At 39.0% G+C, this 72,089-nt stretch overlaps 1 protein-coding gene across 1 annotated transcript; it reads right to left on the bottom strand.

Moving 5' to 3' along the window:
• Positions 1-15,638: 15,638 nt before the first annotated feature.
• On the bottom strand, positions 15,639-51,015 carry SAMSN1 (SAM domain, SH3 domain and nuclear localization signals 1). Its single transcript, XM_082771547.1, has 8 exons — positions 50,821-51,015; positions 33,403-33,474; positions 32,669-32,824; positions 30,527-30,647; positions 28,962-29,113; positions 26,447-26,653; positions 25,299-25,449; positions 15,639-16,886 (listed from the first exon to the last, which is right to left on the bottom strand). The coding sequence occupies exons 1-8, from the start codon at positions 50,875-50,877 to the stop codon at positions 16,681-16,683; spliced, it is 1,122 nt and encodes a 373-aa protein (XP_082627673.1). The 5' UTR covers positions 50,878-51,015; the 3' UTR covers positions 15,639-16,680.
• Positions 51,016-72,089: the final 21,074 nt, after the last annotated feature.

Here is a 72,089-nt window from a genome sequence, read left to right on the forward strand (position 1 = left end):
TCAGTATTTTTTTTTCCTTTCTTTTTATTCTTAAAACTGAAAAACAAAAAAGTTTCACAAGCTAATATTAGTATCAAATTTTCTAAATTGTCAAGTCATGCTCTGGCTAGCTTTTCCCCCTCAATAGTGCTTCATGCCATGGTGAACATTTATGCTTACAGCACATCTCTCCTTGGGTAATTTATAGTATTTAAAAGCTCAGATGATCTTATGGACTTCTTGGTTCTTCAGTGCTTAAGTGGACTCTTGGCTCCATAACAGTGATTCCTGATCTAGCGGGCATTTGTGTGCTGCTGCTGTGCTTGATTGCTCCCATACTCATCCAAGGACATAACTAGCAGTATGAAAGATTTCTCCAAAGACTGATGAGCGCAATTAACTGAATTACCTCAACAGGGTGTAGATAGGATAGATTTAAAGTGGAACCTGTTACTGTGCCAGTGGCTGGATGATGATCCTGCTGTGCCAGTTGCAGGAGAAGAAAATCCTTCTCTGCCAGTTCTCAGTGAAGGAATTCTTGCTGTGACAGCAGATCTAGCTCGCACGCTTGATTTAATGCCCTCAATTACCATATCTTTGTAATTATCGCCCATGTCTGATAAGTCTTGTGGAAACTATCAGGTCTTGAGTAGAGGATCTAGGAGTATTGTAAGAATATAATGTCTTGAATTGATCCTTCTGTTTAATGTTTCATCACTCTGCTACCAATTGATCATTCTTTGAATAAAATGATAGCATAGCTGTGTGCCAACACTTGTGATTCATTTTCACTTAGCTAATCAAAATGTTGTTTCACAAGACCCTGATGATGTTCAGGATGCCTTTTAGGAGGTATTAGCTTACTCCAAACTGGCTGATTCAGAGCGTCTGTTTCTTATAACTCTACCAGGCTAAACACCGTGATTTACAAGGCAGACTTTCCTCTTGCAAACAGTTCTGATGGAGGTACAAAACTGTTTAATTACAATGTTTTTCAGCCAGTGAGAAATCATAGTAAAAAATATATATATATTTATATGTACGTATTTATATATTTATATATCTATATATATACTTCCTGTTGAAGGAACTGCAGCATCTCAGCATATCCTAGATCAATAACTGTACATTTTCTCTTTTTACAATAAATTTAAGGATGAAGAATGGATTTCTAGGCTGGTCCATACAGATCAACCATTCATCTTTAGCTAACCCTTCCAAGCATCTGTTTCTCTCTGCCATGCTGAAAACATAATGCTAAGAATCAAACACTGACTTTCATTGAGGAAGGCTTCTTTTAGCACTGTCAACAAAGTAAAAGTAAGTTTTTGACTCCTTTAGCAGTAATGAACAATGTTCATATTTGTAACTGAACTTTGAAAGCACATACCCTTCAGCCAGGGATGTGACTCTTTCTTGTGAAGATTAGTTGCTTAGACTAATTAGACTGATTTAGTCCTAGTAAGTCCAAATAGTGTAATGGAGTTTGATGCTTGCTATATGAACAAAATGGTAACTAAAGATCACCATTAGGAAGGTCTGAGGTCTGAAGCAGGAAGGAGCAATGGACTTTCGGAGGGCTGACTTTGAACTGCTCAGGACACTGGTTGGTGGAGTCCCTTGGGAGGCGGTTCTGAAGGGCAGAGGGGTCCAGGAAGGCTGGGCGATCTTCAAGAGGGAAGTCTTCATGGCGCAGGAACGGTCTGTTCCCACGTGCCCAAAGACGAGCTGGCGGGGAAGAAGACCGGCCTGGCTCAACAGAGAATTGTGGCTTGATCTTAGGAGGAAAAAGAGGGTTTATAAGCTTTGGAAAAGTGGGCAGGCCACTAAGGAGGACTTTAAAGAAGTAGCGAGGCTGTGCAGGGACAAAATTAGGAAGGCCAAAGCTCATCTGGAGCTCAATCTGGCTACTGCCGTTAAAGATAACAAAAAATGTTTCTATAAATACATCAACACAAAAAGGAGGACTAAGGAGAATCTCCATCCTTTACTGGATGCGGGGGGAAACTTAGTTACAAGAGATGAGGAAAAGGCGGAGGTGCTCAATGCCTTCTTTGCCTCAGTCTTTAGCGGCAATACCGGATGTTCTCTGGATACCCAGTACCCTGAGCTGGTGGAAGGGGATGGCGAACAGGATGTGGCCCTCATTATCCATGAAGAACTGGTTGGTGACCTGCTACGGCACTTAGATGTGCACAAGTCGATGGGGCCGGATGGGATCCACCCAAGGGTACTGAGGGAACTGGCAGAGGAGCTGGCCAAGCCACTGTCCATCATTTATCAACAGTCCTGGCTATCGGGGGAGGTCCCAATCGACTGGCGGCTAGCAAACGTGACGCCCATCTACAAGAAGGGCCGGAGGGCAGACCCGGGAAACTACAGGCCTGTCAGTTTGACCTCAGTGCCAGGAAAGCTCATGGAGCAGATCCTCCTGAGAGTCATCATGCAGCACTTGAAGGGGAAGCAGGCGATCAGGCCCAGTCAGCATGGCTTTATGAAAGGCAGGTCATGCCTGACGAACCTGATCTCCTTCTATGACAGAGTGACGCGCTGGGTGGATGAGGGAAAGGCTGTGGATGTGGTCTACCTTGACTTCAGCAAGGCTTTTGACACCGTCTCCCACAGCATTCTCCTCAAGAAACTGGCTGCTCTTGGCTTGGACTGGCGCACGCTTCGTTGGGTTAGAAACTGGCTGGATAGCCGGGCCCAAAGAGTCGTGGTGAATGGAGCCAAGTCCAGTTGGAGGCCAGTCACTAGTGGCGTCCCCCAGGGCTCGGTGCTGGGGCCGGTCCTCTTTAATATCTTCATCGATGATCTGGACGAGGGCATCGAGTGCACCCTCAGTAAGTTCGCAGATGACACCAAGTTAGGTGCGTGTGTCGATCTGCTTGAGGGTAGGAAAGCTCTGCAGGAGGATCTGGATAGGCTGCACCGATGGGCTGAGGTCAACTGCATGAAGTTTAACAAGGCCAAGTGCCGGGTCCTGCACCTGGGGCGCAATAACCCCAAGCAGAGCTACAGACTGGGAGAGGAATGGTTGGAAAGCTGCCAGGCAGAGAAGGACCTGGGAGTGATGGTGGATAGTCGGCTGAATATGAGCCAGCAGTGTGCTCAGGTGGCCAAGAAGGCCAACAGCATCCGGGCTTGTATTAGGAACAGTGTGACCAGCAGGGCTAGGGAGGTGATCGTCCCCCTGTACTCAGCTCTGGTGAGGCCGCACCTCGAGTACTGTGTTCAGTTTTGGGCCCCTCGCTACAAGAAGGACATGGAGGTGCTTGAGCGGGTGCAGAGAAGGGCGACGAAGCTGGTGAGGGGCCTGGAGAACAAGTCCTACGAGGAGCGGCTGAGGGAGCTGGGCTTGTTCAGCCTGGAGAAGAGGAGGCTCAGGGGCGACCTTATCGCTCTCTACAGGTACCTTAAAGGAGGCTGTAGCGAGGTGGGGGTTGGTCTGTTCTCCCACGTGCCTGGTGACAGGACGAGGGGGAATGGGCTTAAGTTGAGCCAGGGGAGTTTTAGGTTAGATGTTAGGAAGAACTTCTTCACTGAAAGGGTTGTGAGGCACTGGAACAGGCTGCCCAGGGAAGTGGTGGAGTCACCATCCCTGGAAGTCTTCAAAAGACGTTTAGATGTAGAGCTTAGGGATATGGTTTAGTGGAGGGCTGTTAGCGTTAGGTTGGAGGTTGGACTCGATGACCTTGAGGTCTCTTCCAACCTAGGAAATTCTGTGATTCTGTGATTCTGAGCAGAGTCCAGATACTGTAATGTAGTTAAGAGACATTGTAGTTCTGAGTTTGCAATAATAAGCAAGCGTTTCATAGGCCTTAGGGACATACTTGAATTTTACCCAGAAAAACAAAACAAAACAAAACAAAACATTTTCCTACAGTTTTATGTCTGGTATAATTATGTTCTCAAGTTTTAGCATACTTTTTGATATTACATGAACCTCAGTAGCAGCAGCATCAGGAAAATTGCACTGTAGCACTGAATGCTGTCTGCCTACAGCAAAGACGAAGTTTATAAAGGACATAGAAGGCACAGAGCCCCTGCTAACCTTTTGTGAATGTTTTTTTTTTTTTTTTTTTTTTTTTTTTGTGCACTCCAAGAAAGTAATCTTTTTCCCCCTAGGTCTTTGTAAAATCTTGGATGTTTTCTTTTCAAAGAGAGAAGACACCACTGTAATTTTATAAGTACCATCAGCCTGAAAAAGACTCTAAAGGCATCTGTTAGGGCCGGAATTGTGATTCATGATGTCAGACACCTCCTTTCACATTAACAGCCTCTCAAACCCAGGCATGTTGGATATCAGCCACTCTCAAACCCAGGCATGTTGGACTCAGTGGCTGGTGTGGACAGGCTGATTGTTGTGACTGAGTGGTTGTGGCTAGAATGGCCACCAGATTGGGTCATGTAGAATGATCGGTAATAGATACTGGGTTTCTATGTTTTTGTTTTTGATTTTAATGATCAATGTAATTATTTACATCTGATAAAACAAGCATTCCTCTAAGTCCAATGTATTTTGGGCTGTATTTCCATGAGTGCAATTACAAATTGCAAATTGCACTCACTGGAAGTTGCATGTGTCTGCCTCTTTCAGAGACTGGTATGTTGGACTTCTCACCATTTGCCTTTGCTTTCTACAACATTAATGGTCCTTTGAGTTAGTGATGCTTGAATAATTCCAGATGAGAGCTTCCAGTACCCACGTGGTAACGTTTCTTCCTGATTAAGCAGAACAAGTGAGCACCTGATTGACTTTTACCATAAATGCTGACATTCTGCAGCCAAAGGGGAGAGGGAAAAAAAGAAAAAGAAAAACCACTTTGATAGTGTTTAAAGCATACAGGCCATTTTCAGCAAGGATTTCCATTTCAAGGGATTTGTTAGTGTAGTCTTGGATTAGCGTATGCATTGAAAGCTTTACTTAGGAAGATTTTCATCCTCTGAGGCACAGACATACCACAGCTCTTTGTTGTTCTGAATCCATATGATTATATGCTGAATAATGAATATTTTTAAAAGCTTTATGTAGCCATTCTGTGACACCTTACCAATTTAATCCATTCTGACATTCTCGCTCTAATTTATGTTGCCATTTCCTAAAATAAAACTTTTAGCAAAGACTTGTAACTATTTAGAAATTCTTCCATCCCAGGCAACTGAAGTGCTGAGATGCTGATTAAAAAAAAATAAAAAAGCAAATGGTATCATATGCTGATTTTGTTTTAGAACAAGCTGACTAGCTGCAATTGAGGTTAATTGACCTTTATAATGGATACACAGGACAGTACTAAAGCTATATACATAAACTGCAAGTTTATTTGAAAGCAAATTGTGTTAATTGACATTCATTGTGCATCTTTCTGTTGTTTATTGCTAGTTACTCATGTGAATAGTTTGTTGATATTATAGATAGGACAAACATTTGTTTCAGATAAATAGGATTTTCAGTTGAATGGGTTTTAATTAAATGATCTCCTGTACTCAATTTTGAAATTGTGAATTACTGTACAGTGTGTAGTTAATCCTGTTTTCTAGGATCTTAAATTGTTGAATCACATCTCACACAAATTTGTTTATTTTTGGCAAACAATGTCTAACATCTCTGACAGTTGCGCAAGACTTAGGTCCTTCTCCAGAGTAAAACATGAAATTATGGTGCTGTAGGAACTGAGTTTATGCAAGAATTGGTGCTTGTCCACATCACAGGACAAACCAGAGCTGTACTAAACACGTACTCACTGTTAGATTAAAAGCATAAGTCAAAGTATAAGCATCTGCTCTCATACATGGGTCCTATTCTGTAGACGCTCAGCTGTTGTCCTTCCTCTCACAGACCTCACTAACCACCTGTGGGGCCTCACCAATATAATTGTAGCCTTAATGTTTTTCATAACACAGAGCATTTTATGATTCCTTAACTAAGTCCCACATATGCCCACAAATTCTACACAACCTGGTTGATTTTCCTGTTTGGGAAGCAAGCTCTCTGGGCTGATTACCAGGGCTTTAATCTAGGTTTGACTGGGAAAGGGAGGGGAGCTAAAGGTGGCAGAGAAGGGCTGGGGGAAGTCGTCACTACTGTCACTGTTGAAGACAGGGAAAAACTGCTGAGCTCTCCCATAGGATTGTCTGAGGGCTCCTCAGAGAAGGAAGCATTCCTGATCCCCCAGCCAGTATCTTCTTCTTGCATCCCCCCACGGGTAACTGCACCTGCTGCTTCCCTAAAGTGCCTGTACACCAATGCATGGAGCATGGGAAATAAACAGGATGAGCTCGAGATGTGTGTTCGGTCACGAGGCCACAATCTCATTGCGATCACTGAGACGTGGTGGGACAGCTCGCATGACTGGAACGTTGTCACTGAGGGCTATGTCCTCTTTAGGAAAGACAGGCTGGGGAAGCGAGGGGAGTGGGGTTGCCCTTTATGTGAGGGAGCAATTAGAGTGTACCCATCTCCAGCTGGGGGAGGGTGAAGGACAAGTGGAGAGCTTGTGGGTAAGAATTAAGGGGTGGGCTGGTATGGGAGACACAGTGGTGGGGGTCTGCTACAAGTCTCCACATCAGGAGGAGGAAGTCAGTGAGGCCTTCTACAAGCAGCTGCTAGTAGCCTCATGATCACGAGCACTGGTCCTCATGAGGGACTTCAATTACCCAGACATCTGCTGGGTAAGCAACTTGGCCAGGCACGAGCAGTCCAAACGGTTCCTACAATGCGTTGTGAACAATTTTCTGACACAGGTGGTGGAGGAGCTGATGAGGCAGGGGGTGCTCCTGGACCTTGTTCTTACCAACAGTGATGGCCTTGTTAGGGATGTGAAGGTTGGGGGCAGCTTGGGATGCAGTGACCATGAGATGGTGGAGTTCCAGATGGAACTAGGCAAAGGAAGTAAGGCTAAAAGCAGGATTGCTACCCTGGACTTTCGAAGAGCCAACTTTGACCTCTTCCGGGACCTGCTTGGGAGTATCTCATGGGCTAGGTTGCTAGAAGGCAAGGGTGCTTGTGAGAGCTGGACTACATTTAAGCAGCACTTCTTCCATGCTCAGGATTGGTGCATCCCGAAGAATAGGAAATTGGGGAAGATGGGCAGGAAACCTGCGTGGATGAGCAAGGAGCTCATCAATAAGATCAAAAGGAAGAGGAAGGTCTATGAAATGTGGAAAAAGGGCCTGTCCTCTTGGGAGGAGTATAGATGTGTTGTCAGGGCCTGCAGGGACACGACAAGGAAGGCTAAAGCCCACCTAGAGATGAGGCTTGTGAAAGAGATAAAGGATAATAAGAAGGTTTTTTCAAGTATGTAAATAGCAAGAGGAAGACTAGGGATAACGTGGGTCCCTTGCTGAATGAGGGGGGTGTCCTGGTCATGGGAGACGCTGAGAAGGCAGAGATACTGAATGCTTTCTTTGCTTCAGTCTTTGCTTCAAGGACACTCCCCCGGGACTCCTTGCCCCTGGCAATAGGACAAAGGGTCTGGGAAATGGAGGGCTCCCACCTGGTGGATGTGAGAGTGGTTCGGGAGCGTCTGAGTGGGCTCAACACACAAATCCATGGGTCCTGATGGGATGCATCTGCATGTGCTAAGGGAGCTGGCAGATGTGATCGCAGAACCGCTCTCTATCATCTTTGAAAGGTCCTAGAGAATGGGTGAGGTGCCTGAAGACTGGAGGATAGCCAATGTCACTCCGATCTTCAAGAAGGGCAGGAAGGAGGATCCAGGAAACTACAGGCCAGTCAGTCTCACCTCTGTCCCTGGAAAGGTATTGGAGCAGGTTGTTCTGGATGCCATGGCAAAGGAATTGGAAGAGAAGAAGGTTATGAGGAGTAGTCAGCATGGATTCACCAAGGGGAAGTAGTGCTCAGCCAACCTCGTTGCCTTCTATGATGGCATCACCAGCTGGGTAGATGGGGGGAGAGCGGCGGATGTCATCTACCTTGACTTTAGCAAGGCTTTCGATACTGTCTCCCATGACATCCTACAACAAAGCTGAGAAAGTGTTGGATAGATGAGTGGATGGCAAGCTGGGTTGAGAACTGGCTGACTGGCTGAGCTCAGAGGGTGGTGACTGGCGGAGCAGAGTCTGGCTGGAGATCTGTGACTAGCGGTGTTCCCCAGGGGTTGGTGCTGGGTCCGGTCTTGTTCAACATCTTCATTGATGACCTTGATGAGGGAATAGTGTCTGCCCTCAGCAAGTACGCCGATGACACAAAGCTGGGAGGAGCGGCTGACATGCCAGAAGCTGTGCTGCCATTCAGTGAGACCTGAACCAGCTGGAGAGATGGGCAGGAGGAAACCAAATGAGATTTAATAAGAGCAAGTGTAGAGTCCTGCACCTGGGAAGGAACAACACAAAGTACCAGTACAGGCTGGGGGACGACCTGCTGAAGAGGAGCTCTGATGAAAAGGACCTGGGGGTCCTGGTGGATGACAGGTTGGCCATGAGCCAGCAGTGTGCCCTTGTGGCCAAGAGGGCTAATGGGATCCTAGCGTGCATTAAAATGAGCGTGGCCAGCAGGTCAAGGGAGGTGATCTTTCCCCTCTACTCTACCCTGGTCAGGCCTCACCTGGAGTACTGTGTCAAGTTCTGGGCTTCCTGGTAGAAGAAAGACAGGGATCTCCTGGAAAGAGTCCAGTGGAGGGCCTCAAAGATGATACGGGGTCTGGAGCATCTTCCCTATGAAGAAAGGCTGAGAGACCTGGGTCTGTTCAGCCTGGAGAAGACAAAACTGAGAGGGTATCTCCTCAATGTATATAAATATCTGAGGGGTGGGGGACAGAAGGATGTAGCCAGCCTTCTGTCAGTGGTTTGTGGGGATAAGACAAGGGGCAATGGCTGCAAGTTAGAGCACAGGAAGTTCCGCACCAACATGCGAAAGAACTTCTTCATGGTGAGGGTGACAGAGCACTGGAACAGGCTGCCTAGGGAGGCTGTGGAGTCTCCTTCTTTGGAGATATTCAAGGCCCATCTGGATGCCTACCTGGGCAGCCTGCTTTGAGGAACCTGCTTTGGCAGGGGGGTTGGACCCGATGATCTTTCGAGGTCCCTTCCAACCCCTACAGTTCTGTGATTATGTGATTCTGTGATTCTGTGAAACCATAGCTGACAAACCACACAACCACTGCCATTAGTGATAGCTTTCCCTTCGTTTTGAAAACAAAATGGAAAAATGCCCTCTCCAAAGCCGTAGATAGAAACCTTTTCTAGGGTAAAAAGCACATTTTGCTTAACAAAGTTGAAGTGAGCAAAGATTGTTAATATATTTTATATAAAAATAAAACCAAACTAAGAAGAAAGGTAGATGTCCTGTGGGAATGTTCATAGTATTCACTGGCACTGAGCAATCAGTTACACTAAAAATTTTCTAGATCCTTCTGACCCTACCTCACTGTCTTTAAATAGCCACATAGCTAAGCATAATCAAGAAAGTAAAATAAGTATTTGCTGTATTTTTTTTTCACCACAAAAGTATTTAAAGGGAGATAACTGCTCTTCTGGTAAGTTACATTTTATTTTAATATGGCAGTCTAAAAACTGATGCTAGTCATTCACCCCGAATTAGAGATGAGAGCAAACTTAGGAGGAGATAAAATATTTAGGTAATATACAAAGAGATTTCTCTAAAAGCATGCATGTTCCCCAGTTTTGTTGTATTCATTTTTCTCTAAAGCATATTTTCCCCACATGGCTTTCTCTTACAGTTCCTTTTACATTTGTACTCTGTAAAGTGTAAGGTTATTGCTGACAGTATTTTAAGAAGTGCTTTCCCTGGAGGATTTTATTTTTTTTTTTTGATAGCCAGCAAGGCACTGTTCTCAAATATGATGGTGAACATTTCAGAGAGATTTGTGATATAATGTGTGTCACAGACACAACTTACAAGTACCTTGTTTCTTTTCATAGTGAAGCAGTAAAAGGCTGGGGCATCCAAGCAAAGCAGGTCAGTAGCTTCAAGCTGAAGGTGCCTAGAAAACTGAGACAGTAGAAGCAGCACAAGCTGGCTGTCATGACGACTGAATATATTTTGCTGTATTACTTGGGTATCCAGTCCAAACGTGATCCTAAGTCATTAACTAACTCTTAATGCTTGTATGTTAGTTTGCATTTAGGATAACTGTGGTTTATACAGTTTGGTTCCTTCTGCAGGAAAGCTAAGGGCTGGGAATGATTCATGTTGAAGTCCTTCTACTTTTTTCCTCAGTGGACATGACTGGTAACCAAACAGTGCCAACCAGCTTGTGCACAGTCTGGCAAAACTGCCCCATGGCCTTGCATGTTTTTGACCTTGCACAATGCTTCTACACCCTTGCCGTTCCACCCAAAAGACATGCATGGCATGTGACAAGAGAGCCATTTGTGAGAGCCATATGTGGAGATCTCCAGAAACCATCAACTGAGGAATGGGGACAGGTATTCTGGAAAATTTGGGTTCTCCAGCTTCTCCAAAGGGAAACTAATGGGATAGTAGTAAGGATGCAACTAATCCTAACTCACTGCAAACACAGAGGACCCATGGAGAATCAAACTTTGAAATCTGATATCTCTTAATGTGGATAATTTGAGAAAAACCGGGGTGTCCCACAGCCCTGGGTGAGAGCACCAGTAAGTGGGAGCATTAATGTAGTTGGTTGGCATGGGCCTGAGGAAGTGAGGACACATGGCTCTGCCCAGTGAACAGATGAACCGTGGGACACCAGCCAAGTTTAAATTGAACAGCCAAGGTATGTGGACTGGTAAGACACAGCACTTGCTCTCCAGCCCTTTAGCCCCTCATTTATGCATGACTTCTGTCACAGGCAGATTTTCTGTGCTCTTGCTCTCACCAGATGGAGCTCATGCCTACCATGAAATCAAACCAACATCAGACCAAACTCTGCCCAACCAGAGAAAATGAAATGACCTTCTAGCCTATCATGGACCTCCTCCCACCTACTTCCTTCTTCTAGAGAATATGTGTTTCCCAAGACATTCAGGTTCATTATAATGACTGTTGTTTATTATGTGTAAATGATGTATGATGTAACCATGATATGATATTTACCAGTTGTATTTCCTTCAGTATATTATTATCTCCCATTCCCTTTAGCTATGTGCTTGGAGAGGCATTTCTTGGCCTTTCCCAGACAGGAAGAAATAAAAGATTTTACACTGCTTTTTTTTTTTTTTTTTTTTTTTTGTGTGTGTGTGTGTGTTCCAATGAATAGACAACCCCTTTCTCTAGGACCAGGTAAAATGCAGAATGCAGAGGTTGACAGAATCACTGGCTGGTTGTCAATCTGCAGCAAGGATGCTAGCTAGAGAATGATCTGCTCATTACCAACAAGGCACCAAAGATCAGGGTGAACATGTCATGCAAGTGAACGTGTCATGCAGCAGAAACACTTAGAACAAAATAAGACACTTATAACCGTCATAAGTAACATTCCCGGAACTGACCAAAGACAAAGCAGTTATACAACAACTGTGTAGCCAGCAGGCATCAGAGAGTGATGCAAATAACCTCTTCAGTGGCTAATGTAACTCAAAACCTCAACTTTGAGCTGTGAAAAAGAGGCAGAGGTTTTGTCATGCTGTCACTAGACATGATGGAACCACTTCCCTCTAATAGTAGAGAAGGTGCAGCCATTCATCATGATGTATGAATCAGTTGGGAAACTGCCATTGAGACTGTATTAGGTTTGCTTACAAGGCACCAAAAAGGTCCGTTTCTTCCATTATATGTTTATATCACAGATTTGGGGGGAGGAAGGGGCAGGGAGGAAAGGTGTGTGTGTGTATGTCTGTTGACTGAAAGAGCTATACTGACCTTGACCTGATGGAACAACTAATTTCCAGGGAAAGGGTTAGGTTGTACTCATCCCATGAACCTCGTGACATCCAGAAACTAGCCTGCCTGGTCCACAGTACCCTTTTTTAAATTTTTTTTTCTTTTTCTTTTTCTTTTTCTTTGTCTTTCTTTCTTTCAATATTGACTTGGGCTCTTAGCAAGAACAAACAAACAAAAAGTCTGGCATATGTTGCCTAGAAAGGCTGTGTGATTTCTAGCCCTTTAATAATTTGAGACAGCTGGACATGATCCTGAGTAAACAGATCCAGTTAGACATGCTTTGAGCAGGGGGTTGGACTAGAAATTTCTAGAGGTAACTTCCTCCTCTCATTGTGCTATGATTCTGTGACCTGAGAAAAAGTATAAGCAACCTTTGTATAGAGAATCATTTGTGTCAATCTTTGATACCAGAGGTACATTGGTCTCCACAAATGAGGTGACATCAACCTCCCATGCAAATTATTTTTTGTTGTTGTGAACCTTGTATAGCTCCATAGTAGCAGGAACAAGCAATGTGCTCTTGGATAGCAAGAAACTGTATGAAGGACCACTTGTACGGGTAGCCCTGAAGGACCACAGGGCAAATGAAGTGTGGAGTTGAGTGCAAGTAAGTACACAATCCAGTTTGTTTGTAGTTTATTTTGTTTTGTATGTTGCTAGTAGTACTTGAAAAAGTGTAAAGGAAAATAGTCTCCTTCAGAATTTCCGCTAGCATACCCACATCCATGTATTCATTTACAACTTTGCAAAATTAATGTAAAACCCTCCTTGTTTCTGATGTCACACAGCTGCATTTATGGCTGCTGAGCTTCAGAAGTTTGGTGGCAAAACCTGTAGAATCATAGAATGGCTTGGGTTGGAAGGGACCTTAAAGATCATCTAACTCCAACACCTCTGCCATAGGCAGGGATGACACCCACTACATCAGGTTGGCATCTTTCTTGTGCTGGGGGCCCCAGACCTGGATGCAGGACTCCAGGTGGGGCCTCACAAAGGCAGAGTAGAGGGAGAGAGTCACCTCCCTCAACCTGCTGGTCACACCTCTTGATGCAGCCCAAGATGCATTTGGCTTTCTGGGTTGCAAGCTCACACTTCTGGCTCGTGTTGAACATTTCATACACCAAAACCCCAAGTCTCTCTGCAGAGCTGCTCTCAACAGTTCTTCTCCCAGCCTGTCCTGTCTGTGATTGTCCCAACCCAGGTGCAGCACCTTGCACTTGGACTTGTGAAATCTCATGCAGTCCACATGGACCCACTTCTCTGGGCTGTCTATGTCACTCTGGATGGCATCTCTTCCTTCTGTTGTATCAACTGCAACACTCAGCTTGGTGTCATCTGCAAACTTGCTGAGGGTACACTCAATCCCATTGTCTATGTCACTGATGAAGATATTGAAAAGCACCAGTCCCAAGACAGACCCCTGAGGGACTCTGCTCATCACTGGCCTCCACCGGGACATAGAACCATTGACCACTACTCTCTGGGTCTGGCCATCGAGCCAATTCCTTATCCACTAGATGACCCACCCTTCAAAACCATATCTTTCTAATTTAGAGATTAGGATGTCATGTGGGACCTTGTCAAAAGCTTTAGATAGAATAGGATGTTGATTCCCAGGATCTGCAGGCTAGTCTGCCTGGGTTGCAGGACCATGGTCCAGCATGCTACTACCAATTCTAGCAACAGAGCAGGCCTCCTTTAACGTTCTGCCAGCTGGGAACAGCAGTCAAATGGAGCTGAACATGAAGCAATGATGCAAAAAGCAATGTTAACCTTGTCCAGAGGTGGTTCTTCCCTGGGGACAAGGGGGCTTGTCACCACCCCAACTTTTCTGCAGCTCCCTTTGGCCTTTCTGAGTCACTGGCTGACTGAGGGTGAGTGGCAGCTGAGAGTGAGTGGCAGCACACGTGCCAGCAGCAAGCCTGGCACAGCAACCCTATGGGGAAGTCCTCTGCACTTGCACCATGGCCCTCTGCAGCAGGGGAAATCCCCACCAACTGAAGGCTAGCAGGGCCATTTCTGGCTTCAGTGAGATTCACCTTGTTGGCTTGTTTTCTTCTGTTACTGGATGTTTTTGCATCTTTTTGTATGCTTTATAATCATGGGGAAGAGTGGGCTCTCAGTTATTTCCAAATAAGAGTCTTACAGACCTTATAGTCCTCCTTAATCACAGAGGAAAGTTAAAAAATGAACAGGGATTTGACAGCTGTGAGCAAGTGACAGAGAGGAACAAAACCCCTGCTTGCTTCTCGTCCCTGTCTCTAGTACATTTTAAAGATTCCTCAAAAGCATTTCAGTTCTCCATCAGACTAAAAGATCCTAGAATATGTAGAGCTTTAAAAAGAAACATATATTATATATATATTATTATTAAGGTTAGCCAGCATGAAAGACAGCAAGAGGACTGTTTATGCTTAGATAGGTTCATCCAAGATCGCTTTGATTAACATGACCACTGAGAGATGAAAGAAGGTTGGGTATGCTTCTTATAGGAAATACGCATTTTTTTCCTTTGTGGTATGATATTTCCTCATTCTTTTTCTCGGAATAGCTTGAGAGAACGGAAGTTTCTCAGCTTGCGATCTAATCTTCTCTGCCTTCACAGGAAGTTACAAATATGTTGAACAAGCTCTCAGTTGACACATTTTTTCTCAACGAGAAGCCCTTTGGACAGTCTTGCTGATTACAGGCAGAAGTGGTTCAACCACAGCTCATGTTCATAGTTACCGACTAGTTAACCTTAGATGTTAGTTAACCTCTTGCCATCAGCCTAAATTTATGTAGGGTTTGATTCTTGTAAAATAATAAGAGTAGCTGGGTATTTTGCTCTGTTTATGAGTTGCTTGTCTTGCTGTAACTAATTAAGAAGACCTATTTTCATTTGCAAACTAATGCAAACAAACATTCCTCAGAGTATATCATGGCACATCTCTGGTCTCTCAGGTTGTTAGTCCTTGACCCAGCTAGTTTAGCTGTTTCTTGACAGTCATAATCCCTGTCATAATCCATAATGCTCTTGTCAGAGGTAGTCAAGCAGACTTCAGTCTTCTCTAGGATGAGGAGATGGTAGAAGCCAATCCAACAACAATTTTCAGAAAAAGTTATCAAAATCATATTAAGTACCACCTGTGATGACACACTAATGGTTAGAAAGGCATTAAGAAAAAAATGAATATACATGTAGCTATTTGATACAAGCTGACATGTACTTTGTACCTTCATAGGCTTGTGCATCCCCAAGCACACCTGGAAATATGAGGTCATTGCTACTAAATGATGACTATCATTGCCAGCCAAAGCATAAAAGGTAAGTTAAAACCAGAAACAAGTCAAGCATCTCCCATGCTTCTTTACTTTACTAAACCAAGTCTTTTGTAATGTAATATATGCAGTTTTCTAAAATTGCTGTTTTCATAATCTTCAAAGCAGATCTGTGCATTAGGAACTATAACTACAAGAAGCATTTCCATTAGGGAAGAAGAAAAAAAGGGGGGGGGGGGTGCGCAGGGAGAGAGAAGAGTTTTCCATTTGTTTACAACTTCTTCAGAAATACTATTTTGAGGGTGGAACTTTCCATGTTTCATCTCTTCTGGAAATGATTTAAGTTGTCATCAGTCTGTGGAAACTAACATGAATGCAAAATGCCTTAAATTATGAAAAATGTGTGACTAATTGGTGAGCATGAAGTTTCTGTATTGATTTGATACCCTGATGAGTATGCATGATAAAAATACTAAGTTGATTTGCCATTTACTGTGTTAGTGTTAGAATGAAGACATCTTTGCAATGTAATGACAGCATTAAAAATCAAGTAGTTTATAAAGGGCTCAAACATATGATTTTATTTATTTATTTATTTTTGAAGGAAGTACTCTAAAAGAAGACAGGCAGATATAATGTGTATTCCAGTGCAAAATATACTGGGAAATGACAGTTAAAACTCATATAAAAGACAATAATGCACAATAAGCATATTAGCTTCTGAGTTCTGTACGCAAACAAATACTCAATTAACAAACTTTACACCACACACAAAAGGCAAGAGCTTCACAAAGGACGTTCATAAAAGCATAGTATTGATGCAGATTATTTTTTTGTTTGTTTGTTTCAATATTTCATTCTCTTTATACTGCTTGTAAAGAATGAGAACAGTTGTGAAATAACAATATACAAATTGCCAGTGTGTAAGAATTCAGATGGCTATGCTCTCTAAAAGATGATGAACACAAAAATCTTGATTCAGACTCATACTACAGTTCTTCTGTACCTCCAGGATAAAGTGTAATAAATAGTCTATTTTAGAGACCATTTTGGAGAAGAATGGCCTGAAATAGCTTTAATATTAATGAGAATGAGGTTGGTACTTTTTGAAGTAGAATGTGAATGTATCATTTTTTTTTTTTATTATGTTATGTCAATGCAAACATTTTCTGTACAAATCTCAGCAAAACAATCTGAAAAAAAGAGCCAGTGTGATTAATCCATATCTTTTAAAAATAAATATATACAATATTTACATTTGGGACAGTTCCAGAAAATAACATCCAGGTTATATATCACTAAATGAAACAATTATCTATTATTATAAAAAATGCATTTGCTGTACAAATATATATATAAATATATATGTATAAACTTTTTCAGTGAAATGTCTGTGGATTCATTAAAAAGAAAAGCATGAGATATTATCAGCTGCTAAGATTTAGCTCTCAGGTGTCCACACGTAGCAGTCTAGAGCATTATACATCAGACAGAAGTAGATTTTCAGTGTTGAGAGTATTTTGTGTTCTGCTTCTGTGCCACCATACCAGCAAATCAACTTCACTTATCTGTTTGCTTTTTCTGAGCATCTGCAGAAATACAGCTTAACAGAATCAGTTTGACTCAGTGATTGTTATTGACTGCACCATGTCAGACAGCATTTCTGTGTCTACTTCTTCTTTACCATTATCTGAATTTTCTGACGAGATGTAACAGCCGGAATCTCTTGGGCAGTCATTTAACTGTGATTTGTCAAAACTGGGCTGAGGGCTTAAGCTCCGTGTCTCCTGACCACCCTCACTTGTCTGCTGTTGTTCAACTACAAAGAACAAAATAAGAAAAAAATGTCAAAGTAAGTACCCCGTGAAAGAGTTTGAGACAGAAATGTGGCTGATCTTGAGAAATTGTAGAAAAAGAGTTGGTAATATAAACATGGCTTGATCAATATCTTCTGTCTATCAGAATCAGAAACTTCAGCATCAAAGTACTAAAAATATGATGACATGAGCATCTAAGTTGCTGTTGAGGTTGGCGTTGATCCTGTACTATGTTGCTCAGAGATGAATGCTTGAGACTTTGGCCTCATCCTTCAGACTGTACACAAATGCACCAGTCACCATGCATGGTCACCATGCCCACAATAAAGTAGCCTTTCCCCTCCCACACACATGCATTCCCTTGTTTCTAATACATGAATGACAGGTGCTGTGTCTTTTGAATGTAATTCCCACCGTTTCACCTACTCTGTGTATTGCATGGCAAGATATAATTGGCTGGTCTTTAGAAGTGCTCAGCCTGAAGATATGGTAATCAGATTTCCTAAAGCACTTGATTTTTCAGTGGGAGTAGCTGGCTGATGGAAACTTCCTAAACTTAGCTTGGTGGCCAAAAGGATATTTTCCAAAACACAAAGGCCTCAGAGAAAGCTTAGATGCTTAGTTCTTGCTATATGCTTTTTGAACACCATTTCAAAACTAAGTAGAAGTAGAAAATCTTGCAAATAATGTGTCCTTGTTTAGCTTGCTGCATGACTAATCTATTCAAACTCAAAAATCTGCAGCTCAGGAAGAGTATCAGCAGACCTCTCAACTGAGCTCAACAAGCTGGTGTGTTGCAGACAGGATATACCTGTATATCATGAATCTAATGTATCTTGTGGTTAAAGTTCATGTACATATTTTCTGGCTGTAAAATACATGATGTTTACTCATGGTAAATTTCTCCAGAAAACAAGGTTTAAGATCTAAAATCTCTTTCTGTCATTCTCTTTCTTTTCCTATTGCTCTCCAATAACTGTGTTTTTACTTCAAACTGTGGTTTACTTTCAAAAGTGTGAGAAACAGATCTTAAAGGAATAAATGGTTTTACCTCAGATTTTAATCCTCTGAAAAATGGTACCTTTTTGCTTCTGTAAAGAAAGTTCCCTTATTTCACCTGACTTGTTGCTCCATGGTTAAATAGTTTGCTTTGACTCTTTGGTCAGATTTAAGTTGTCTCAGTACAAATACAGGCAGTATGGAAGTCCTAGTTCATGAAAGACTTCATCCTTCTTGGAAGTCTAAATCTAGTTTAGTTCCAGGGTAGCAGCATGTGATTATAAAATTCCCAAAAGGAAAATTTCTACAGACACTTGTTTCAGCTATTAGACCTTACAAACTTTTGCAACATGAGAAAGATTTTCACTTTTTTTGTTTGTTTGTTTGTTTTGTTTTGCATGACAGAGGGAACCTTTCAGAGGATTTAATTGATATCTGTAACTGTTTGATCTCCTCTCACCTTACAGAACATAGTTTGCTATGTCAAATGTTATATCTGTAGGGAAAATACTTGATCGTGTAGGGTCCAATTGATTTCTGATTTAAGTCAGTAAGGAATTACAAAAGGAATTACACCAGAGAAGGTATTACTGCTGCTATTAGTAGCAACAGAAGTAGTTTAGCCCAAACAGCAGCAGATGCCCAAGTAAAGCCCTGTCTAAACTGTGTCATTAGCTCCTCACACCCATCCCACTGGTGCCAAAAGGACCCGGGTGACCCTTGGTTGCTGTGGGCTGACAGAACTCAGCTGGTGGCTGCATGCAGACCTCCTCAGTGGCTGCAGACAGGGCTCCCCTTCCCTCTGCTGTAATCCCTGACCAGCCCTAATGCCACTCGCTGGGACTTTCATCAGCTTCTGGGGCATCATCTGCTGCCCAGGCAAGCAGTGACCTGAAAAGTGTTAATCCTGTTTACATTTTCAAGGTCAAAGAGGAATTTCTATCCACTTTGCTTGTTTTACAGTGGGAAAGAAGACCAAGTAACTAGTGGATTAAAAAAAAAAAAAAAGCAACTGCTTCATTTAATATTACAGTAGTACTCTGTTAATGGTTGTGGTAGCTTAAGCAAGTTCATATGTGAAAAACATATCTTACACTATTTTGTAGCAGTGTCTTTCCCTTGTGTGTTCCAGGGACAGAGACACAAGCAAGCATGAAACTGAGTTTTTATTTTTATTTTTATTTTTATTTTTTTTTAATTTGAATTTAGATCAGTTTTAGAAGAATAACAAATTTACATTTAGGAAACAGAAATGTAAAACTTCTGTCTCCTCACTAGAAGATTTTTTTTTTTTTGTTACATTGAAAACTGAAAAACAATAATGTTCAGGTGTTTGGGAAAGTGAAAATATATTTTCTATTTTTTGTTCAAAACAGAAAAAAATAAATAAAAATCATATTTAGGAAGAAAATACTGAAATCAATCTGGTTGTTTTTCTTTTTTTTTGAGCAACTTAAATATTTTGCAGTATCTACTAAACCACTTAAACAGGATATTGAGTATTATAAATAAGCATAGCATACAGCTTTAGATGTTCTAAAAAAAAAACCAACTACTTTTTTTTTGGGGGGGGGGGCTTTTTAAAATTTCTTTTAGCTTTTGGTTTTCACATCCAGTTCTACTTACTTCCTTCTTCTAACAAATGCATATTCAATTTCCCCATTAGTAAAGGTAAGTTTACCGTCTTAATCTTTTGGACATCAGAAGAAAGATACAATACATGGGACACATGAATTGATAAAAATTAAACTGCCATTAAATGTTGCAGAATCATCAGAAACCACTATCTTATCAACAAATGGAAGTTCTATTATTTTTCTACAACAAAGCAGTTTCATATAAGATATATAGCTTTCAGTCACTGTTGTCTATGATATGGCCAGAAGGGTCCAAAATATGGATCATTTTGACACATATTCTAATACTACTTTAGACTGCAGTGTTATATGCAGATGACTGAAAAAAATGTTAGGCTTTTAGACTCAATAATGGATGTGTGATGCATATGTATCTTCCTCATGATTTAGATCTTGGAACTGAACGTTTTTTTGTTCAATGACATAAATGTGCATAACACATGCAGAGATAGATTTTATTTTTTTTTTTCTTTCACCAGCTTTTCCCCTCTTTTTAATCAGTTTAAAGTCCTGATTAGGAAAGCACTTTAAGCTTAGGTTTAAGGCAATTGCACTCAAGAATGTATTGAGGTCACACTGACTCCAGTGCCATTATGTTCAGATGAGTGGTTGAAGCTTAGATTTTGTCTTAGGAAAGGAAAAAAAAAAAAAAGTTCAACCCAGCAGCAAGCTGTACTTCATGAGCATGCCCTTAAGTCTGCCTTCATGAGATTTGCCAAGAAGGTGAAATGGGCTATGAGCATGATGCTTTAGGCTGAGTCACTTGTGCACTTTCCTGGAAGGTGACACAGTACAGCACAGTTGAACAAGTAACTAGAATGACGTGCGTTTTCAAAACTGTTGTTAGACCTCCTAACCAGATGTGAAGGAGGTCAGCCTGTCAACCTGGAGTGCCTGTACCCGTTAGACCACTGTTAAGATGAAACAAAAACTCATAGCACACCAAACTCAGAAAGGATCATTGTAAAGCAGTAAATAGTGATACTTCTTGTAAAAGAAAGTCCCAAAGTGGGTCTGTATATCTGCTATACTTCAGAGAATCAAAGGAGTAAATCTTTAGTGGATATTTACAGACACATAAGGTGAAAAATAGCACTTGATGAGTCAATGACATAGCTTCTGCTTTCAATAGCAGACGTTGCATTGACATCAATTGGGCCTTCTCTTCCCACTGGCAAAGATTCTCCAGCACTCAGAGTAAAATACAAGTGGGAGAGACGCTGAACAGGTATGAGAGAAGACTTTATGCTGAAAACAGAAGTAAGCTTATTTTTCTCTAAAACCAGGAAGCAAACAGAGGTGTCTGGAAAAAGTGAAAAGTACGAATATGCATGCAAGGGAGAGCTTCCCAGAATATGGAAATATTATATACAGGTCAAAGGGTTGCAGCTACCACAGTGAAGGAGGGGAGATCATCTTTCAGCACTATTTGACCTTTACATGATATTGTGTAATTCCACAGATTTAAAGAGACAGCCTTTAGTAAGGCTGTAAATTAGTTTAGTATGCCTTTAGTAAGTTCTTCAGTAAGTAGAACTCTTGATGCCAGGTCTTCATTTAAGGAATACAACTAAGAACTGAAAGTTGTATCATCAGCTACTTTGCTGTCCAAATAAAATAAATAAAAAACACACCTTATGTGATACTGGCAGTGGGATTTAGAGTATGATCTGGCACTTAGATACAAAGAACATTCTAAGGAAGTGGATTTGGGGAGATAAGGGTAAGATAATTATCCCCAAGATTGCACATATGTTTCAACCCCCCCTTTTTTTTTCCCTATACATGAACATTAGGCACATATTCAAAGAAGTCTAATTCTTTCACTCTAAATAGTTTCAGACTAATACAACCTACTGGACTTCAGGAATGAACCTCTTGACTTCCATCATCTAAGTGAGAACAGAATCAAGCCTATTTCACACATCCAGAAATGTGTGTCCTGGGAAGCAGTCAAGAAAGAAGTTGCAAACTTATTTTATTACTTTATTCATTAACCATTCAGCAACTGCTTCACTTTAAAAATGGCATCCTACAAAAGCACAGACATCCATCTCCTGTCTAGAAGCCATCTGGGAGAAGAATGAAAAGCTATTAAGAAATACTTTATGAAAAAGGTCCTTTTTTTTTTTTTTTTTTTTTTTTTTTTTTTTTTTTTTTTTTTTTTTCCCCAGACCAATCATGTTTTTTCCCCAAATATATAGGTCTGATCAACTTAGAGTAAATATAAAAAGATATTTGTGGGGGGTGGAGAAGGCCATGAGGTGCTTCAAAGACCTTGCAGTTTTAGAATAGTATTGCTACATGAAGCACTTGAAGATGGTGAATTTGGGCCTTGACACACAGGAAAGGTAGAAAGAATATCGCACAGTACCATGAAGGAAAAAATGTTAAAAAACAAAATAAAACACTATTTGGTAGCATTTCTTAAATAAAACACAGTTTTTATTTCCTGATGTGAGATGTGTAAAATCTTTACTCTTAAATTCATTGAGGTCTAAATCAAATGTAAGATGAAAATATCCTTGCTGCCAAAAATCCTTCATTTTGGGTGGTTTTAAGAGTATAATGTGGAAACAATTGCTGTAAGTCCTTTTGTTACAAAACTCAATATCTGTTTGTTTATTCTGCAACATGAATTATATAGTCTCAGGTATGTGGCATGAAGAAACCACCTAGTATAATGTAAAATAGATGTCAGGAAAAAAAAAAAAGAAAAAAAAAAAGAAAAAAAAAAGAAAAAAAAAAAGAAAAAAAAAGAAGAAGAAATGAAAAGCCCTCTAAAACATCTGGACATTTAGGAATATCAGGTATTGCATTAAAGAAATATAAAATCATGTTTTATCATTACATTTATAGTAGAATCAAGTAAAATGAGGTTACATTCCAGGATACTTGGCTTTTATGAATAGTGTTAGACTATAGTATTCAGATAATGGTATTATCCAAACACTCAGAAACCCTTGCATTTCAGCTCTGAAGCATATCTTCATGGATGAGACTCCATTCATTAATCAAACACATGCTTTGTGGAAGCATGGATCTAATGCAAAGACATGAAACCATTCCAATCTCTGTGAGAAAGATGGGATTAGAATAGTAAATATGATCTATGGGTTTATTATTATTATTTTCTCTCACAAAGCTTATAAAGAGAATGAACTTTTTACCTGGTAGAATACTGAACTTCTATCTAGATTTACTTTTGGCCAGTAAACAGATTACCTTGTAACTGTGGGTAATTATGCTGCTCACTTCTAAGCAATGCAGAAAATCAATTTTAATTAAGAAATCATTTATGCTGGACTCAGTCATGCTCATTTAGGAAAAAAAAAATATTGACCTAGGAAAGTTCAGTTCAGATGCAGAATTCACTTTCACAATAGCACTCAGCTCTTTCAACCCAGTTTTCCAATTGGGTTGACAGAATCACGAAGAGGTCAAATGATTTGGACAAGGTCAGACACATGCTGAGCTTATGCCCAAACTTGACTCCCCATCTTTCATTATAGCTATTTAACAGATGACTTCTATCAATTTTAGTCTTTAATATCATCCTTTCCAGAGCAGGTTGTTAATTTTTTTCTGTCAGTACTGGTCATGTGATAAGCACCATCAGACTTTGACAACCAGATGAGGGAAGGATTTGATTCATTCCTTATTCAAGAGAGTATGCTTATTTATATAACCAAGACCTTATTTATTTGTGTTTTACCTTAAAGTATACAGGAGTCTTATGACACCCAGACTGAAATGAATGCTTATAATTGGGATGGCATCTAAAGATGTCTTAATTTTGGTCCCTGTGAGTATTCATAATTTCTGGGAAAATTATTTTATTGAACTTGAATACTCTAAAGATTGCTTATACCTATCTCAAGTGAATGTGAAACAAATATTCATTTAATCTCTTGATCAAAAACCACAGTGTTATCACTGATTCTGAAGCATGGGCCACTTTGTAAGATTTAATGTTATTTTATCCAGAACCATTATAAGAATTTAAAGTGTTAAACTGCCTTACAGACATAATCAGGGTTACCGTTTTACCTGGAGATAAGTGACTTAATCCCATGATGCTAACAAGGAAGAACCCTATTTAGGTAATTAAGGTGAATTTTCTAATATTCAGTGTATGGGACATGTCCTTCTCAGATTTGCTTCTTGCACAGGTTTATGTAGAACATAAAGTTATTAACACATCTTCAGAAAAGGAGAACCCTGTTGTCATCTTTTAAAAATATTAAGTGTCTTCTTGCAACGCTTTTTTGCTATACAAGAAGTATAAATAGTAAACCATATCCTCACTGCCCCAGAATAGTTTGACACTTGCATAGCATGATAAAAAACATTATGTTTTGTTTTTGTTTTTCACCCTGATGCAGAACTCTGTAAAACTACAATCTATCATTTTTCATTAATGTTTTTTTTTCTTGTTAAATATTGATATAGAAAAACATATGCAATAAAAGGTGCAGAACATGTGGCAAGGTTAATTACTTGGAAGTACACACAAAGATACATATGCTCAATGCATGGAAAAATTAAGGAAATGAATGTATTTTCATATGATTTCTAGCTGGATGCATGCAACACAATTCTTGGAAAATGTCACCTTTTTTGTCCCAGATTTATTCTTTCAATCACTACCTCTATATAGACAGCACTGCAAGAGTCCTTTTCTAGCCCCTCTTCTCAAAAAGTACTTATAAGAAATAAGTACTGATCCTGCTGGGCAAATAAAACCTTTTAAATGTTTCTCCAATGTGTTTGCAAGAAACTTACATTTCTGTGGATGCTGATTAAGAGAACAGGAAACACTGTACATTGAAATGGGTTTCAGAAATACCCAAAAGTAGAGTGAAATACAAGGAAACCAAAGGGTAGATTAGAGAACATCTGCAGGGAATGTTGAATGGATGAGACATTCTTAGAAACCCATGTACAGAATTAATGTACAGAAAGATTAGGATATATGTGAGCCTGCAGGTATGTGCATATGTATGTACATGTGCTGGAGTGACAAATGGAGAGCTACCTATGCTGAGGAGAGAAAAACTGGACAGCTGACAAGACCTGATATAAACATAGGAAGACAGGGATACCTCTTCTCCCAGGTATCCTTTTATTCTCTTTCAGATGCTTCTCAATTGAGAATGCACATCTGATGAAGTAACTGCTCAGGATAGGGGTGAATTTGCACAAATATTAGTGGAGAAGAAAACATCTTTTTTTTTTTTTTTTTTTTTTCCTCTCTAATTAAGCAGTTGCTTAGCTGAAGTTTCTCGGAACTTGACCTAAATTCTTGTTGTAACTCTCTTTGTAGCTCTATTTTTTTAGTACTTAATTGACTGTTTGTTATTATTATTATTATCATTATCATTATTATATATATATTTTTAAGTACTAGCCCAGAGTTTGGGAAATTTAATTTTCTGCTCTTGCACAGACCTTGTGACTTTTGGCAAGTCATTTAAATGCTCTGGGGGTTGGTTTTACAGTCCTAAAAAGGGTTGCTCTCAAGCAATAGTTGCTGTCAATGTCTAGTTTAGGATGTATCAGCAGGACATCTTAAATCATGCATGTGTTACAAGTATAGTAATCATGTATGTGTCTAGAAGAGATGTACAGTTAGCCGTCTGGACAAATAAAGAAACAACCAAACTCAATGTTTCATATTTAAGAGAAAAATCATTAAACAGATCAATGTGGGGACCACTATTTTTTTTTTTTTCCCAGTTAAAATGTTCACATGATTGTCAGAGTTTAAATACTTACTGTCATGGTCCTGTAGATTTTCAATTGCTGATAACAATCTTGTCCTGTCTTCTGGGTTTGAAATATTCAATTCAATCAGGTGGCTCTCCTGTAGATCCTTTAAGTCCTCTAGAGTTTCATAGCCATTTAGCAAGAGTGTTGAGGCATATTCCTACGAAGAGAAATTTGCAAATCTCTCATGTAAACAATCAGTATTTTTTAGTAGATGAATAGGAACAATTTCTCCTTTACTTTTTCATCAAGTTGAATGGGCTACACTTTTCAGTCTGATGAACCTGCCTTTTGTACAAAACTAGACTGCGAATGAGAGAGGTGGAGATAACTTGGGGTCATCTCAGCCATCCCAGCACCTGTGGCTGAGTTGCCTGCCAGACCATGGCAGCAGATTGGGTCAGGATAGAGATCTGTCAAAAATGGTTTGATCTACTGACCTTCTGCACTTTCACGGGTAACCCAATAGAGTGCCTTCCATACTGGGTCCAGGAAAGCCTCTGATGTAGGGTGCAGAAAGAGCCCTCAGATAAAAATGTGAGTGTAAGAAGCTGAGGGAGCCCTCAGCCATGCTGAGTCACACATGGTCCCCCTTCAGCTGTATGTCAACACAATATGAAACTCTGTATCTATTCCAGGATTAGGAGTACTTGCATCAGCACAAAAAGCAGTAACAGCTAATGAAAATATTACATGTAATTCATGACCTAACTATGATTTTAAACTCAGTCAGGAGTTAGTGATTCAGAGAGGGAGAGAGGCACAACATGAGCATAGGGCAAAAAGAATACTGCTCCCAAAGATCATACAAAATTAGAAATCTAAATTCTGAATGTTGGCACTTGGGTCACACTGCAGTCCTGAGATTTCCACATACTCACACACCTCCTGCCCCAAGGCACACAATTACAGGCAAGTTACTTGACAAGTCATCACTGTACCTCTCTGCATAGAGCCTTTTGGCCTAACCAAATCTTGTGGTAAAATGCAGTTATATAAACCACTGACATCAGATAAGAAACAGACATGAAACTTATTTGCGTTGTTGACTTCAAAACTGCTGAAACCTGCCATTCTAAAACTGCCTGTAAATTACATCGAAACCCGAGTGTAAAGAAATTAAAGATTTCAAACACAACAGGGAAATGTTTGCTGACCTGCAGATGGACACATTCCAGGAGTTCTTGCAACGTTTTAGGCTTGGTCCTTTTGCTTCCTCTGTGAGCCTTTATCTTTTTGGGTGCAGCTTCTTCTTCCAAAATAATATCCACATAAATGAACTTGAAGTTTCCTACTTTGTTGTTCAGCATGCCTGTCCATATGCCCATGGGGGTTTTACAGATGATATCTATAATATCTCCTTTCTAGAAAATAGAAAAAGCACAATACTGCTTACACATCTGGTTTGTGATATGTGAATTTTCCTTTATGCACCAAAACCAGCACAGAATCTTAACCAGACAGTGTGAAGTAACTTTTTAAAATGACCTAAATTTAGCTTCTTTGCTTTTATAAAATCCCAGAAAAATGCAGTCACAGAAAATGGAGCTAGACCTTATCTCCAAAGCTCTGTGAAGGAGAGGTGAGCATAAGCAGCACCTTTCAACTTCTAGTGCTTCACTTGGACCCTGAAAGTGCGTAAGTTTCACCCTGCTAACAACTTTTGCAATGGATACTGGGCATAGCTTCGGCAAAAAGCAAGAGAGCACAGTGAGGTTATTTTCCAAATACATGCTTTACACAGCTTCTCACCTGCCTCCTTCACTTTAAACCACTAACACAATAATCTTATTATCCATCATCCCAGGGATCTTCAAAAACTATTAGCTGAGCTACATGAAAGGTGAACTCTTACCCATTTTACAGTAAGAAACACTGGCTACATTTCTCAAAGGCAATAAAGAACATTTAACTCCCTTAATATCTTCCTGTCAGTCCTTCCCAAAGGACTGTCAAATTCTCCCATTATTATTAACCCAATTGACTGGGAAAATAGTAGAAACATCTTAGCAGACAAAACTAAAAGCTTCAGTTCTCCACACTTGTGCATACACTCACAAAAGCAAGTGCAAAAAAAGAATGACAACACAGCAACTTCAGGAAGGCTTGCTGATAAAGGTGCTTTCACCAAGCTGTGGGAACTGACATCACAGTTCAGCACAACAGTCATTCTGAGTAATTCTGGTAGTAAAAAAGTCATACCTTCTATGCAACTTGCTCCCATGACAGTAAAATTGAGTCCTCTCTTCTGGTCAGATACTATAGAACTTACAAAACCACTGGAAGTCTTTAAAGAGTTCTACAACAAATCCCTACATACACACTTAATTTGTCATTCTGTTACAAAACAGAAAAATCAAACTCAGTTTGTTAAAATATCTTTTAACAACTCCTAGATTTTTAAATGTTTTCTGCTCTGGTCAAGAAAATGCAAGTAAAGCTGCCACCCTAGTTTGGTTAAAACCAAAGTACGAAATTCACAGTGTTTAAATGGCCTGATTTCATTAGAATATGAAGCTTAGAGCTACGAGCATGTTTGAAATGGGAACTAAACAAACATTTGTTTAAAGCTCTATAATAATATATATTATTCTACACACTTATGGAGGGCTCAGGAACTTTAGATATGGATGCACATCAGGATTAGGAAGCTCTAAGGCAAGCTGCAGTTTTAATTCAGATTCAGGGCACTGAAATTTATTGTGATATTCTTAGAGGTTTTCAAACTTAAGTATTAGTTTTTAATTGTAAAATACACCACCTTAGTGACTTTAAAAGTAACCTAGGTGAGCCAGCAGAAATTTGACATTTCATTACCTGATAAACTGTTTTGAAAGAAATACCTTAGGTATGTGTAGAAGTGGAGGGTAAATGTTGGAAACTGCAAATACTTGCAGAGCAATTGCTGTAATACAGGCCTGAGAGCAAAGGAAGGAGACTGCAGTGAGATACATATGAGGATTTTGACAAGAAGATGCTGTGAAAAAGATAAAAAGATGAGGCAAGGGTACAATCTGGATAGGAAGGTGTTTACAGAGAGGGAAAAGAAAGATTTTCCTTTAGAGAAGAGATAACAGATGCAAATAGTCTGAAGAATGATGATATTAAATGCATCTGTGCATGGATGGAGAAGAATAGGGCTGGACCTTTTTAGTAGTGTTGAACTGGTCCTATGTCTGGAGCTTCTTTTTCTCACTCCCACAGCATGGACACCCCTGCTATGATGCCAGAGCCAGAGAAAATTCATAGTTCAAAAGTGTGAGTAAATAAAGGCTTAATGAAAAAGTGAGCTGTTTCCAGTAAAGACGATGTGTGCCACCAAGATCTTGATACAATCTAACTGGAGAGGGAACTTCATGCCCCATGAGACTCTAGATTTTCTTACTTTAGATCTTCTAGGGAAGCAACATATGTTTTACTCTGAGGAAATATTATACTGATGAGGTACCTCCCTGGAGGCCTATGCCTTAAAAAGCCTTTAGCAGCAGCTGACTTAGCATCATTGTCTAAACTAAGTCATTACAGAAGCACTGCAAAAACAGATCTGTATTGCTTTTAGAGTGATGCATGTGCTTAACAGTTAAAAATGTTTTAGCAAGCATATTCTTTCACATGTAAAACATGCCTACAGTGGTCTTACTGGAAAAGAAGAAATCCTGACAGTTGTCTTACCTTAATTTTCAGAGAGTCAGTGTCGTAAGGACTTGGTGTGAAGTCGGTGTGCACTTTGGCTCGACCACAGAACGGCCCACTGTAAGGGACTTCGTCATCAAACCTGAGGCTATCCCTGTTGCTTGTTCCATCAGAGCAGCTGGTCACCCCACCTTAAAGAGAATCAAGTGGAAGCTGAGATCTCCTGCACTTAGTGTCCAGACATTCAGTTCTGCACAGCAGCAGAGAGGAAGGCTTTCAAAAGCACAGAATTAAGAAAGAGCATACTCCACAAGGTTTTGACACATTCCAGGAAAAATACATTCAATAAAAAGCATACTACTACAGACTGAAGAATATAGGTTGGAGATCTTTCATTAACATCTTCCCTAAAATAATCTTTTTCTGGTGATGATACTAATAGACTACACATTTTACTTACAGACTTTTTTGAAATATTACCTCTGCAGATTAATAACATGTACTCTGAAAGTGCAATTTAGAGAATTAATTTTGCTGAACTTCTCCTGTTTATTCAGAGAAATGAAAACAAGTACTGTAGAAGTTATTTTATTTCGTTACAGAGCTAGCTAAAACATCAAAAGAACCTGCATTGCAGAGCAAAATTTTAATCTTATCAACATTTCTGCCTGTCATTTTATCCAAGTTGAGCAATAAAATATCAGCAGAGTAATTCAAGCAAATTTGAGCAAGCTCTGCAATATCCCATCCAAATATGTTTTTAGATAAGAGCAGCAGTGTGTTGGAAGTAAACTCCCATATATAATTTTCACAAATCACATCACAGAAAATGATCATAAAAATGGTTTTGTTTGAGGTGATTGCTTAAGTGCATAGCTCCATCTCAGGGCCAGATAAACAACTAAGTGGAAACGGCCAGGACTGCAATTCAAGCCCCCACTTATGGCTCACGTAATGTCTGCAGTGACAGCACAGCAATATCATCATGGACAGCTGTGACCTGCTGCCCAGGGACTGTCCACAGCAGGGCAATTGAAGATATGTGGAGGCAAACTCGACCTCTCTTCAGATTCGTTCATCCTCCAATTGAGAATACCCAGTTGGGTGTGGGTGTTCAGTGGGATTTCAGAGAAGTAGACTGCATCTCTGCATCATGACCTGAAGCTGCCCAGTCAGGCTCCCATCACCCATCATCTCAGACAGACATCTCACATTGTCTGTCTCACATCCACAGAGTGAAAAATGAACTCACAGCCACTATCTGCAGAGAGGATACTTGTGTGGTTGCACCCAGGAACTGCAACTCAGCAGTGCTACCCCCCCAGAAACATTCATGGTAAGTATCAGCATCATTCACTGTAATCCATGTTGTTGTTAGTGTTATTATATTTTTACTTCTTTTAATATCAACACTCTTAAAAACACTCAGGTTATTTCAGGCATATCTACCTTAGCTGCCCATTTGATCAGATTATATTTTTGTCTGCCAGACTGAAGAGCTGTCTACTACCACATTTTTGATCACCAGGTCTGATACCTCAGACTTAAGCAATAACAATATTGGACCAGGTACTGAATTAGAAGTATGGATATCTTGTACTTACTGGATGAGCTCTGACCACTGTTTAGACTGTAGAGACTTTCCATAGAGTCACTGGCTTTTATGGAGCCCTTCTCAGTGTGTATTCCACCACCAGGATCACTGTCATCTTTTTCTTCTTCATTCTTTAAAAAAAAAATCAGATGTTAACCTAAGATTTATTTTAGTCAAACTTTTTTTTTTTTTTTTTTTTTTTCTTTCACTTTGAATCATCATTGCACTTGGAGATTTATTCATAACTACATTTTATTAAGAACTACTCTAAGAGAGAAGGCATTTTAGGAGTTGATGCCTAGTACTAAGGATACCCAATCCCAACACTATGATCTTGGAGAAATCACTTATCTCCTCTCTGCCCCACTCATGTAATTTCACTTCTTCTCAAGTGATTCTTCATCTCAGAAGACTACAATATATTACAGCGAACAAAGGCTTATAATGAAAAAAATGTAGGTAGCCAAATAAGATGTTTTTTTTCTGATTGTGAGGAAGAAATATAAACTTTAATTATGAAAGCTCATGGCGAAGGCCTTGCTGACACATGTATGTTTTGTACTGAGCCTCTGAAAATCATGGGCACTTTATTTTGCTGGCACACAAGCAAGGGCATTCCAGAGATGGCTTGCACATATGTACAGCATCAATACATGTATGTTTTAGCACCATACTTACTACCTTGGTTAACCTACATATTGGCCTCAGAATCCCATGTATTGCAGAAGTAACAGATGCATTTTTCTCTTACAAAATCTAATGGCGTATGAAATCTGTTCCTGGAATTTATGAAATTAAATCACACCTCAGAAATCACAGTTTATACACTTAACAAATTCAAAACAAGAAGGCCTGTATTTCAGGCACAGATAACTTAGGGATGATGTAACAACTAAGTGAAATAATGCTGAGCTTTCAAAAGAAGGAATTTCTTCAGCAGATTGCATCACATTCTCAATGTGCGTATTATCCTCTTGTACTTAGGACGTTACATCACATTTGCGGAAATGTTAATCATCCATCAGGTGACTGATGGATGTCAAGCAAATATGACACTGCATGTACGGAGACCCATACAGGTACATACAAGGCATAACACTAAAATGAAAGACTATATTGGTTTTCAGCAAGGACAGTGCTTGTTACACCAATCATCGGTATAAGCCATAGATTAATCAGTGGACCAATATCACTGGTCATCATCTATTGCAGGTATGAAGATCACACTATATGTGAGTCCATCCAGGTAATTCATTGAATTTCTTTCATGTGAATGGTTTCTGTTAATGTGCAGAAGATAAATGTTGAAATTATGAGTTTTCTTTCTCATAGTATAAAATTCATGGATTGCAACTTGCTGAATTTTAGCAAAAAATACAAATTAAGGTAAAAAAATAGGATTTCTTGTCTTTGACCTCCAAAACTGCGAAACTTTATGCTTATTAGCATGTTGGGAAGTTTCATGCTTATTTTTCCTAGTTATTTGATGTTGATACATGTATGAGATAGGATGCACACCAGCTAGATTTTTTAGAGATCCTTTTTCCTTATGTGTCTTAAAATTTGGAACTCAGTGACAAAAGATACTGACGAAACAGGGTTTACAGTGCTTAAAACAGATCATATGTTTTTTATATTTAATAAAGATAGCTTCACATAGTAGATAAAAGCAGATAAAACATATGAGTTGTCATGCTGTAGGATGCTGGCTGACCTCTACAAAATGGACTTCGGAAAAAAATCTTGTATTCAAAGATAAATTCTCCAATGAAGCGTTTTATACAGGCTGAGTATCAGACTGATGACTGGGTTCATCCAATACTCCCCTGTGTCCACATCAGGAGATGTTTTATGATACTTACACAAATTCTCCTTGATGACAAAGCAAAATTCGATGACGTAAAACTCCTAGGTCTAACTTGAGCCCTTACTGTGTGATGCTGTACTTGTTTATGTGCATGTGTGTGTACATTAGCATGCACATGAAAGAAAGCATACATATTAGAAGTTGTTTTAATTCAGGACTTTTAACCATGTTTTCATAGAATCTAATAACTGATAGCTGCTTGAAACAAGAACAGGAAAAAATGCACATAACATTGTTACTTCATATGCATTATCACCAAATACAAGATTCTTAAGCCGTGTTTACCATCTCCTCAGAGAGTGCCTTGATGTACTTTTTGCCCATCTTTTTCTTCATGGTAAGGGAAATGGCTCTCATCTTCTTACCCAGGCTTCTTCCATTACTTGCTGCTTTGGTTTGCACTGCATCTCCAACATCACTTACAGTCTCCAGTTCAGACACCTGATTTGAAATAAAAATGTAAGAAACAACTCACCAAGAAAATACAATTTGGTGCAGAGGAATGAGAATTACAGAATAATATTAAGGACACCAATGCAGTTAGGATGACAGAAGTTAGTCACAGCCATTTTCCTGGGGAATAGTATACCTAAAGAGGTTTGCAGCACACCCCTGCACTGCAAATGACAGAAAAAAAATAATCCATCTTTCTGGAATTGTTGTTTCCCTTTGTTTATTGGCCTTAATACAAACAATAGTTGAGGGGATTTATACAGGTTGCTTGAAAACAAAAATGACACATCTGTAGTCTGCATGCATGTGTTGGTTACTTCGGGAACACACCAAAACGAAGTGCACTTTTGCCTTTTTTGAAAACTTGCTTCTAATCTTCACACCAAAGTAAGAAAATTTAAGCATGATTCTGTTGTTCCTTTTGAGCAAGAACTCAGTCATCCAGACAGATCCAGGTACACAAGACAAGTTCTCACCAGTGTAGAATTTATACAACAGTTACTCAATGTTTTTTGCATAACTGTTATGGGAAAGAGATCTGAAGAAAGTAAAAATTTGATACAAACCTCAGCAGAATCATCTGTCTTTGATACTGAGTGATGTCTGAAACGGTCAAAGCTTCCAAAACTACTTGTGCGCTGTAAAGAAAGAGAAGACAAACCTGGAATCACTGTTTTTTTTTTTTTTTCTTTTTTTTTTTCTTTTTTTTTTCTTTTTTTTTTTTCTTTCTGTTTTGAAGGCTTAAATACGGCTGTCAAGTCACCCATTTATATTAAAAAATCCTTTCAAGCTTTCAAGTCATTGGACCGTGAACTGCGGAAACAAAAAAATCCAGTGGAAACAAACGAGGAGGTGACTATATGGAAAACAAGTATTACTGTACTGCTGGAAACAGAAAAATCAATAAGAGAAACAATACCGCTTCAAATACAAATTAGATAATGGCTATGATTCAAGTTCTTTACATCAGTTTCACATAAATATACACAGATATCTGTGAATTACTTCTGGGTTAAATTGTTGTCTGTGTGTTTAGAAATAAAAAGCTATATACATAAGTATTGTGTGAGCCATAGAGTTGGTTATGATCGTGGAAACTTTTCAATTTTTATAGTTTACTTTCATGGCTGTGGAAACTGTCCAGGCTTCTTTACCAACAGGAATAGTCAAGGGCCACTGTGTAATGTGAATGCATTTTGTGCAAATTGTGTATGTTGTGGAGGAGTAACAGAATAATCAGGCAGGCCCCACAGTTTTGTTGATGACAAGTCAGAGATGCCTTTAAATCTGTTCCTAATATCAGAGAGAATTTGGACATTTATCAACTATACAGAGTCCTTAAGGGCTTGTTTTTACATCTTCACCAGTACTCAATGCTATGTCTGGAATTAATCCTTTTTTAAAAACTCTTTACCCTTACATACAAAACAAATGTATTTTAATGCAGTGTCCGGTTTCTTGAGTGGGGCTTACTATTATATACAATGCAATATCATCTCAGTTTGTTTCTAAGTGTTCAAAATCCCTCCTGGAGGAAAAGAAAAAACAGCTTTGAACTAAATAGCAAACCACAAACTCTTTGCACATCTTGAATGATTTAACAAGTGATTTCAGACTACCTGGTTACACACTTTTCTGGATTTATTCATCCATTACTTTGCCTACATGATTTCAACCAAACTGATTCCTTGCTCCATTGCTTATATTCCCCCCAGCCACATGAGCCTTCTTTTCCTCTTCCCCTGGTTTCTAACATGCCTGTCATGCCCCCTTCCTTTGGCATCTCCAGCTAACTCTTTTCACTGTTATCTGGGAAATCTGCAAGCCTGAAAAGGACCTGCTAGCTCCTTGCATTGCGCTATCATTTCAACTTTCACATCTTCTCTACCAGGTAAGGTAGTTTGAGAGGGTACTGAGGTGGATCATCCATTGGGTAAGAAAAGAGGAGGACAAAAGGGCTTGTTTAATAGCTGATCCAATTGCCCACTTTTGTGCTGCAGACATGGTAAATGCTGGTATAAACCTGCTTCCAGTGAAGCTAAGGGGAAATCTCTCCACAAATGTAAAAGGAGCAGAAGAACACAAACACTGAGTGCTTTAGGAAATGCTGCCCTTACAGTGCCTGTCCTCCAGGTCCCTATCCAGATGACTGGGTTAGTAATGCTGTTGAAGTGATGTGGTCTGAATTGCTGGAAGACCAGACCTTTTAGAGCTGATGCCTAAGTAAAAATTTCAGCTTTTGGGGTCTTGCTGAGTACTGATACAGTACTGTGCCTGCTCTGCCCCTCTGCCCACAGTCACCAAGATGTTGTTCACTGCCCTGTCTCCATACACTCTCCTTTCCTGGCAGTAGTTAGTCTTCTGAGAGACTCAGCACTAATGCTGCCATACTCCTGATGCAGTACAGGGTGACAAGTTGACATTCAGTCTTCACAGCTGTAGTCTGGTTTTAAGGAAGGAGTTCATCAAAATGATACTAGCTATGAGGATCACACACACACCTCCCCTGAGTATTTCCATCCGGGAAGAACCCCATCTTATTCTGTCCCTGCTCATAAATCATAAGGTTACTACACGTATTAGCTTCTTTATCACTTACACACAGTCACTTTTAAACTAAAAATAGTTTGCAGAGGGGAAAAAGTAAGACAAAGAAAAGCAACGAGAAGCCACGTGAAAATACTTTGTCTTAAGTCTCTATTTCTGAAGAAGAAAATTTGCCTCTCCTGGAACAGAACTGAAAACAAAAACTCCCCACTGTTTCATTTCCCTGTTTTTCCACCTACACTTATTTATTAACAACCCCCTGCATCCCCAGATAAATAAATAAATAATGTGGACATAGCAGTGGGAGAGGCCTGAGCACAACCAGATAGGAGAAGAAAGTGTGCCCACATTTTGGGTCCATGTTCTAACCATTGCAGCTTAAGAGAAAAAGAAATAACACTTTTTTTTTTTTTTTTTTTTTTTCACTTATATTTCTAGGCCTATCTCACCTGAAAAATATTTCCAGCCAAAGGTTATTTGAAGAAGCTGACCCAGATTTGTGAGTATTTTTGGACAAGTAAAATGACATTTACTATTCACTGAGGTGAAAAAAAAAAAAAGAAAAAAAAGAAAAAAAAAAAAAAAACAAAAAACCAAAAAACAAAAAACCTGCACATCTCTGCTCTTAATTGATTGTAATCTCACAGAAAATCTCTGTTGGGTAAACATTGTGGTTTATTTGTTTATTTTTACCCTGTGAAGTTGAAAAAGACCATTTAGACTGTACACTTTAATTTTATCTAAAATTCCCATATAGAACTTTGCTATTAACTAGATGAAAAATATCCTGTGACAAGAGGTTAGCTCAATAGTATGATATAAAAACACAGCCCTAAGGATTATGGTTCTATTAGACAGGATTAACACCTTTCACTGGCTTGTCAACCCAGCCAAATGTGCCCTGAAGCATGGAGCGGGAGGCTGGGATTCACAGCAACGTTGGGAAGGTATAAAATAGTCTCACACAGTGATCTCTAAACATACACTGACCTTTCTGTTGCATTCAATCACTTGAAGATGTCTAGTAGGAATAACTGTATATTAAAGTGCAGATGTGCTGCAAATACTTTAAAAGGAACAAGAGGAAAAACATTGTTTATTGTTGGTCTTACCTATAAACAGCTTCAGCACAGGGAAATCAGTTATTCTTTTTTGACCCTTGAAACAACCTTATATTCTATGTGGCCAGAAGCCTTGGGCTATTTTGTAGTATACTTCAGTGTTGTTTCATCCCTATTAAATATTAATAAGGGTTACAGGATGATTTCCACTCTTCTAGATAATGGTCTTGTTGCACTGGAGAGTACTAAATAGGGCTGCTTCAGCACTTCTCTATACTAACTTTTTCCATTAAGTAATCAATAGCTACCACCTTTTAAAAATGTATTCAACCCCATTATACTGATAACAAAAGGCAGATTTAGGAGCAATGGGCTGCAGGGGAGCAGGACGATGACTTTCAGTAGTTTCAGTCACTGCATTAGTGTCAGGGAACACCTACCCTGTGAAGATATGGCCAGGCCTTTTTTCCAGTGGAGGGGAAGCTTTTAAAGTAAATGCAAAGCTACTAGGAGAAAATACACTGTTGACTTTTGATACCAGTGTTCAGCATCCTATAAGATTAAGTGATTTTGCTGGCTGGATTCATGGAAGAGCTACCAGTGGATATGTTAAGCAAATATTAATTTGCTCAGTAAAATCTAATGGAGGCATGGGCAGGGACCGAGGGAGAACACTTATTTCTCCACATAATGACCGATCAAATAATTTCTACAAGTCAATGCACTAATTTTTATCCTTTCCCCTCTGGTATACCTAATTAGCATAATGGAAAATGTCAAAGATGTTTCAATATTTTAAATCCTTCTTCAATCTTTTTCCTTATCTTCAGTCCCCTGAAATTTGGGAACTTTATTTAATCGTTTTTGAAGTGGTAAATAACATCTAATCACTATTTATCTTAATTTGGACAGTGTGCAGTTTGTGATCTGGTTTGTCTGCAAATAGACTATCATTTTCCCCTGAAAAGGGTATGGTATACAAATAGAAAAACAGCAGCAAAAAAAGGTGCTGCAAAACATATCTTTTTGTTATAAAACACCCTTCCATTATAGCGCATATCATCAAAAAGTCAGGTAGGTCTTACGATAAACTAGTCAGAGCTTCTCCATGTCTAAGGACAAACTCTGAGCCAAAACTGACAGCGGTCATCCTGCTAAATAATCATTCTTGGTGCTATTCATCTCTTATCTTCCTTTGGACAATTTAGAATGCTCAGAGATATCTATCCCTGCTGTGAGAAATTCTGGCTTATTACATTTTACTTCAAGTCCTATTCAAAATAGAATTTCAGTCCAGCATGATGCAATGGCTTTGTACTGACCCTTTTGCACAAGTAAATCTCTTCAAATTCATCCATGCATTTTCATTTTTAGCTTCCATTCAACCTTAGACTACCCAGATCTGTAGGCTGTGCAAGGGCAAATGCAGTCACTGAGTAACAAAAAGGGAGCTCAGTGTGTTGCCCAATTTCCTCTCCTGCCTTAGACACCTCTATTCTTCCCTCTCTGCTCAGAAGAAGCCACAGCAGCTCCCAAGACGACAGTCTGTGCTTGCTGCTTTGATCAATGGTGATAAGTGGAGCCCGCGATCTGATTCATTTCACCTGTTCTTAGCTGCTCCCAGTCCCTTCAGAATCAGGATACTGTGCTGGGAATGAAATAACAAACTACCAAAGTGGGGATGAATATAACCACTCTGTTAGCTTATCTTAATTCTTGCACAAATATTCAAAGAAAATTCTCTCCTACTTTCCCAGAAGGCAAGATAGTAAGTTTTAGCTTTTGGGTTGTTCTGTGTAAAACAACAACAACAAAACCCCCTTGCACTTCTGTATAAAGAATGAGTATTTGCATACATGATTCAGTAACTTAAAAGTGTAACAAAGAAGTAAAAAAAAAATAAAGGACATCACAACCTCCCTACCTCAGGGATTTTTCCTATTTACACATTAGTTACACATATAGAACATCTGACCACTAACCAAGCTATTAATATAACTTTATAGCCCACTGAAACATGGCCTAAACCTTGTACTTCACCAGTCAAAAGCAATAAAAAAGATACAGCTTGTTCTTGCTAACTCAAATAGGGCAATCTACTGAAATGGCACTTTTAACTGGCTTAAAAATGACTCTATAAAAGACTCCAGTTGTTAACTTGGCCCACTATTTGTGGTCTGCATGGAGGTGGGGAGTGAGGAGAGCAGGGTGGGCTTTGAGCAAGGCTCCTGCCTTGAAGCTTCAGAGCAAGCACCCTAATTTTAATGGCAGAAAATAACTAGAAACTAAGAGCTGTGTAAAATAACAAGTTTGTCATACTTAACACTCCCCCAGGTCAACGAACTTCACTCGTGGAAGTAAACTCCGAGCAGCCCTGTTATCAATGCCCCTGGCAGGCACCAGCCCCAAGCCAATGGTGACATACAGCAGGCGGTGCAGCCAGGGACCTGACCCAAGGACACCCAGTGCAGGGCAGAGAGCCAGGGGCCACTGCCATTACAGCAGAGTAAGCAAGGGTGCAGGGCTCCACAGGGTGGGGGCCCGTTTCTGCAAACTTTCCTTGGGAATAGGCACTAACAATATCTGTCCTGCAGCTGAGTTTTACAAAAGATATGAGCAGGGATGGGAGGGGATACAACTCTTCTTTGAATTCTGTTTACCACTGTAGAACTTGGATCCTTGCAATCAGTGTTTGGAGTCTGTGACTGGGGATATAGATTTTTTTTTTTTCTAGCCTTTTTTTCTTAACTTGGAAAAGGAGATAAAGCAACTAACTGCTCAAGTCAGTTGCTTGGTCAGTGAGTGACAGCATTCAACACCTTGTGGGGTGGGAACTTTTACAGGAGATAGAGAAAATGTACATTTTAAACAGCACTATTGCTGCCCAGTTGTTGCAGAGCACTCCCACCCCCCCCAGTGAGAAAAGGCTCCCAGTGCTCTTCTGGCAACCTGGCCAAGTCTGGGAGCATGCATGCAGGTTTTGGCAATAATTATGTAATTAAGACTTTATTATTTATATGACATTTAATTAAAAGTGACTTTCAGTGGCACACAAAACCATGAAAAGAAAATGACTTTAAAAGAAGGTTAAGGATGTGTGACAAACTCAGAGGAGCTATGAAAATGACAGCTAAGGACTTGGCATGATGTGCACCTCTACTGCACTGTTATCCTTTTATATCCTTCACTTACACATGGGCAGAAACACTGAGGGACAAGCTTGGAAATCCACCCTCCACAAAACAGTGACCACAGTGAAGGGGAGTGTTATGTGAGCAAAGACTGGTTAAACACTGCATAAGCATTGGAGGCTTTGGTCTTTAATCCCTTAAATAACAACATCTTTTCTTTCCCGAACCTTCCTCCTCCTGAACCACAGCAATTCGCATACAAATTCTTGTATTTTACAAATGAATTGCCTTGTTTCAATTAAAGTCCTTTCTCTACTTCCTTATACAGCATGATATTATTAATGCTGGGTGTTATCCTGGCCCTGACCTTGCAGGGCTCAGTCGGATTTCTCTTGTGAGAGAAATTACGTTGTTCTGCAGGACGGGCTTTAAGAGAAGATGAAAATATGTGCGCAAAAAGGTGAGCCAAGAAGAATGAAGTGCCTGAGGAGTCAGTTTTGCAGGGAGCTCTGAGCCCATCCTGCACACATAGAGTGGAATAGGCTGCTTGGTCTGCGTCCCCTCCCAGAGGAGGCAGAGTTCTCCTCTGTGTGGTTATTGTGGGCAGCAAGGACCCCCACCGCCACATCATGCTGTACAAAGACCACAGGTGGAACAGCGCAGGGATCCACAGCATGTCTGAGGACTTTGCTGTCCTCTTCTGCATGGCTGAGAAGTGGCTGCAGCCGCCGATGGCCAGCCCTGCAGCACAGTGGGAGGGATGATGCTTTGGTTGGAGCCTCTGTGACTTGGCTGTCGTACCACAGCCGTATGAGATCCCTTGCAAGGGTCATTTCGGTGGCATCAGGAGACTCCTTGCCTGTCTTGCACTTCATTCAAGCACAGTGTGGGAGCTGGTCCTGCTCCTATGGGAGTCACCGTGAATGAAATGCAGCTGCTATATTCCTTGCTAGGCAGAGGCACATTTTGAGCAGAAGATATTCCTTCAGATGACCTTCCAAAGGGAAACAAGATTAAAAAGTAACCTCTAAGTCACGGTTAAATCTGACTGTCTCAAAAGCTCGTTTGGTTTTTTGAAGAGTAAGCAAACTTTAGAAAACCCTTGTACAAGTTTTACTGCAGTCCTGCAGCCTTATCCTTGACAACAGGTAATGACCAACAATAAGCTAATTCTAAGAAACTTGGGGGGGAGGGAGGGAAGAGAGGGAGTTAGTTTTTATTACTTTTAAATGAGTGTTTGATACATCATGTTGGTTCCTCTGATTAATGTTCACAGCAAACTCAGCCATTGGAGTTGTAATGTTTCTGCAAGCTTCCCTACAGCAAAGCTTAGCCATTAATTCAGTGGCATATGTCAGCTCAGCAGAGCAAGGTCACTCTTCTCTTTCAAGGGGAACCTTTTTAGAAATAATAAAACTGACAGAAAGTTCTTTTTTGCATGCTTTATGTCACCTGAGGTTGAGTGCTGCAGTTAATATCACAGAGCTTATAAACATTCCCATCTTCAGCAGTCTCCAACCCCACTGGGCTCTTGGAACCTAAACTTTTTTTTTTTTTTTTAAGTAATATAGTGACAGCTTTATGTGGGGCAGATATACTGTATGTAATCCTAAATGAGTAAAAAATGAGTAAAAAATTGAACAAATCTTTTCTTAGGCTCTTTAGAGGAGAAATTTTGGAAGTCAATAAGAGACTGCTGATAATGCAGTATGGATTTAGGATGTTAGTGCTTAGAGGAAAAAAAAATAAAGACTTTGATAATTTGTCTCCGTGGATTCTTGTACCTTTGGCTAAAGGGTGGAGAGGAGAGGGGGGAACATGACACAGTTAAAATGTTACTGGTCCACCTTGTTTCCATTTCACTGTTAACTAATACTGCAGGCTGGAAATCTGTGTAGGCATGTAATGTAAAGGAGAACGCAAAGTTAATTGATGTATTTATGGAATCATTTCAAAGTTGCAAGTAAATAGAAATGTGTTAGTCATCTGTTATGACAACTAATCGCAACTGAATGGAACTGGAACTTATTTATCGGAATACAAATATTACAAAGCATGATAAACAAACTTACTGCTGGAGAATAAGATCCAAACAATAGGTCAATTTCCTCCCCTCATTATCTCCCTTCAGACATCCTGACTGCACTTGATTAATGAATCCATAGTGAGATTAGCTGAAATTGCCTTAATGGAGATGCAATGCAGTGGAGAAGCAAAATTTAGTGTGGTATCTATCATCAGTCATTGTGAATTTTAGTGTTTCATCAAATCTATATATCCATTTATTTACATTATTTTTATCTTGGAGAACAATAAAAATCAAACAAAAGACTATACTCATTACAGTGGGTTAACTTTTGGCTCCTTTAAAATGATGACCAGTGTCACCATGCTTTTTTTCCTTCATATATCCTCCCTTGTCAGAAAGCTGAGCTCCAGTGTTGGCTTATTGCCATCAAATGGCCAAAGTTATCTTAATTATCCAGTTGAAGAAAACATACTTTGAATTTCATTGCAGCCTTGCAAGCTTCAAAACCCAGACATACTTGTTTGCACAAAATATGCATGGGAATCCTAAATGTTTGTTAGAAATTTGAGTATAAATAAATACATAAAATGAGCTTCTTGTTTTGGACCAGTTGAAATAAAGTTTCCAATTCAGAGTTTCCTACTGATTTAGGAACGTGTAAGAATACATCTTAGTGTACGTGACATGGTATGTGAGATTCTGGGCTTTCTTTGTAGCGTAAGTCCTATCACTGCAATCCTGGGGTGGTGGTGGGGATGAGAATAAATCTAGTTCTCCGAAGACAAGATAGCATCCTGATTCTGTTCAGGTCATTTTTATATCAGAAAGGAACAAATACAATCCACAGCTCAGCGCAGGTACTGGATATGGCAAATGGTACCCATCTAGTATCATCAATTCCCCTTTCTCTGTTTGATTATCTCTGTGGCAGTGGGGTTACTATGACCACAGCTCAGTGGAAGACTAAGATTTCATTTCACGAAAAACAAATTCACTAGACATTTGGATTGTATTTTCTTTCAGATGCCTGACAAAATTGAGGCTAAGCTCTTACAACCACCAGAAAAATGGTGCATAATTGAGAGACACAAATGAGATGATGCTATCAAGGAACACGTAGCAATGAAAGGTTTGAGGAGTTATATGAAGCCCCAAAACAAGGCCATACTCAAAATCCTTCTCAAATCTGGCCTATGGCTGCAAAGAAGATCGCATTATCTACAAGGTTTTAAACTTTCATGAATAGCAGGAACATATTTGCTTCTACCATTCCTTCAGATACTTTCCAAAATCCCAAACACATAGTTTTCAAGCATTTTCTCCAGGTAGGCACAATGACCAAGAGACTCTCACTAATCAAACAAATATAAACTCTATTAGAGAGACAGGAAGAAAGTCATGGAAGTACCCCAACAGGCTATATCAGAAGAGCTTTGCCATGTACTTGGGGTTAGAGCTGGATGACTGCTGTACCATCATCAGTTATTATATGCACTCACTACACAAGCTTTGAGCTTTTCATCCGTCAGTGAACCATGTCCCCTTTTCAGTTCTGTGAAGCACTTTTTAGACTTAACATATGATCTTTAAAAGGAGGCAGACAGAAAGAGGAATGAGAGAAATACAGTGCAGCTGTGGAGAATGAAACCAATTCATGAGCAGTAATGCTCAACATCAGCTTTGCTGAGGTGAAGGCAGCCGAGAGTCAAGCTTTGTAAACTCATTCAGCTGCATTGGTTACTTTGTCATCTCTTCTTTACACATCTGCACTTGGCTGTGCTGTTGCTACGTGAAGCTGATTTCTTTATCTTGTTACTGCACGCTGACAGTGACAAAGCTCCATCTTGATCTTAAACATAAAGGCAGAGGGAAAACATGAAATTACACCACAGTTTTTCTATGCTTTCTAGTTGAATGGCAGTCCTGCAGTGCTTCTGTTTTCCCTGAAGAAGCCATCAGAAACCCTGCAGAAAATCTTAAACCCAAGTACTCAAGTATTTCACTAACCCCAAGTATCATTTACCTTTCAACATGCCTGAAAGAACAGCAAACTTACCACACATTCTGAATGAGGTCAACATGACCAAGAAGAGGAACTCACTACTTCCTAAAATTCTCAGTAAGTAATTGTTTAGCATCCCGTGAAAAACAAGGACAGATATGTCAGGTTACTTGGTTGTTCTTGTGAAGAAGATAAAAGAGATGAAGGTATGAAAGGGTAAGAAAAGAACTAAAACTTCATCCATAAGACATAATGACACAAAACGTTAGATGGATAATAAAATCTTTGTCCCAGAGAAGGGCTTTCTTTTTGGCTTAAATGCTGGATGATGGCTAGGAATAACAGACCCTTTGCAGTTGATGTTCAGCATACCAGAAAGATGCCTGTAGATGTTAGAACTAGTAACTAAGCAGCGTAAAGTCTGTGTACAAGTGAAATCACCATGCAGCTTTCTGTGTATCCTTGGAATAAACATGCAGAGATATACTGGAAAAAAAGTTGCAGTATGATGCATAATACATGCAGAAAAAAGAAGCAGCTTTTTTTTTTTTTTTTAAAGAAGCAGCTTTGTGGAAGTAGTTCAAAATCTCCAGATTTCTCTCAGGGCTGGAATTTCAACCTCAAGTTTGGAAAAAAGAAAAAAAGTAAGATGATGCTCTTCCGCTATGTAAGCAAAATAAAGTATAAACACCTAGAAAGGTAAGAACATGCAAATATAGAAAAGATTTCCCTTGGGAAAAAGATAGGTGGTCATTCATCATCCTCTGGAATATTAACACACATGCACACAGACTCCTTCATCTGATGTATGAAACAAAGTTTTCCATTACAATGGATTAAAGGACACATGACTTGCTAAATATTCAGAGCATATATAACCTCTAGCCTGTTGCCGAGCAGAAAAATGTCTAGAGCAAAACCACAGACCTTGATAATTTGTGGAAGTAAGTGAAACTGCTTCTAACAACTGAAGTAATCCTGCTGTCTCTGTTACAAGCTTTCAGAAGATAAAGCTTACAGGATATTGGGACTACAGAGGCCCAGAAGACTTCTCTTTTCATTTCCTGGTGTGGGTTTTGCTAGGGATTTCAGCCCAACACAGCAAGAGGTTCATTCTTCTGGCTAAAGTATTTGTAGCCACCCAAAAACTGCTTATACCTGCCAGCGACAGATTTATAAATTCAGTCTGGATTTATATATAATACAGATTACTGGAAAGATATTGAAACCTCCAAAGAACTTTAGGCCACATCCTCTGCCCTGCCCCTACACAGATACTGCTTTTTACAAACAATGACCTGGCCAGTGTTTGATTTAAGAGTATTTTGGGTTTCCTAGAAACACAGTATTGAAGTTGAATGCTTTATAAAGCTAGTTAAAGAATCAGAAGGCAACTAATGCTGATTTATATCACCTTGGTATTTGTGTTACAGTACTTATCAGAGAGTACAGTTATAACTGTTGTGGTTGATAATCAGATTTCCAGAAATGGCTGGAGAATGTAGTTCAGACATGTTTCTTGAAATGTCCTTGCTTGCTTAGAAAAACAAAGAAAGAATTGCACTGGTTTTGTTTGTTTGTTTTTAAATTTAAGCAAAATTCACATTAATGTGAAAATATTCCCCTCAGAAAATTTGTTTTAGAATATTTTGTTATCTAAGGGCTTAAGCCTGGGTAGCAAAGGTAAATCAAGTAAGGGAATAAATAAGAAATGGCCTGAATTTTAAATATTTTATTTTAGTTTATTTTATTTTATTTTAGTTTAACATGCAAGCTAGTCAAGAGTTGTGTGAGTCCTCATGATCCTTTGTATTGTTCTGAGCATCAGAATGTGGAGTCTGGATATCTTAACAGCCTCGTGGCAAAGGGGAGGAGAAAGATAGTTGTTCCTTCAAAACAAAGACCCTGGACCCTTACTTACTCTCTGGTGAGAAAACAAAATTCCAGAAATTTCAAAATCTTATTTTGAAAGAGATATACTATCATATAAGTTAGGAAACAGTCTGAAAACAAACAAACAAACAAAAAAACACAAGCAAACAAACGAAAAAAACACTTTATGGACCTGCTGTAGACCAAAGGAAAAATAAAATTTTGGCTGATAATCAGTATTTAGAAACAAGATGTTGATATGAAAAAGGAAGAAAAATAACAGAGATAAGAGGAGCAGTAATATGATTGCAGAACTTTCCACTTACACAAGAAAAATACCCCAGGGTTAACTCTAACCCTGTTCAATTTTTTTACGAAGTCTTAGGGAGACAGGAAACACCTTCTGACGTGTCACCTGCAATCCCTTTTTTCCTCATCTGCACATACATGATTATTACTAGTATGATTTTTTCTTTCTCTGAACCCTTCCTTGATAAAAGCCCACAGGTATTTCCACTGTGAACCAGATTCTCAAAACTACTTCCCAGATGTCATCTGTTTCTGCTTATTTAACAGAGTTCAAATGGATTTTGACAAACAGTGTTTCTTCAAGAGGCAATGGAGTAAAGACCTTTAATGACAGAACTATGTGTCATCTTTGCCTACGAGCATAAATTTGCACAGCGGGCAGTATGGTGAAAACAGCTTATCATCAACTCATCACCTCTCATCACTGTTAGAATGAAATGCAAATGGAAATGAACATCACTTCAGTCATGGCTGTGAAAATTAGCATCTGTGACATTAGCAGTGGCTCATTTCTTATACACTCAAAATTTCAGGGAGAAAGAAAGAATTTAAAACTTGCTATTTTCAGAACTCTACCAGTCTACCTTTGAAATAAAATTAAACCCCTCAGCTTTACCCACTCAAGAATAAATCCTAGTTAATATTCATTAGCAATGCACAATCTCTTCACTGCAGATCTTGTCCTACAGAAGATGTAATTGTCTTGAATCTTTTTTTTTTTTTTTTTTTCCCTTTAGGTTTGCTGTACCTATTTTCTATTTTATTTTTTTCAGTAAATATTCCACATTAGACTGCACAAGCCACTGTCTAAGAAAAGTGGAGCACCAAAAAACTTGCTTGTAACATCTGTCTGCACTAAAGGCTTCAAACACAGGCAAGTGATAAACTTTACACAGATGACAAATCCCATAGAAATCAATAGGATCACAGCTAATTTGATCATTTATATGTTTTCAGGATAAGGATCAGGCCTTCTGTGAAGAATATACACAGAAGAGAAATTCTGGACTCTTTAAATCTATGGTAAAAATGTGCATTGATTTCTGTGCAGGCAGGGTTTCAAATAATGCTTATAAAAAGGAAAATTAATGATATGAAATACTACTAGGGGACAAAGTTGCACAGTAAAATATTTCCTTCCATTGGATTTGCCACTATTTTATTATAGCCCTGAAAATAAATAATAGTTTATCACCTTAGTAAGTGACTATTGATTTAATTAGAAGCTTGGACGTATTTTTGCCTAAACAAAATACACAGGCATTGACCCTGAATTGTCTTATACCAGAAGTAAGCCAAGCTCCACACATCGAGTATATTTGGAAGCAGAAAAAGAAAACAAAAATGTCTCAAACCTTTAGCATAAACATAGATCATCTGTCATGTAAAATAATGACATAAGACTTTCCAGAAAGCAAAGCCAGGAAAAAAATGGCACAAAGTCGTGTTTGCTTCAGCTTGAAGTAAAGCCAAGAATCATCATGCAGCTCTCAAGTTTGCTATGTCTGTAGGAATTTGAGAGAAACATAAGAAAAGCTTCTGCCCAGCATGTTACATTGTGTGAAGTGAGCAGCACAGTGCAGGGTCCAGCAATGCAGGGGACCCTCTCTGGCTGCAGCAAGCTGCTGGGGCCAAGGTGGACTCTGGTGATCAGTGCCACAAACGTGATCAGGCTATGTGCAAGCCCTAGTTTGTTTGACCTCACCTGCCCACAAATAATACTGAGATGTGGCTTGGAACAGCTACACCACATAAACCAAGTCATGTCCAGGCTGACAGAAAAGTGAAGGGGACAGGTGAGTTCTGAAAGGATGCGCTGAGAGTGCATGAGAAGTGCTTCGTGGGAAGTGCTCGTGCTGTACTGTGATAGAAAGTCATTTAAGGACCTGCACAGACAGACAGGTTGGATTAGAAAGAGGACAGACTTGAAATAGAGAGCTTAAACCCTCAATAAGTATGAATTTCTTCAATATTAGGCAGTGTATTTTTAAGCCTTAGGACTGTTCCTTTACAATTCAACTGCCTAGGTTCTCAGCTGCTGTACAAGGTGTAAATGTATAAATCCACAGCAGTATGTGCAGCTATAATGATAAACATTAGCAAATGATCAGAATCCTTTCAGTATCTCTTTTGAAAATATTTATCTCCCCATTTTCTCTGGGATAACACCAGGTATAATTTTATTTTTTTTTTAAATATATATATTTTGCTCAAAAATGAATGTTTATTACATTTATTATCTACTTTACATACAAATCATATAGTAGTTACATACATATCCACACATATATAAAAGCTGCCAGATATGCAAAATTGTTATTATGTATGTCTGCAGTGCTATAGTAATCCTTGCTGTATAAGGAAAAACTGCAACACTAGAATTTCATGGCAATGGACAAGTATCAACCTTTGGACAGAAGACACTGAGAGCTGCAAGATGCTATTTCTTATCTATGTAGCACCTAGCACATTTGCTGAATTCTCTAAAATGCCACAACAGTGAAGTAAATGTATTACAGAGAACTGGCAGTTAGATAAGTGAAAGTCTGTATTAGTCCTCCACTGGCCACTGACCTGCCCACCACTACTAGTGGCTCTATACAGGGACAGTGAATTGCCAAGTGAAAGGTTTTAACAGCAACTGTGCATGGTATTCCTTCATCTTTATCAAAATGTATAACCACATACACTTCATGGACATTAGGTAATTTCACATTAGACTGTAATAAAAACAAAGGGATTAAAAAGAAAATGAAGGTGAAACACTTGAATCGATGCACAAAAGTTCATATAAATATGATAAAGACAACTGGTCACAGTGGGTAAGACTGAGTTGCCTAAACAGGTGTTTTGGTTGTCCTGTTTGTGGGTCTAAGGTGGCAAACCACATTTTCACTTAACAGTCCTATGGCTTTCCCATAAGTCTTGTGTCATATGTGTCAGCCCCATGTGTCTGTTCTGGAGACACTAGGACATCTGGGACAGCCACCTAAAGCTGAGGAAAGGTAGCCCAAGAACTCCACAGTGACAATGACATCCTTCCCTGTGAGTATAAGGTGATGTCAAATATTACCTACACAGAGCAGGGGTTGCCAGGAAGACATCTAGAGTAGTCACTTATGAAATTCTGTAACTTCTGTTGGGAGGTGAAGACATGCATCCCATGTTACCCAATTCTGTATTGAGCAAGTTAGGTATTTGCGTTGCTTACGCAGTGCATGTTTCGAAACATGCTACATCAAACAAAAATTTCTATTCCGTGTGAGGGAGGTGGTGGAAGCTGTCTCCTCCCACAACCTTTTTGTGAATAGCATATTCAGCAAAAGATTCTCATAGTGGAAGGTTTACACAGTTCTTTGCAAAAGTGAGACTATAGTAGGTGAAGTGTTTCAAAGTATGCTATTAAGGCAAAAAGATTCTAAACTACTTCACAAAGACTTTCCAATTTCTGGTAAACATTTAAAGAAGACTGTCAGCCCAGCTATGTCAGGAGGTTTGACAATCAGTCAAGTGTTTAGACTCTCTTTATCTCTGCTTTACACACACAGTGAATCCGTATATATATATATAATGTTCACAGACTTTTATGTGTATATATAAATATATATATATATATATTTGCAGATTCACAGAGATTCAGAGATTCAAGAAGCTACAATGCCAGCATTTTAATAGCATGGAATACATTCATGAATGAATAACCAACTGTGTGGAAAACAAAGAATATCAGACCATTTGTTAAGTAAAGTATTATTCTGGAAGAAGAGAGTGAACAAAAATGAATTTTGCAAATAATCAGTGGATTCAGGGTCTCATGATCCTTTCTTACTTATAGTGTAATTCAATACTAACTATACTCCTTCCCTGCCTTTAAAAAACAGTAAGATGGTGGAACAGAAGCAAATAGATACCATATAAACAAATGAAACACTTAAAATATATACACATCCATGGAAAAATGACTTCAAAATTGTTTCAAATCCATGGAACATATCATTAATTTTAATTGTTAATGAATCAGAGACTAAAACTGCAAATGTGATATATAAAAGCCAATGCCGTGTAAAACCAGAAGACATGCTTTCTGAAAAACTGTCTTCAATAAGCTTTTGGAATACAGAAGTCACAATGTGAGGTGTGTTCCCAAACAATGAGAGGATGGATATGTAAACTAAGAGACACTGAGTTACTGAAATCAGAGGTTTACGAAATGGGTTTTCTAGTCTCTTATTTAAATTTTAAGCACTGAAAAATTGATAGGGAAGTGCTTACATCTAGCAGCATCCATTTCTCTTAATGCTCACAACACAATTTGAAAGGTTATTCTACACACAGTCCAGGGACTTAAAGTAAAGTTGTACGGCAGGACATATCCTCATGCATCTTCCAAAACTCACACTTTCTTTCTTGCAACTCCAGCTTGTAGAAAGTGTCCAGTGTAGCAACTTATCGATTTATTCAGACTATTTCTTTCAAGCTGAAAATATTCCCAGAAAAGTGAAGACGACTAACACTGATTGCCAAGTACCATCTCCTCCTCTATTAATGATGATACAAAAGCAAATCTATTAAAAAAAAGGAACAAATATAGTTTTTCTAATCCATCACTACTTCTCACACTCTTTCGTGGGACATCATCCATTTATTACAAGTGCAAGGGAGAAAGGGAGCTTTTGTGAGTGTCTCTCATTAAAGCTTAATGCAGAACATACACTGAGAGACAACATCCAGTACCAGGACCCTATAGTAGCTTCAGAATTATGATTTCTTGGATCAGATCATTAATTTTATAAAGAGAGTACATAAAACTAAATTCTTGAAATTATACTACAGAGGGACATGCTGAGGAAATCCTGAATTACTTGAGGTTTTGGTTTTCAGCTCCACATTTTCTGTAAAGGCTGCAAAATCTTAAGAGCTACTCCACGGAATTACAACCAGTCCTACGCCTCTCAAGTACCTAAATATTCCTTTTAAATCTTGTTAAGAATTCCTGTTATAATTCATTGACAATAACAGCTAAACATTCTTACCTTTGGTTTTTGGCTTTTCTCCTTATCAGACACATTGGATGGTTTTCTCTTCAACATTTTAAATTCAGGTTTATCCAACTGATGTGCAACTGTTACTGGCTTGCAACTAAACTAAGCACAAAAAAATGTATACCACACAAGAGCACATCAGTTAATGCAGTTCCTTATTCTGTCAGGATGTGACCACACAGCTGCTTTGCAGAACGGGTGAGCAAGCTGAAATGGTAGTTTGGGGAGGTAGTGAGGAAGGAGGGGAGGAAGTGACAGGGGAGAGAGAGAGAGAGAGGTGCACTAACGAGATGGTTTGAAAATGAGGACAGGGTGCAGAGTAAGAAATTCTTTAAAACTTCTGTGTTACTGTCTGGCCTCAATAAGACATTGCACAACCTCAAGAAATCATTCTCTTTTCCTCTCTCATTTTTCCCACTCAACCTACTGGCACTAACTGCACCCTTCATTTCAGCTTGTACTGAGACTTGAATGTGAAGAAGGTGTGCTGCGCTTCTGAGCACCAAGGGATATTATTTCCCAGCAGATCTGTGCACTATGACCGTGTGCACCATGGCACACGGTCAAGCTGCTCCCTAATGTCTCCCTTTCTCACTTAGCTCATGCAATAAATGCAAGATTAAAGGCTAGTGTTTGGGAGAGAAGGAAGGATTTCTAAAGCCATTTTCTTATTTTGCATGGTAGAATTTTTTTATTTTTTTTTTGCCTTTCATCACAGAATTTGGACACCCTGAAATAGCACTTTTCAGTCTTCCACTGTTGTTGATTCTGTGGCAAAGTAGAAGGGAGAACAACCAAATCTAACAGAAGGCTTACAACAAAGAGCCATGGGAGAATGATAAATTAAAGTTCTTTTTTTTACCCCCTTTAAAAACAAGTCAGGGATAAATGAAAGTGGTGGTACTAAGATAGCTTAGAATTTATGCTTATTTTTGTTTGATATAATTTGCCAAAGTCAAACACACACAAATCTGGACTATTGTTAAAAAAAAAAAAAACAAAACTTATTTGTTGTGAATCATAAAACATAAAGCCTGAAAAGATGGGGGAAAACAAAACAAAACAAAACACAGCTTTTTGCTGAAAAATGGATGAAAATTCTCAATTACAAACCTAAAATCTTTGGGCTACCCATAGAAATTCAATGAAATCATAACATTACTACAAAGGAATAAAGAAATCTATTTTTAAGTGAATTGCAGAACTGACAAAATGAAGAAAAAAACTTTGGTTGAAAATATTTTTTTCAACCTTTTGTTGACATTTTTCCAAAATGAAAAAAAAAAAAGTTTTCAAAAATATCTAATTTAAGCAATTTTTTTTCTCATAAGATTCGCATTGGTAAAACCTCTTTACAAAAAGCAATTTTGTGAAAACTCTCTTGCACCAAATAATTCACAAGTCATTGTGAATCCAAATACTCAGTGCACACACCCTAGTAAAGTCCAGTCTTTTTTTTCTGAATGTCATCATTTTACATGTAATAGTAGATCTGGGTGAACACAGACTTCAAGAGAAGCTGAAACAAGAACCACCCGAACTGAACAACAGAAGAACTGATAGTCAAAACTGATAAGAGATGCATAGGTCTGATTTTTTAGAATTTCTTTTCCCAACACCAAGCACACTTATAATTTTTTGAAGCATAAATGAGGAGACAATGCTGGATAGGCAGGCAGTCTCTTTGTTCATCCTCTATCACATGAATACTGCAAGGAGGGAAAATACAGTACTCATCAGATGAATTCCTATTTCAGTTTCCTATTTGGACTTCCAGTTAAATATATAAGAAAAGTTTTGAGGGCCTTCTTGGATTCTGATGGATATGCAACTGAATGGACTGAGACTGATGGGTAAGTTATGCTTACATATGCTAATGGCAAAATGAGGTTTTCCTTTTCAGAACTTCTAAGAACTGGGTGGTTAAGAAATAGAGGAGGAACTGGGCTTAAGATACAGAGATTATGTCAAATATAAAGCAAGATTGTTCTTCAGGTTATTGGGTTGCAGTGAAATACGTGTTGAACCTCAGCCAGTTAACCAAGATGTTTCACTTCACATTTTAATCAGAACTACTCTCATTTAGAATAGAGCTGAATTTTATTATCAATAATAAGATATCTCTCATATCTCATCATCATTATTATTAATTAAATATGGATTATTATTAATAATGACAATGATAAACTCTGAGGGATATGTTATTCATAATTATTAATAATTAAAATAATTAATTGTTATTAATAATATTGATGAAATATAAGGTATATGTTTCTTCCATGTATCTGTTACCAACACTCATTTTAGTTTTTAACCCTGAGGAGGTTTTACCATGGATATTTAATCGACCTTAGTAATTCAGTAGAGCCATATGTTGTTATAGTAGTTGTATGTATGTTTTACAGTGATTAAACCCAATTATTTATCTACATATATATACATTGCAGTATATTGCTTTTCTTTTTAATCTGACCCAAACTGGAGGATTAAATAAGACTGTGCTGATAATTAGACTGTGATTTCCTGTCTCAGGCCACTGTTAAAATCTTCATGATTAATAAAATGAGAACTCATCTGAAGAGTAATATATGAGCTTCCTTTCTGTAGAATATTTATTGTTAAACAGGAAGAAAGAGGCCATTTCAAGAGATATAGTACCCACCCATATCTATTTCCTTTCCTCATCCACATATCAGAAAAATTATAGCAGCTTGAAAGCTGACCTGATTAGGTTCTTGCCCTTGGAAGGTTGACCCACACTAGTTTTAAAAAGTAACAAAGTGAAGAAAATCAAACATATATAACAGTAAATTCATTTAATCCAGTTAACCAATATATTTAAAAGAGGGATTTTATGTTTTAAGAATTAATAATAAGCCTGGTGCTTATATCCTCTGTATTTCAAGCAGATTTTGCAAAGAGGAATGAATACCTATGTAAAATTAAAATAAAAATTCTCATATTTAATTTTCTGTTGGACATGATTACAGGTAACCTATTCCATTTCCTTGTTGGTTTTTGGAACTGATCCAAGCCACAGTGAAATCAATAGAATTTTTTCAGATTAATTTTATGGGGCTTAGATTGGACTCCATCCTGAAATACATAGGCAATGCCACTCTTCTCTCTCTAAAGTCCAAGGGGAAAAAAGGTTTTCCACTTAAAAATAATTAAGATGACCCCATGAGAATGATTCCCAATGTCATTATATTTATAAAAGGCAATATACATTATAGCTTATTATCATTATTCAGTTTTAATGAGTGGACTATGATGAAAGATCCTGGATACTCAAGTGCTTTATGTGTCACCCTCGCACACAGTATCAAGTGTCACAACAGTATCAAGCACCACACTCCTCAGTGACTGTCCAGTTACCTTGCCTGGAAAGAAGAAACTACTTCCAGACTAAGCTGCAAGTACAAACTCATGTTTTCTGTATCTGATTATTTTTATAGATCTACAAAGTAGAGTGAAAATTAGAATTAAGGGTTTGACATAGTGGTCACTTGTCAAAACACAAAGAAAATTAGATATTTTTCATATTAGCAACTCAGTTTTCACTGCCTGTCAAACAAATCTGGCCCAAGTTTAACTGAAGACTCAGAGATACGTGGGGACTGTACATTGCTTTCCCTTATGCTAAGTGATCCCAAAGTGTGTTAGTCTGTTTTAATTAAATTAAAACTTGAGTATTTCACAAGAAAAGAAGGGTGCCTTCAGCCTCTGCTTTTATGTCCATGTCTCTCTGTGTATGATCTGGCTTGCTTAGGTATTGCAGAAATCTCAGAACAGGAAGTGGAGCTGAGCAAATAATTTGCCGTGAATAATTTACTTAACAATTTTAGTCTTTATTTCCTCAAGGAATGCTCATGAGCAGAACACAATTTCCTCAAATGTACTAATTACTTGTCAGAATATAGCTAGATACTTCCCTCTCCTGGTCTAATCTGTACAAGGGCCAGCTACAGTGCAGTTACTGCTACTTGTCAGCACAGTTCTCTCCATAAACTATGGTGGCAAAGAGGCTACCGAAATTAAAGGAAGAAGAGTGAAAAAGTGAGGTCCCTCTCCCACTGGCGTGAGCATCCCTTTACCACTAGCAAAAGAAGCCAGATGTTGTTGGCTGGGCTGTCTTTTAAACTAAACATGTTTTAACTCTAAACATTGTTTTAACTCTGAAGACTGAGGCTCTGTTTTTTCTTTGAGATTATGGGGAATGGAGCTGGAGTTTAAGGTCCCATACTCACTGTAGATTCATCACTCTGAACACCCAAAACTTAGCCCTCAAAATTGGTCCACAACAGTTATGGACTTTTCTTCACACAATGAGTTGTGTAATTTCTTATTGAATTGGATCCCATATGCTTTTTATCAGGAGAAAAAAAAAATGAAAAAGAAAAAGAAAAAAAGAAAAAGAGGCAACATAAACTCAGGTTCTGAGAAAGACAAAACAGGATTAACAATATTTTAAGTTTACGCCCTTGATTTGCCATAGGGTTGACACTATATCAAGAAGACTCCTATCCTGTATGAGGTAGAATTCTTATGAAGGCTGTAGAAACTGGTTATTCAGCAAAGCTTAAAATCAAACACCTAAAGGTTGCTTCAAAAACTTTATCTTCTCTAGATAATTTAAATTGGGGGCAGGGGGATTTTTAATGTTATACATCTACTGAAACAGCATCAGGAAACAACAGAGTGGAGTCCAAGCTTGTTAAAGCGACAGTAAGAGCACAGATAAGCAGGAATATTGCCATTATGTTGAGTTCCAGAAAATGTGAATTCAGCCTCCCTGAGACTCTTGGGCTTCCTTTTCTTCCTGAAAAAAAATATTTTTGCAATTCTTTCTTTCTATATGCTAATCCTTTGCCACTAAGGTCAATGGAGTCGCAAAGAAATATGGCAGGGACAAGCTATAGAGCATCACTACCAAAGCTCCTACTGAATTTAGAGTCATGTCTGGCACAAAGAACAGTTCCTAGTGGGTAAGAAAAAATGTCTTATTGCCAGGCCCCCAGACATGGTCCTTGGCATGGTCCCAACATCACATGGCCTAAGGGGAAAATGAAGTACCAAGAACTTATCTCAAACTTTGCTCCCAGCACATTCTCTTGTATTAGCTGTAGATGAACAGATCAGTCATACCTACACTATGTCAAGTTAGCACTAACACTAATAAAAATCTATTCTGTTGTGACAGAAGGATTCTCAAGGAGATTGGCTTTCACCTATTGAAAAAATCCTTTTCTTATTACCTTGAAGAGTAAGAGCCAAAGTTGTATCTATATCTTCTAGGTATGCCTGTTGGGAAAACTCAAAGTCAGCAAGGTTGCTATCTTGTAAAACATAGCCACAGGCTTATCCAGTATCCCTGTAATAATTTCCAACAGAAATATGTGTGTCACTGGTGGTTTTCCTGTATAGTTTATTGTAAGAAGAGCTCATTTTATAGTCTGTGATGAATAACAGAAAGCAACTGACAAGATGCTGCTGCTGTGGGTTCAGGCATGTATGTGAATAGGATGCTGTTTCTCAGAGTGAATGTTAAGTGGTACCTCAAAGGTGCATGGCAATGTTTGTGCCTGAGACATCTCAGTGGATTCTGTTAGTGAACACTGGGATTGCTTATCAGATGCAAGGGCATTTTATCCCACATAATTTGCAGGTTTGCATAACTGTTGTTTTTTAATTATCCAGATGAAGCTCAGCCTCCCAGAAATGCATTTAAAGATAAAAATGACAGCTGCCTTGCATATCTATTCAAAAAGCCCAAACATGAGATTTGTGATGAAGGAAACTGATACAAAAATAAATTTAGGCTCTCTGTCTTAATCTTACACACAAAATGTGACATGCTTCATTTGGCATTTAGAAGACCAGCTTAATGCAGCGGCATTGGCAGTGCAGCAGGGGATTTTCTCAAGGTATGTACATGATGTCTTCCTGCCTATCTCTGATTAGAATCAAGATCAACAAAAGTAAATTCTGATTAACTCTGATACACAGCCTGCTGTCAGGAAACTCTTTGTAGTTTGAGCTATCTTTTACCAGTAAACATCTCCTGCTGAATTTCTTTGCTGATGTCAGAGTGTCAAGTTTCTATGTCATCACAGCATTAGGACTGGTCTTCAGATGATAACATGAAAAGGAATAAAGGCTGACATTCACTTGTAGGGCTTCAGTTTCATTTTGCTTTGAAAGGAAAAGGTACTCTTCCTGTTTTCCCTAGTTTGAAGTGGATGATAATCAAAATTTGGAAGTGACAGAGAGGGACAAATTTGCTTTATTTGCAATTGTTTTATAAATTTTCCTTCAACTCATCTAACTGATGTGATAGTCAGCAGAAACACAAAATTGCTTCATTGCCAAAATAGGTGATTAGTTTCAATCTTCTATTTGATTTTCTTCTTGAAATGCTGTGCACTGGAGTGGCTTATCTGTTGCAACACTTGATTCAGGTGCTAACATCTATGGCAATACCTTCAAAATCAAGCAGTGTGTGGTCAGGTTAGCTCCATCAGCAGACCTGCCAAATCACATATACTGGGAATGAGACTTGAGCAGCTGATTTGCTCTCGCCCTTGCTTCCAGGCCTGAATCTCCCTGCAGGGAGGTCTGCCTCCTGCTCTGGCAGGCACAGGTAGTTAGCCCAACCCATTGGCCTCATGCTCCAGTAAAGGGGTGATCCAGGGTGGGCAAACTGCAGCCACACTGAGCTCCACCATACAGAAGAGAAGGTGCTTTTTCTGATGGAGTTCAGCACTGAGTCCCTCTCTGGGGAGGACTGGCCAGGTGATTGCTCAGGCCTTCAGGGGACACTTCAGACTGAATGATCATGATTGAGCAAGTTGCCCCAGGCCAGCTGAGCCTCACTAACAAGATGGGAAGATGCTCTTAGCCCATCACCAAGATGAAGTGAAGCACATTCTCATAAATTTATTTCATTAAGGATTTAAGATAATGTGCATTATCCCAGGCTGTCTGTGGACTAAAAGCACTCACAGGGACAGTCATGGTACTCAGCAGTTGCAAGGTAATTACCTACATATCAGTAACTTGTCTTTGGGGACTGAAGGGAATGGACAGAGGAGGCTGTCTGCAAACTCTGCTCTGTTGGATGGATGCTTTGCCTCTTTACAAACAACCCACTTTCCTTTAGGATTCCCTCTGCCAACCTTGATTTTTTTTTTTTTTTTTTCAATGTGTTATCAAACTCTTTCCTTTCTCACTTCCCCACAAGTGTATGAGCTTTTTGACTCAATCTTTGTATATCATATTTCTAGAGCATCTTTTACTACCTCTTACTTTCTTTTATGTGATCCCTGTTACTTCTTTCACACACACTGTCTTGGGTGCTTTCTATTTCCTTTGCCTTGCTGCTGCAAAGGAAAGCAGACGTTGATGAAAAAGTGACAAAACCTTTCCCTACAACAGCTTGATGATCTGCTACAAGCTCTACTGAGATACAGACTAGGACAGAAAACTGGAGAGGTGTCTCACTCCAGGAGTAGAAAACCTCTGAAAGGTAGATACAGGCCTGTTATTTTACAGGAAGTAATTTATATATCTATATGTACAAATATATATGGTCACTTGAATTAATTGATTTCATCCTTCTCCACTTGTACAAATCTCTCTGTAGGATGTGAGCTGTCATCTGTATGCATCTGAAAACCGTTTTGTGAACTATGACAGTGGCTAACACACTAGTCATAGAATTATAGAATGGTTTGGGTTGGAAGGGACTTTAAAGATCTTCTAATTACGACCCCTCATGCCATAGGCAGGGACACCTTCTGCTAGTACCCTGTCAATGTTTTTTATTTTTATTTTATTTTATTTTATTTTATTTTTGATTTTTGATACAAAAAGCCACATGTACTGTTGTATTGCTGAGTTTTGAGCAAGGATGATAAGCGAGAAAGGAAATCTGCATTTTAAAACACTACACAATCCAGAACTAAACACAGAAATCCCCAAAAGATCTGCAATATCGCCTGTCTTGTGATCCTAAAGTATCTGAACTCTTGATTTTTCCATTTCCCATGCACTGTTTGTTGTCACTTCTTGTGGTATGCTGTCAAACGTAAGTTGTAAGTAGAAGTGAACAAGAATTTTCATGTCATTTACCTAATTAATTTGGTCCTTTCACAAAAAATAGTCAGCCAGATTTCTTCAAATGGATTAGAGCATAAGCACTTCCAGCAAGAATTATGTTTTGTTCAAGTTTCCAATTTGTTTTGCTCCTGTATTAGTGAAGGTGAATTTCTTCAATCAATTAAATATTGTCAGAAAATCAGTCCAGAAATTTCATACCATAGATGAATTCCTTTCAAAATAAAGAAGAATATTCTGATACAAGTCACTGACCACCTCTTTCTCAAATAAACAAACAAAATAACTTAGTCTCTGTCTTCTAAGTGTCTGTTCATATACCTAAAAGTATTTAAATGGCAGAATTTTATTTTTCAGGCCCTATTCTTTATTTTACCCACAATTATTTTTTCAAAGCTGGGTGAAAACCCAATATTTAAACTGAGTATTCAGTTTCTAAAAAGAAGTTTGAAATTATGCAAAATATGCCCTGCTTTTATACAGTGTCACAACAGACACTTTACTGGACTTTAAAATACATTGATTCTAATAATTCATCAGCTCTGGAAATTTTAATGTCATTCTGGCACTGAAAATCCTCACTCCTCCATTTATGCCACTGCAAAGCACTAATATCATATGACTTTACCTATACTTCTATAAGATGAAAACAGAACTCATTTATCCTAATTTATGAAAGGCTTATTTCACAAATAGGCTTTACAGGAACACTTTAAAGCATGCAAAATGTCTTACTGAAGACAATAACTAGCCCAATCAACACTCACATAACAAGCAAGCAAACATAATCATCTCCCGAGACAACTTGGAAATTTCAGAAAATTAATGTTTCTTAAACGAAAAGTCATTTACATCAGCTGAGAACACAAGGAATATAAGGCATTTCTGTATGCACTGCTACCTACCACCTACATAGTCTTATAAAGTAAGGCAAAGATCATTGATTCATCCTAGGCTGTGGTTTCCCTAGCCCTGCATTCAATGAAATTCTTACCAAATTAGCCATATAAATGGTATACTGAGCTAATGCAAGCAACATAAAGATTAAATATTTTGACTCCAAAAGGGAAGTTTTTCACCAATTCAACAAGCACAAGATCAGACCAAAGTTCATGTTTCAAAAGTGAATCTATGCAGAAGTAAAACCGCATTTCTCTGTGTAGGGAGATAAATTGCACTTAAAAAGTTGCGGTCTCAGGCAGATCCCGAGACACCTTATGGCTTCATTGGTCAAAACCTTCATGCCAGCACCAGGAGCTAATGCATTAACACAACACAGGACCAGAACACAGTCTGCAGCAACTGACTTATTCAACAGGAACACTGCTTAAACAGAGTTAATGCATACTTTGTTTTGCTTTGTAAGATGTATGGAAAGAAACGATGACTTTATATATTTTTTAGTAAAAAAAAAAAAAAAAAAAAAGAAAAGAAAAATGCCAATTATAAAATGCTAGACTGACATGAGATAATGATCCACAAGAAGGATAATATTATCACAGCATAAGTATATAAGGCAACAGACAGACAATACATTTTCTCTTGGTATGCAAAAGTGCATCATTTTGGCAATTTTAAAGGATGCTAACAGGAAGTCATCCTTTCATCAGACAGTTGGTTATCAACAAATGCACTTAGTTTAATTATTTTTTGACTCTTAATCATGTTTTGTGAAGCAGGTAGCATTTCCCTTTCCTATTGTGAAATCATATGCCATTTACAAAGAAGTATATGATATGCACATTTTTTCCTGAACTTTTAACAAATACATTTCCCTTCATACTATATTCACAACAACAATCCAAAATAACCTTTCATTTCTCTCTCCAGCTGTAGCTCTAACAGCTATGTCAGAAGCAGAACCATGAAATCAGCTGAGGTGAATTGCAATGTCCTTCTGCAGTTATCTGAAACTATATTAAAGATGCTGTGGTATTTTTAAAATCTTTTACTGTAAATAAATTCAGTAAATTATCATTCTGTCTTATGCATGCTATCAAGCATGCTATACATGCTAACTACCCAAACTTACAGAACAGACCAACAACGTTTGTAGGAAAAGTTTGAAATTGCTAGGCTTTTTGGTAGTTAGGTAAGTTCTCTTCTAGGCTTAACAAAGTGTGACATAATTCCCTACATAGATGTGAAAAATCCAGTAAGGTATTAAAAATATAAAATAGGACAAGAGTTACCACAGTGAAGAGCAGCAGCATCAGATTTTTCGTATTTGTAAAACCCACTTTGAGATTGCATATTCAAAGTTACTGCAGACAAAGACACTAAATTTCTAAAATTTTCATGCTGCTATGCAGAAAGGTAGCTAGAAACATTGTGTGAGGCAGAATGGCAGCAGTAGGTATAACGTGTCAGCACAACTCAGTGGTGCATCTGTAGCAAAGCTAGAAGAATGAAGATTGAATCATGCTCTCCCAGGCTCCTCTTCTGCAAGCACAAAGCTTGAAGAATGAGTCCTTATACATGTACTTTAAGAGGTGATTTTCACTCACTTTGTGTATTCAGCTGAAGCAAGCCATATGACATTTAACCACTTTCTGATATAACAGTTTCTTAGATAAGGCTCCCCATGACAGAAGACATGGGGACATGACAGAAGACAAAGTAAGGCTCTACAGACATTGTTTCTAAAGAAACATCTACAGACATCAGGAAAGAATCTAAAAACATTAGGAAAATGAGAGCTTAAGTCCACTAGTATTCATGTCTTTTCAGCTAATTTCATTTTTTTTTCAATATTTCCATTAAAAGTAAACACTGAAACGTCAGTCATAGATCTTGACTGTTCTCCAACTTTAAAATCAAAGCCACTCCAAGTTCACAAGCATTTGCTTTCAACAGACACATATAAATATATTTCAGTTCCCATCACCTCACAAGGCTTAAAATTCAAAATAAGCTTTCTCAAGGCTCTAGGACAGGGTTTAAACAAGGAAATAGTGAGTACCTTTGAATTTAATTATATAAAACTTAGCTGTATTTTATATTTATATTTTAGCTGTAAATTATATTTAGATTTAGCTGTAATACTGTTCCCTTTTGTCTGACGCTCATGTATCTTCACACTCTGCAGTCTGGGGAGCATTGAGGGGTTCCTAGCTGTCTATTTGCCCTGCAAGAGAGGTGCTGAGTACCTGGGGAAAGGCTGAGCTGGTGGACTGATAGGAAGATCAGGGTTACAGGTGAACATAGCTGAAATGCTATAAAAAGCAACAGAAAACCTGTTTTGTAAGTGAAGCTAGCATAGAGAAGCAGCTGGGGATAGTTTCATTTCTTAGAAACCGAGTCCTGTTTTCATGTCTCAGCCACAGCTCATCACCTGAAAAACCATCATCATGGTCCTGCATGCTTTACTACCACCAATTCAGATGCTCTTTTCTTCTTTTCTGGGCAAAAAGAATAGTGTCTCAGCTTGGGTACCTGTGAGTATGACTCCTGTAAAAACCAACTGAACAATGGATTTATTCTAGGCAAGGATCTGGCTTCCCATCCTGTCACTGAAATAGGAACTAGAGCTGCAGCTTTGAGAAGTAGCTATCAAAACTGGAGCAGTTGAAAATTGGTGTCTCAGAAAAGCATTTTGGTGCATTCCAGGCATTCTGTTTAGCACTATATTTGTGCCAATGTGATTCCACATGTAATTGAGAAAGCTCTTCTAGGGCATGTGCAGGGCTCTTTCAACAGAAACACAGAAATGGAAGAAAGAAAAAAAAAAAAAAGAATAAAGTCAAACTGATTAAGAAAACTGAACAGACAGAAAGACTAAAAAATCACAGTGCTCTAGTGCACAAGAGAAACTTCTGTCTGAAATGAAGAAGAAATCTCTCAGCCATTCTCTTGGCTGTGCAAAAAGCAGAACAGGTCAAATGAAGTTTTCAGTTCTGAAGCACATTTTGCTATAGAAGAGCATTCTCAGTCAGAAATGTCAGAAAGTAGAGCTGAGGAGAAGAGTGTTTCTTCAACAAAGAAATAAGTGTCAAAATATGCATATCTACTAAGGGTCAAAGGGAAGATGGCTTGTCTGGCAAGAAAGCGAGTCAGACCAGCAGAAGAGCAAAACACCACATGGTCACTGAAATGACAGAAAACCATGACCATGCCAGCAGGGCTAGCATATTCATTGTAAGACACATGCCTGAGAGGAATGGAGAGTGAATGAACATAGGCATTGGCATAAGCAGTCACTTGCAGTTTCCCCAAACTAATTGTTAATTCCACCACTATATAATTCATCCACATAGAATAGGAATCAATCTTTTGAAGCTTTCTTCTCTCCTCTTACCTGCAAATGGAAGAAAAAAGACATCCTGATCTGTAGTAACCTTAGATTTTTCTTTCTCCTCACCAGAATCCCAGGTCTCCACTAGTTCTGGAAAATTACCCTTGGCCTTTAATTCTCACTGAATACCAACCACACGCTGCAACAGATGAATATTCTTACAGTATTAAGGACTAAAACCTGCTTCTGTTAAACCTAACCATGTTTCTAAGATACCGTGAGAAGAGAGAAACCCACTTCCAGTCACTCTCTGCCGTTTGGTTTCCAACATGAACATTTTTATCTACCAAGTCCTCTACTCTCTCTTTGCTGTAAAGGATGCCTGTGGCATTCTACAATCACAACCTCCATATCGCACAGTTATAGGGAGAGTAGATGGGTCAGCCCATGAAGTACCATGGTCTTAATATTTAAAGTATTGAGGAAGATTAGAAATGTTCTAATCAGCTTTTCTCTCTTTGTCCCAGGCTAACCAAAACAGTTTGGGAACACAATTAGTGAAGAGGGCCCCTCAGCTGTGATCCCAGTATGTGTTCTACCATACGCCCTGTCAGTGTCAGTCAAGCTCACCAAGGTCCCATACTTTAAAAACTTCCAATTAGATTTCCATGGCTTACAAATGGATGCAAGTCTTATTCAATTGCACAGACTGAGAAAAAGCAACAGAAGGCTGAAATGGCATATACAAAAATGATATGGACATTGGATTTCTAAGTATACTACTTTGTAAAGGTAGTGAAGATCTTAGCATACAAGTAACAGAAGGGCAGCTTCTAGTAAACACAAGGGAAAAAAATAGTAGCAGTCTGGGACAGACAACTGAACTACTTTCTGCAAGGCTAAGCTTGAGGAATAAACAGTATAAAAACCAACAACCTTTCACATTAAGGTCAAGTGTTTGTTAAAGTGGTGTCTGTAAAGTCTGTTTTTCTATTTTCTACCTGATTTTATGCTGATTCATAACATTGCAAACAGCAGACTAGATCATTCATTTCTCTTCTCCCCAGTGTACTTTGTGGTAACATGAAACTATATGCAGCATAGTAGTTTTTTTTATCTAGGAGTAATTCTTTCTTTCTTTCTTTCTTTCTTTTTTTTTTTTTTTTTTTTTTTTTTTTTTTTTTTTTTTTCCTGAAGTACTCAGTATTTTCTTAAATACATTTGTCCACATTCTGAGGAAGAACTATTCACAAATTACAACTCCTTTAGGAAGAATATTACTAACAATAATTTCACATGGCAATCTTGACACACCAAGAAAGCAATGCTCTGTGATGCTGCTAGCAAAATTTCAACCAACAGATATATTGAGAACAGCTGAACAATACAGAATAAAAAAAAAAAGACCTATGTCTAATTTAAATTTTCACATATTTGCTAACAGTGGCACCATGGCTATAAAATGGTAAAGTAGCACATTCAGTTCTATATTTAATTAAAGGTCAGAAATACAGACTTCTAAAATGTTTTCATAATACAAGAAGGTGGACGGGATGGGTGAGATCTGAGTTGTCTCTAAAATCTCTGTGCCAGAGAGTCGGCTAACACAGATATTTAATGTGTGTGCTGAAAGATGACCAGCTGGAGGAGTTTTGTGAGTTTGTTGTAGCTGAGGATGGATGTTTATTCTCACAGTTCTTGTTGAGATGACCAGCTTTGATGATCTGTCAGCCTTTTACTGGTTTAGGTGAAACAAGCAATGGCAATGTAAAACACCATAAGGGAGGCCCATGTAAAATGCTGAGGAGGAGGGAAAAGAAGAGAAAGAAAGGAAAGAAATCCAGGGAAGAAACTGGAGGAAGAGAATTGGGATCACTCATATTTTTCTCTCCAAATAGCAAGCTATCACTAAGAGATCCATTTTATTTTATTTTTTTCCCTTGTGATAACAGGAATAATTTACTGATAATTTACTATTTGCATATCAAACTTCGATTAAGGTTAGGCTCCAATCAGATTTGTATATGTTGCCAGGTGAATCTGGATAGTGTGTATACAACCTAGAGATTTGTCTGTTCCCATAACTAAATTGGCCACAGTTTGCTGACAGAATAGGACCTGAGTCTTACATATACAAGTTTTGGCTATTTGCTTCAATTCGGGACATTCAGGGCATTTCAGTACCACATCTCAGGCTCTCTCTTCCACATCATGCCTGTAGCAAAAACAAGAGAGTAGGTGCCAAGCCAAGATCAGCCAAGAAAATAACATTTTACTTTACTTATAGAATCAGAAAGAGTATTATGCAAAATTTTGGGTTTACTCTAGTAAGTAAATCAACATCAGAAAGAACATCTGTATCATCCTCTGAGTCTAATCCCCTCATAGCAAAATCACCAGTGTTGGCTTTTTTGATTCTTTAAAAGCAAAACCGAAAATCCAGTCCTTGTAATCTTCAATTGAGCCAGTTGGTAGAATGTAAATGCAAAGAATGAGATGTCTTACCACTGCCTGTAATCTAAATCTAAAGAGACTAAACCCACAGAGATACATTAAAGTCAGGGAGCAAACTGCCCATCGGGAAAGCAGATTGCAAAATAAACAATAATGCAGAAAAAAAGAAAAAGCACTAAACCTCTTGCTGGCACTTAATAGTAACATGTGCAGGACAAATCTCACCAGGGTAGAGAATGTTAACAGACTGTTTATGACAAAATGAAATAGAATTATTTGAATTGACACTTATGCTCTCATAAATCTGACCCATACTATTAAAGCATCCATACTATTAAAATACTAATAGCATTTGCCCAGGGGCTTCAGCCTTAGCTTGAGATGCTGAGAGTTGCTTCCATTAGGAGCTGGCATATGATGGAGGCCAGTGTTCCCGACACAATCTGGCTTCTACAGGGAATCCTATTGACTCACAGACAGGAGGACTCACCCCAAAGAGCACAGTCTTCTCTGAGCCTATTTCTGCCAAAACTCTGGCCCAAAGGTCTGTCTCCAGGGGCTCTCCTTTGTAGTCTGTGCTGCTGAGCCTATCCAGGGTATCACTGCTGCATCTTTATTAACTTTTTCTGGGTCAGTTTTCTCTCTCTCCTTATTATAGTTCTATCAATCAATGCTTTAGCCTTTCTGTTTTCTATGTCTGTAGTGGGTTTACGTGGCAAGGTTTTGGTAGCAGGGGGCTATAGGAGTGGTTTCTGTGAGAAAGATCTAGAAGCTGCCCCATGTTTGGGAAGGGCCCCATTGTTTTCCAGAGCTGAGCCAATAAGTGATGTTGTTTTGCGCCTCTGTGAGAGCATATTTAAGACAGGGAAAAAAACGCTGTGCCACACAGCAGCTGGGAGGGAGAGAGCAGTGAGGAATGGCCTTGCAGGCACCAAGGTCAGTGTAGAAGAAGGGGGAGAGGTGCTCCAGGCGCCGGAGCAGAAGTCCCCTGCGGCCTGTGGTGAGGACCATGGTGAAGCAGGTTGTCCCCCTGCAGCCCATGGAGTACCACGGTGGAGCAGGGTTCCATGCTGCAGCCCGTGGAGGAGATCACGGTGGAGCAGGTGGCCCTGCACCGACGGAGGCTGCCACCTGTGGAAGACCCCTGCCAGAGCAGATTCTGGGCCGGACCTGTAGCCCATGGAGAGGAGCCCACATAGGAGCAGGTGGCCTGGCAGGAGCTGCTGCCCATAGGGGAGCCAGGTTGGAGCAGTTTTCTCCTGAGGGATGGACCCCGTGGTACGGACCCATATCTGGAGCAGTTCTGGAAGAGCTGCTGCCTGTGGGAAGTCCACGCCGGATCAGTTCATCAAGGACTGCATCCCGTGGGTGGGACCCCACAGCACAGGGGACGAGAGTGACCGAGAAGGAGCGGCAGAGAAGAAGTGCTGTAGACTGACCATAACCCCCATTCCCCTGTTCCCCTGCGCCGCTCGGGAGGAGGAGATGGAAGAGGGTGGATGGGGGGGGGAAGGTGCTTTTGGTTTCTTTCCTTTGTTTCTCACTTCTCTAGCTTGTTAGTAATGAGCAATAAATCTTACTATCTTCTTATGCTGAGTCTGTTTTGCCCGTTACAGTAATTATTGAGTGATTTTCTCATCCTTATCTCAACCCTTGAGCCCTTTTCACATATTTTCTCCCCATTCCTCTTTGAGGAGGGGGAGTGTGAGAGCAGCTGTGGTGGAGCTCGGCTGCCCACTCGAGCGAAACCACGACAATGTCAAATCCCTTGAAAATCTTCTGTGCTTCATTTAGAAAGACAAATCCCATGTATCATGTACTGCTTTTGTTGCGTGGACTACTATATCATATATATATATATATATATATATATATATAAAAGCTAAATGACTACATTAATGTATTTAAGAATATGATTGCTATATTGACCCACTTCATTGCAGCAACGATCTGTTGTGTGTGTGTACCTTTCCTAAAGATGTATAAGGACACATTAGAGAAAATGCTGTTTTCAGCACGTACAAAGTCAGGACAGGAGACTCTCTGATATGAAGTTCTGGTTACTCGGGGCTCCATTTGAACACCCAGCTGGCAGGTGTCTGCAGCTATCTTGCCTCCTGTGGTTTAGATTCACTTTCCTGGGAGCTGGCATTATTGCACAGTATCACAGAATCACAGAACAGTTTGAATTGGAAGGGACCTTAAAGAGCAGTTCCAAGCCCTTTGCTACAGGCAGGGACACCTCCCACTAGACCAGGTTGCTCAAAGCCCCATCTAGCCTGGCCTTGAACACCTCCAGGGAGGGGGCATCCACAGCTTCTTTGGGCAATCTGTACCTCACCACCTTCACAGTAAAGAATTTCTTCCTAAATCTACCCTCTTTTAGTTTAAAACCATTACTCTTTGTCCTATCACTACACTCCATAACAAGGAGTCTCTCTCCTGCTTTCTTGTAGGTCCTCTTTAGGTAGTGACTCCCTCAGCCTGTCTTCTTAAGAGTGTTTAACAGCACGGGTCCCAGTACCAACCCCTGGGAACACCACTCGTCACTCTACTTGGACATTGAGCAGTTGACAACAACTTCTTGAGTACAACCATCCAGCCAATTCCTTGCCCACCAAGCAGCCTATCAGTCAAATCCATGTCTCTTCAATTTAGAGACAAGAATTTCGTGGGGGACAGTGTCAAATTCTTTGCACAAGTCCAGGTAGATGATGTCAATTGGTCTTCTCTTATCTACCAGTGCTGTAACCCCATCATAGAAGGCCACCAGATACTTCAGGCATGATCTGCTCTTGACGAAGCCATGCTGGTTGTCACCTAACACCTCTTTATTTTCCATGTGCCTTAGTACAGTTTCCAGTAGGATCTGCTCCATGATCTTGCTGGCACAGAGGTGAAACTGACTGGCCTTGTAGTACCCCCAGTCTTCCTTTTTTCCCTTTTTAAAAATTTGGATTATGCTTCTCCCCTTCAAAGGGAAATTCCTTCAGTCCCTGGAGCACTGTAGGAGGGTACAGCCATAAAAGGAAAGGAGGCTACTCTTTACTTTTCTTTCCCCCTGATATTTTTCAGTCAGCTGGTTACTTCAGTCATTTTCCATGTGCTTACCACCATCACATGGAGTGCCAGAAGACCTGTTGTGTCCAGTAAGAAGAGGGAGAAAAATCTCATCACAGTGTCCATCATTTGTATATCTTGCCAACTGAAGTTTTTCTTTCCCTCCCCTCCCCCAAGTTTTAAATTGTCTTAAAACAAACAAGCAAACAAAAGTAAATAAAACAGAAAGGTGTTCTACACATAGCTATCCAGAAAGACAATTTCAGAACAAGATCATAATCTGCTCCTTTCTATCCACCCCTAAGAACTTCTTGTTGCCACAAAGGTAATTGCAAAAAACAGGTTCCAACAGCTGACCTGATCCAAGAAGGCAGAAACATCAATACTTCTTCAGCCTTTGAACTTTCTCTAAATAACCCTAGTGTCCTTTACTACAGTGACCTCTAGGGGTCTGATCCAAGCCCACTGGTTTCATTGACCTTTCAACTGACTTTTGCTTACCCCAGAATTCCAAAAAAAGCTTTCTAAGCCTGGAAGGATGAGTATTTAATATCTAGATAAAAAATCCAATGTGTCTGATGAGAAACATAATAGTCTAAACCTTTCCGGCTCAATGCTGCTGATGTCTGCATGGTTGAAAATGAACTACCTCGGGGTATATGAACCCCTGGTGTTAGTCTGAATGACACATTCATGTCCATTTACTTGAAATCTAAATCTGTTTTACTGCATTTCATAACCATATGGAAAATGACAGCATCTCTTTATGCTAAACCAGAGCAAAAACTTCCACTTTTTACACACTTCAGCACAAAAGAAACCACTTTCACTTACCCAGGAGTACTGCAGATCCATATCAGTTAGGGAATAAGTAAGATGTGGGTGATGAGAAGAGCAAGTACAGTTTTCCCATTCTTCTATTTTTGAAATCAAGAAATCACAAGGACAGAGCTGGTTATCAGGAAATGGCTTCCAGTCACTCCACAAGTGAAATTCAGCTTCTGAATGGATTGAAATTGTTCCTAAATTATTAAATTTGGAAGTATATGATCGCTCCAAAGATGCAGAAATAAACTCTGCCCTAGTCTCAGTCTCTTCTTTTCTCCTCACATTGTCTTTCCAGATCTTTTTTTCCTGAGGTTTTGTTAGTTTCATGCATGAAGTTAATGCTTCTTCATCCTCTTCAGAGAGATAAGGATCTTCTAAGGTATCTTTAAAAATACAAATACTTGTATTATAATGTGTTGCACTTCAAACACTTCAAACAGAACATAACAGAGTGTTTTTTTTGTTTGTTTGTTTGTTTTGTTTGTTTGTTTTTAAGTGGTGTATGTTGCATTTTAAATAATGAAACAGCCAAGAACTACATTAGAAAAAAACCTTCATAATTAGGGAGATGGAAAGGATTTTGTAGTGGGTCAGACATCTGAGCCAAAAGCAAGATTTATTCTCCATTTTGTAAATTTGTGTCGTTCCCTCAAAAGCCTGGAAATTCGTACTGTTTCTGCAATGAACATAAAAATTTGCTAATTAGATGTCATATTGCTGCAATAGTTGCAGAGAGTGTGCATTTAGTTTAAATACTGGAAAAAGGTCAGATGGGTTTTCTAGATAAATTCTCTCCCATATCTTTCCATTTCTTTCTAAATTACAAAGTAGTTGCTGAAATCTAAATTTCCTCATGTGTTTCAGCTCCAAAAATGACCTGTTTGGAGTAGTTCATCAGATAATTTAAACTCAATTGCTGGTATTAGCTTTAAAATAATCATATATACCGGTGCATTCTACTTCAAATGCATGCACCATTAAATAAATGTTGGCAAAATAAGTTCAGATGAAGAACTGCTGCACAGTCAGACCAGTGATCTGTAGGAGGAGACTCAAGAAAATAACCCATGCTCAGCATCAATTTAGAACACCACGTCTTATAGGCTAAGGCAATCAGGTATGATGAGATTGACTTTTGTGTCATTCCGCAGACCTTCTTGCACTCCCAGCTGCTACTGACTCATGGATTAACACTGAAAGTTATCTCTGCATTTGTTTTTCTTTCCTGATATGAAACACGATATAAAAACAGGAACTACTCTTAAAAACAAATTGTCCTCAGCATGAAGGCCCCAGTATTATACAATTCTATTTAGCTGAAATCCCCACTTGCGAGATACACTGTTACAAAACTCAAGCTAGTGTGACAGGAAACAGGTTTTCACACTACCAGGAAGTCAGCACTAAAGTGCTATCACAGTAACATCTCAGCTAGGGTTTGAAAATCGTGGGTGGTGAATGACAGACCAGGAGAGGACTGTTTATAGTTATGCTCAATACTGACATTTGCCAAGCGTTGGAAAGAATGCTGATATGATGCTTTACTTACTAAGAGGGATCAAAACATGTTTGACATCCTCCAAGCTTTGTGTGTTGTTTTTTTTGGTTCGGACCAATTTCTGCAATCGTTTTAATGTTCCCATGGACTCTGCTTTATCATCTGCTTCTGTAGCCTGGCGAAAAAACAAATATGTTAATAGTATTAAAACCTCAACAAACAAACAAACAAACAAAACCAACAACAAAATCTACAGGTAACCTGGTGCTTATTTTGAGAACAAGAAAATCTCATCTTCAAAGAATTAATTATCTTCACAATGGTTTAAAACGTAGGCATTTTCTTACCTGTGACAAATAGATACAAAAAAAGGAAAAGGCAAGTCACAAGAGACAAAAAATTTTGATCTGTATTTGTATTGCTATTTACATATTACTTTAATACACAATAAATTACTTAATACTTAATTCCAAAAAGAATTTTAATACTTATGTCTCCTATGTTATCCACAATCATGTTAAGCATGCTCAGAAATCCCAGAAATGTCAAACTGCTGCATTTAAATTTGTATGGTAGTGAATTCTGAAATACTGATCAGTATAATTCCTTAAATCAAGGGTTTGCTTTCTTTCCTAGACTAAATAGCAATAACATAAATGACAATTCAGATCTATTATTGTTCAATTCAATAATGCCTGATTGATGTAACTCAAGGTTTGGGTTTTACAGACTGTTAGAGAGGAACTTAGTGAATACGTGGCCATCTCCCATGCTTTCAAGTTGTATTAAACCAGCAGCTGTTGCAAATCAGTCCAGAAACTGTTGAGTTCTCTTTCAGTCTGACTTAAAATCCTCTCTGCCTTCTTAAGGAGTCTGTAAATAAAGACTAAGCAGATCCACCTTAAAGCTCTAGTAAGCTTAGGGTCCTTTTACAGCTTGTATCTGAATATTCATCAACTGTGGGTCAAATCCAAACACTGTTAGATTAGTCATGTTCTGATTTATTTCAAGCCCTTGTCTCTTCGTCCAAATTCAGGATAGCAGGACTGTGGTTTTAGCTTATTTAAG

The sequence above is a fragment of the Aythya marila genome (genome assembly GCF_965140915.1).
Source record: "Aythya marila genome assembly, chromosome: 1".
Classification (NCBI taxonomy): Eukaryota; Metazoa; Chordata; class Aves; order Anseriformes; family Anatidae; genus Aythya; species Aythya marila.

Excerpts from the sequence above, each read along its gene's own strand:
- SAMSN1 (XM_082771547.1), bottom strand. The coding sequence starts at position 50,877 with ATGTTGAAGAGAAAACCATCCAATGTGTCTGATAAGGAGAAAAGCCAA. Across the intron at positions 33,475-50,820 it reads AGAAAAGCCAAAAACCAAAG|CGCACAAGTAGTTTTGGAAG; the intron begins GTAAGAATGTTT and ends CTTTCTTTACAG. Across the intron at positions 26,654-28,961 it reads CTGACTCTCTGAAAATTAAG|AAAGGAGATATTATAGATAT; the intron begins GTAAGACAACTG and ends TCTATTTTCTAG.